Source organism: Bombina bombina, chromosome 4 (genome assembly GCF_027579735.1).
Source record: "Bombina bombina isolate aBomBom1 chromosome 4, aBomBom1.pri, whole genome shotgun sequence".
NCBI classification, from domain to species: Eukaryota; Metazoa; Chordata; class Amphibia; order Anura; family Bombinatoridae; genus Bombina; species Bombina bombina.
This window is the reverse complement of record NC_069502.1, coordinates 279,205,467-279,277,555: the sequence shown is the minus strand read 5'-3', so window position 1 is coordinate 279,277,555 and position 72,089 is coordinate 279,205,467.

Genomic DNA, 72,089 nt, shown 5'->3' with positions numbered 1-72,089 from the left:
AAAATGTCAAGATATTATCAGACCAATCAATCAATACTTTCCAAATCACAACAAAAACGCCATAACCCCAGCGGTTATTATGCTAGCGGGTTTATATTTCTGGACAACCGTTATGTTCTTTCTGGCAGAAACATACATCCGCTAGTGTTATAACTGTTGGGGTCACAGCATTTTTTGGAGTTTTGGAAGAAAGATTGAAGTGTAGTGACTTTACTAAGATACGGCTTTGTAAATTATTATTATTATTATTATCAGGTATTTATAAAGTGCCAGCAGATTACGCAGCGCTATACAAGTAATAATAAAACATTACAGGGATGCATTACATACACAAAAAAAACAAGTACAGTAAGGTACAATACAGTTGTAGGAGCAATAATTGAGATATATAAAAGGATATACAAAAGGAGAGGAATGCCCTGTCCTTAAGCACAATCAGTAGTAGTTCACTTTAAATACAAAGTGGCCTGCAGGTAGAAAGGCTCTCAAGCTTACAATCTAAAGGAGATAGAATGGACACAAAAAGTAAGGGAGAAGGGAAATGTGTCTGATATAAGGCAGTGTAAACTGAGAGTGAGTGAAGTGTGTGGTGAGTGAGCAAATAAGGGTTGGAAAAGTGTAACAGAATGTGGCAAAGTGTCAGTACAGAGGCTCTGAGTGTGAAGTAGTGTCTCGATCCTGGTTCATTAGTGACAATTGTAAGGGGTGTTTATATATTTAAGTAAACACCTTGACACCGTTAATGTAGGCGGCATAGAACAGACCGCTACAACAACAAGTGAATAAGAAACGGTTGGAGTTGCAGTGAACCGTCATACACAATCTGGAGAGCTAAGTGGTATTGGTTATATGGTAAGGGACACACTAAAGTGAAACAGCAACACACTAAAGTCTGGATTTGCGCAGATTTTAGTGTGCTGCTGTTTCACAACTATAAGTTCAGCTTCAAAAATAGCTGACTAGCACAAAGGTTCCCCTTGTTCTGCATTCAGAGGAATCCAAAACTTCCTAATGCACACGTCTAGTAAGGGCTGCTATTGGTTATATGGTAAGGGACACTGTGCAGAATGGACATGCTATAACTACGTGTAAATAGGAAACTGCTGGGGTTGCAGTGATCCACTGTACACAACCCAAATAGATTATTTGTATCAGTTTCATTGCTACATTAAAAAGACATGAAGCCCAAGATATTTCTTTCATGATTCAGATAGAGTATTGCTTTACGTAACTGCTGGAATTTTCTGATGTTTTACTGTGGAAATCCTAGCACATAACTGTTAAGAGTAAGGGCTAGATGTGTGCATTAGTAGGTTTTAGAAGAAGGTGGCCCTTAATAGTGGTCGGCTATTTTTGGAGCCGGATTTATACTTACAGCAACACACTTGTAAGGCTTTAACCACTTTAGTTAGTGGTTAGTTATGGGTTTGTAGCTTCTCAAGTTATTCAATTCAATATTGAAGGATTGAACTTAGTATTTAGTCTCTAGATAAAATTAGGTTAAACGTAATCAGTGCAAGAAGTTGGGGAAAAAAGAGACTTGAATATATTAAGTAAATTATAGAGTTAATGTGATTCTTCAGCAATTGCAATCTGTAACAAAGTCATTTATAAAGTTTGTAGCTTATTCCTTGATGTCAGATTCTAATTAGAGAAAGCACAATAATGAATTAATGCAGTTCTATGTCCTTGATATCAAGTTTACTTATCCTAGTACCAAGATAAAGAATTCAATTCAGTCACAACGTATTGTCCCAGATATATATGAATATGAACATAAATAGTATTTCACAGTAAGTACGTATTTCACTTTATGCGAAGAGAATGCAGAGTACCTGTATCTGATGTACTGACTTGCTGCAACAGAGAGTAACTGTGTAAGTTGCAGCAGTGAGCGGAGTTGGAATCTCTGTGAATCGGATAAGACCGTAGCAAAATAGATTGAGTAGCAAAGGTAACTGAAAGTAAACTTGATTCAGTTTAGTATTTGGCAAACAGTTGAAAACAGTAAGTAAGCACATATGATGATGATCAATGCATAAAACAATTCAAGTTGAAAAGGCAAACGTGTAATAGCGAAGTGTCCCATGAAGCAGAGAGGTAAACGTCTCAAAGAGATCAGGATTCAAAGTAGACATATTTGGCTCAGAGAGCAGTGAGAGACAGATGCACTGAATACACACTAATTATCAAACGAAGGGGAAGGGGAATGAACATCCTTTTAAAGGTAAATGTGTAGGAGGAGATATCATCTTAAAGGTACATAGGTACATAACATAGTGATATGACAGATCCCCTTCTCAAGGAATCCTCTACGAGGATTCTGGATAAGGTTTTTGCTGGTAGGGTTTATGAAATTTATAAACTAACTTAGGAGCATGAACATCCTGACTTGATACCAAGGAATCCTCTTCAGGATCGTAGCCGTTCCATCGAACCAATTACTCAAGACGTTTTTTCCTAATTCTGGAATCTAATAAGCTTTCAATTTGGTTTTCAGAGTTATCATCAATCAATACTGGTGGTGGAGGTATTCTTTGTTTGTGAAGACCGGAATCAGGAACAAAAGGTTTCAAAAGTGAAACGTGGAAAGAAGGATGAATCTTGTATGTGTTGGGTAACTTGAGGATAACTGCATTTGGATTTATGATTTTTGTAATAGGAAAAGGTCCAATAAACTGATTAGCTAGTTTTTTACTTGGCACATTCAGCTTGAGATTCCTTGTAGATAGCCAGACTAAGTCACCTTTTTGGTACGGAGGATTTTGTCTTCTTTTTTGGTCGTAGTAGAACTTTTGTTTTACCTTGGCATCATTTAAATGTTTTTTAAGTAGTATTAAAGATGTCTTGATCTTATTAGAAAAGTTCACTGCAGCTGGTGTTGAAGAGGTTGTGAACAAGGTTGGAAAAGTTGAAGGATGGTAATCATAGGTAGCCATGAAAGGACTAGATTTTATGGATGAGTTGAATGAGTTATTGTATGCAAACTCTGCAAGTGGAAGGATTTCTGACCAGTTTTCTTTTAAATGTGAAACATAACAACGGAGAAACTGTTTTAATGTTTGATTTATTCTTTCAGTTAATCCATTGGTTTGAGGATGATATGCTGTTGAGAATTTACAATCGATATTAAGTGTTCTACACATTTCTCTCCAGAATCTGAACGTAAACTGCATACCTCTGTCTGAAATGATTGCAGATGGTAACCATGTAGCTTTACAATATGATTGATGAAAATCTTTGCAGTAGTTAAGGCAGAAGGTAAATGTTTTAAGGGTACAAAATGTGCCAGTCTTGTGAGGTGATCAACAACAACTAAAATACTGTTAAAATGATTGGAATTAGGTAAATCAACAATTAAGTCCATAGAAATTTGAGACCAAGGAATATCTTATGTTGGTAAAGGTTTTTATAAACCATAGGGTTTTTGGTGATCAAGTTTGTTTTGGGCACAGATTTGACATGAGTGAACATACTTACATACATCTTGTGTTAAGTTTGGCCACCAGAAATGTCTTTGTATGAGTTGTCTTGGAAATACCTGAATGGCCAGCAAGAGGAGTATTGTGAAATTGATGAAGAATGTTTTTTCTTCTAGATCCTGGTACATAAAGTTGATTTTTATGGTAGAATAATCCTGAAGATTCTTTTCTTAGCATAGTGATGGGAATATTCTTGTCTTTCTTTAGTGCTGACAAGATTTCTGACTTTAATGTTACAAGATCTCCAGTAAATCTTTCAGGTGGAAGAATGTGGGATGGTTTTTCATTCTCAGAAGTTTCTGACATACTTTGAGATAGAGCATCAGCTTTAGCATTTTTTGAACCAGGTCGGTATGTTATCAAGAAATCAAACCTATCAAAAAATAGACTCATCTCACCTGTCTTGAAAATAATGTCTTGTTATTTCTGAGATACTGTAACTTCTTGTGGTCAGTATAAATTAGAAAAGGTTTCTGTGTCCCTTCCAATAGGTGACGCCAAGCTTCAAGAGCACATTGTATTGCAAGAAGTTCTTTATCTCAAACTGAGATAAAGAGGCAGTTGGATGTAAGGCAGAAGAGATAGATTTGCGCTGAGAGACTATGGCACCAAGTCCTATATTCGAAGCATCCACTTCAACTGTATATTGGAAATCAGGATTTGGTAGTTAAAGTATTGGAGCACAGACAAAATGTGATTTAAGGTTATCAAAAGCATCTTGAGATTCTTGTGTCCATTTAAACTTGAATTGAGTGCCTGTCAATTTAGTCAAGGGTTTGACTATTGTGGAAAATTTTTGAATGAACTTTCTGTAGAAGTTAGAGAAGCCTAAAAATCATTGTAGAGATTTGACTGAAGTAGGAGGAGGCCCATTTAATATTTCTTGCAATTTTTCTGGATCCATTTGGATTCCTTCAGGAGAAATGCTATATCCTAAGAATTTTATTTCTTGAACAAAGGGTCTGCAAAGGGCCTTAACATAGAGATATATACATACACGTATAAATATGTGTGTGTATATATATATATATATATATATATATATATATATACATATATATATATATATATATATATATATATATACATATACATATATATATATTTGTGTGTTTGTGTGTGTGAGAGAGAGTACAGATGTATCTATGTATAAATATGTGCATAAATACATCATAATTATGTGCATAAATACATATGTATACATATATAGACATATATATATATATATATATATATATATATATATATACAGTATATATATATATATATATATATATATATATATATATATATATATATATATATACATACAGTATATATCAAAATAGCAGGAGTATTGCATTGAGCAATGATACTTTTTTATTAGACTACCTATATAATATTTATAAGTTGACAATATATATGTGTGCATTGTATATATGTGTGCATTGGAGCATTGGAGCCCTTTGCAGTCATTAAGTTGAAAACATGTAAAATCTTTGCAGTCAAGTAGTTGAAAACATGTAAAATCATTTACATTTATGCAATTTTCATATTTAATGAAGTGTTTAACATTCCAATGATCTTCACACAGGGTTGGCGGGTTAGCACACTTGAGAAAACATGATCGGCTTGCGCAACTTGTTGGGTATTTGTTTTTTTACTTTTCACGCTCCATGGGGGGGGGGGGGGGAGTAGGTTAACGCAGTCACAATATTCTAAGTTTGGCTTTTTGCTTGTGTGAAAACTTTTAACTTATAACTTGTAATATGCACGCTGCTACACATGGTATGCAAAAAGCTTACTTCTAGCTGAGTTAGCTCACAAGTAGGATCGATAAATTGCACTCTACTCGTAATCTAGCCCTAAAGGGGCATTACATTCAACATTTCATATCCCTGTAAAGTGTTTAACCCTTTAACGGCAGCCATCATACCAACATGAAAAATAATTACGACACACAACGTAAAGGGAATGTCACTGCCGTTAAGGGGTTAATCACAGTAAATAAAAACAATATTACAATATACAATCATTATTTATTTTTGCCTGATTTTGCTGTAAATACCTAAAATACCCCTGAATACTGTTTTCTTTCCAATCCCTCCAGAAATGAGTTCCCACATAACAATTAAAGGGACATTAAACAGTAAATAAATTCTAGATATGTAAAATGATGTAGTCACAACAAATGTTATTCCTGAGAATAATATGCAGATGTATTTGTAAAAATCATATTGGTTGTTCAAATATTGAAAAAAATGGTATAAAGGTCTAGTTTCTATAAGTATTGTGAATAGAAACATAACTCTTTTGCTGAGGACAATTAGTGATAATTTTAAAACAGGCACTAAAGTGTCTGAACACTGAACTGGGCAAAGAATAACGCAACATTAAAGTAATTATCTAACAATTTTTCCCTTGACCATTACTTGCACAATTCAGTGTTTGGACACTTCATTACCTGTTTTATTTCTGTCCCTAATTGTCCTCAGCAAAAGAAAGAGATAAGGGAAATCTTAGGTTTTAACATGGCAGCACCCATTACTTAATAAAAACCAGGGATGTGCATTGGGACATTTCGTTACTGTATTGCTCTTTTACAAGAAGAAATACGGCTCTGAAAATAGCTAAATGCCTCTGGTGGCAGCCTTATTTGGCGTTAGAATGTACATCCCTAATATAAACCTTTTTCAGAGTTAAAGGGGAGCAAAATAAATAATGACACATAATTTAACATTTTAAATGACAATATAAAACTGTTTAATTCATTAAATGGTGACATTTACTTGAGCTTGCAGGATTCTACATAAGACACCATTTATGAAGCTGTGGACGCAGCTTCAGGGCCCAAGTGTTTCAGGCTCATGCAATCGATCCTCTCTGCTACATCAAGGTTCACAAAGTTAAATCATCACGATCCAATAGAAATGATTGACACTAGTGCAGTTGGTGGGCGCTAGAACAGGGGCACAGCTGCACAAGCAATTGGTAAATGCAGACAGAGGATGCTGCCCCCTTGCCGAGAGTGAACCTTGTTAATCCAGTATTTAATAAACAGGCTCAAATGTGTATACTAGGAGATAGCATCCAACAGTCACATGTACAGAATATTGGGACTGCCAACTCCCATGTATCAGCCAAAGAAAAAGTAGAATCCAGCCTCTATTGTAGCATAGAAAATATTTTATTATTTCCACATGGTGGGTTAAAAAAGGCAATGTTTCAGGCCAGCTATTGGCCCTTAATCATGTCTAACTAATGGCCAATAGCTGGCCTAAAACAATGTGGGTGGTGTGGTATTTTTTTATGCGTAAGGATTTTAATTTTTGCACTTGCGGTGTTGCGTTCGTATTACAAGTTTCAAAAAAACTAATTTTGCTCTAGCGCGTGCATGTATTCCCCCATAGAAATCAATGGAGACACAAAAGTGGAAGAAAAAAACTAATACCCAAGATCGTGCAAACTCTATTGCCCATAGAAGTCAAGGTAGAAACAAAAATTGTTGAAAAAACAAACACCCATCACGCATACAACATAGCATATTCGCATTAGCAAATATGAAAGATTTACAGTAAATACATAGTTAAAATCTTTATTAAATATGAATATTGCATAAATATGTTTAATCATGTTTTCATCTGCTTAATGGCAAAGGGCTATAATGCACTGATATATATGTTTATATATGTGTACATATAACAAAGAACAAGGTGGCACATGGGTTTAAAGGCTATACCAACAATAACAAGCAACGTTTCGGGGGAACCTGCCCCTTTCTCAAGCTAATCACAAATACAATTGACAAGCCTTATGTAGGCCCATTAATAAAACAGGTAACAAATCACAAAGCATGGGAGTGGTTACAAGGTTTGACATCATCACACATCATTTCTTTGGATACAAAGATGCTATAAATACAACACATTTTTTTAACTCCTTACATTCCATTAGAGAATTGGAGACATGATTAAAAACAAATCCAGCAAGTTGCCAACCATACACCATAACTACATTTTAATACCTACGTTTCAGGGAAAATCAATGGCATATAGTAATGAAATTAAGGGTAAGAGATCAAACTCTCTGTTAAGTCCCTTTGGGGACATGATATTAAGTAGCCAAATCCACTTGGCTTCTTTATTAAGAAGGTCCCTAACTCTATCGCCCCCTATAGGTTTTTTTGGGGGCACTATCAATAATCCTCTACCTCAACTGATTGGCCTGATGGCCCATTTCTGCAAAATATGCTGGAACAGGGAGATGTAGCATTTTGTCATTGCGAATAGTCGACTTGTGTTGCAAATGCAGTCTCTTATCTTTTGGGTAATTTCGCCAACATACAATAGCACACATGGCCATTTTAACGCATAAACAACATAAGTCGAATTGCAGGTGTAAAAACCTTTAATGTGATATTTCTTCCCAGTGTAAGGATGGGAAATCGTTCCTCCCTTGATGATGTTATGGTATTAGGCACACCCCAAGCATGTGAACGTGCCCTGCTTGGGGGTCCCAAAGAATTGGCGTTGGGCACTACTAGTTTGCTTGGCAGGCATGGCACGAACCAACTGTCTGCCTATTGTATTGCCTCTACAATATGAGGCTCTAGGAACTTTCTGAAACTCCTTAATCTCTGGACATGCCTCTTCTAGTAAGTACCAGTGTTTTTTGATGATATTGAACACTTTCTTGCTCATAGTGTTGTATTAACTCACAAAATTAAATCTCATTGAACTAGGTGTATTGCTCCTGACTGGGCAATTTTTTAGAGAGTTCTCTATTTCCTCAAGTTCCTGAAAATTATAACCCCTACTGACAAATCTCTCTTTCATGTAATTAGACCTGACCTTTCTGGTTTCTTTTTTTTTTTTTTTTTTTTTTTATTAAGGAAACTTAGACATATTGTAACATGCTGATTCATCACAAGTACAGGGTCTCACAAATAGTAACAATGGAACAGGTAATACATCACGTTAAAAGTATATATAGTGGAGTTATAAATCAAAGTTCTCTGTTCCTCATTTTGTTGTTTAAGGTTTTGCTGTGTCCTTTATGTCAATCAGATCCACTAAGGGGATCATGGCTTTCAAAGTATAAGGAGGACACCAAGGTTATTTACAGTCACAGAATATATTGATTTTAAACAATCTTAACAGGAGTATTAAAAGTACAGTCAGTATCTTGAAAATATATAACATCCCTTAAAGACTTATAAAAAAGAGAATAAGGGTAAAATTATAAGTTAGAATTCTAGATAATCTACCAATAGACTGACAGGCTAAGAGAGATTGAGCAATCTTACATTTTGTAAGTAACAAATTATGCAACAGTAAGTGCAAGAGTACTATCCTTAATAGGATCTGGAGAGCCTCAGCACACTTATATATGTAAAATCTAGAACTGAGGCTCCACAGCTTGGGCAGAGACTACTATACTCTGCCAGATAAATAATACGGAGGATAAGCTATTTATCCCTAACCATATAAAAGGAGGGGTGGGGGAGAGGCCAAGGGGAAAACATAAGAATGATGTCTCCCTCCTCTGTCAGTGTACGTATAACAAACTGTGGGAATATATATTTCCTCATGGAAGTGCTCCAATCCTATAAATATGAATAAAGCAAAAACATGAAAAGTCATATAGTTGATAATAAGCACATATGGGACCAAAGTAAATTGTTATACAGCACATAATAATCTCATGCTTTACTCTGTCAAAACTGAGCAGAGGAGGGGACCAAGTCACATGGAATTATGGAGTCATGGGCTACTACATAGAAATTTGTGCAATGAACATAGGCTGGTAATCCAATACTTACAGTGAGATGATAAATTGCAAAGACAAAAGAAAAGTAAGCTGATGCCATCAACATAAATAAATATTATAATACTTAGAACTATAAAATTAACAATTCTTTGCAAAAAGTTGTGTCTGGCCAACTCAGTCGTCACATATTACAATTTGGTGGGCCTGAAACCTTGACTTAGGAGATGGCTGGACAGATGTTCAAGCTAGCTTTGGCATGGAGGCAAATTAATGTCGAACCACTATTTAAGTCTGATCTCCTAATTATATTAACCTTGCACTCAGAAATGTAACAGGGAACAGCCCATAAGTGGAACATATCAACCTAAGCTAATAACCATGACAAAGGAATAACATTATAAACTATAAAATCCCTATAGAGGGAATAGACAAATAAGACCATTATCTTTAACATCCGGTCATCTTAATGCTAGAAGGGCCACTCATATATCTAACTGATTATACATAAACAAGCATGTGGTAGTAGTAGGTTCTAAGATTAAACTTCTATATAAGGTGCATCAATCTTAAACAATCCAGCATATTGTGGTATTTTAGGGAAATTATATGAATGTACAGACTCACTCTTCCAGTAAATCACATACATGTTTGGAATGAAAATGTAAAGACTATCATTATAGGATGAGCAATGAAACAACATAAACACATACTGCAAGTACACATATCAGGCTACTGGGAGCCTTCATAACATACCATCTAGTACACAGCAGAGGATGATATTATAGCACTGATAAGTAGGCATATACAAGAATTGCTGAGTACATCACCATAATATAGACATAGTCCCATATCTCAACCAATTCCGTGTTTATGATTCTTAGGTGCAGAACAGTAATAGATAGAATACTGGGCATGCAGCTGGTGCTGGATTTGACTCCAGGGAGATAGCTGCTCTAATTCCTCAAGGAGCAAGTCTAACTGGGGCAGCAAACTCAAGGGGTCAGCTGCGCACTCCCGGTAGCCGGCACTCCCAGGGGCAGCCGCCCGGACATCGCTCCCCTGCTTCACAGAACACAGGGTCGTGGTCTCAGTAAAGTGCAAGAGACAGGCTCCTCCATCCTCGCTGTCGGGTAGGTCATGTAGACCCGACCTCCCTTGCTGCACGGTTAAGGTAAGGGGATCAGAGGAGATCTTCTGTGACACTCGCCCCATGTTGATATCCTCCCTCTGTTCAGACTCACAGGAAGACTGCGGTGATGCCAAAGAAGATAGCTGCACGTTTTGCTGATGAATGGCCTCTGTCAGTTCTTTCTTCGTGCCTGACTTCTTCGCGCTAGGCAATGTGGCACATAATAGAGTAGCGCTCTGCTGCGACGCAGCCAGGATCCTGTCGATCCTTTCAGAGAAATGTCTCTCAAAGTTAGCCAGTAGTTCCAGGAAAATAGCACCCATATTCTCCATGTCTAGGAAAGGTGTAACCGGCTCAAAGCAGCCCCGAGTCTGAGGTTTAAAGGAAAATTTATTCCACGAGGCCACAAAAAATGGCCGCTATGCAGTTGCCTTTATGTAGGCTATCTCACTTGTTAAGCATTAGAACCGGCTGCTTCAGTATCCCACAAGCTCAGTCTGACCAGGAACGGTCTCCATGGCATCTGCTCCCCTGGTGTGCCCACATTCCATCAGCTAAAAGATCCATTTAGGCTATGAAATATATCTAGGAGCTCTGTACTAGGCCTTAGTTACCGTCTCTTGTTTCTGATACAAACTTCTCCTTCTATCACAATCTGATCTTCGATGTCAGTTATGTTAAGCCCCCTCTGGTTACTGATTGGTAAAGTCAGTCCTGGGTCAAAATTTATAATATATTTCTCTCAAAAAATGCAATTTTTGGGCTGTAGTATATAGAGCCTCTGATATGTGCGACCACTCTATTCGGTGGTTGGCTCCTCCCCCACCTTTCTGGTTTCTGGATCTGACACTATCCTTTCTATTCTCAGCAGCTGTGATTTAGGCACACTTTGGAAAACCCGTGGTGGATGAAAACTACTCCTATGTAAAAGGGTGTTCCTATTATTAGGTTTCACAAAAAGATCAGTAACCAATCTACCATCCTTTTTTTAAACCATTGTGTCTAAAAATTCCACCCTTTGTTTATCCATTTTGCTACTGAATTTCAAAAAAGGGACTGCATTTTCAATGCAGAGTCTAAATTCCATAAGTGTTTCAGGGGGGCCCCGCCACACAATGAGCAAATCATCTATGTAGCAGAACCAACCCTGACAGAATTGGGTAAAGAGTGGATTTGGGTACACATGTCTCTCTTCGATGGCATCCATTACTAAACAGTCATAGGATGGAGTCACATTGGACCCCATCGCTGTGCCTGTTTTCTGCATAAATTGGTTCTCAAAAAGAAAAAAATGATTTGTTAATACCAAAGTGAGTAATTGGGTTAACCATTCTTGTTGTGCCTCATTATACATATTATTCTTTGACAATTCTTCTCCCACACAGCCAATCACAAGAGAAGTCACGTCCCAAGTGGCCAGTATCACATTATTATCAATGTTTGTTATTTGTGTGATTTTCTCAATAAACTGCACAATGTCCCTAATATAGGATCTACCCTGTGCCAAAATTTTGTCTAGAAATTGTGCAGTAGGACTTAAGAGAGAGTCTATGCCGGCCACTATTGGCCTACCTAGTGGGTCAACACGCTTTTTATGTACCTTAGGTACAACATAAAATACAGGTGTTAAAGGGTGTGTTGGTGTCAGAAATTGATAAATTGTTTGCGTCAGAATATCATGTTCCATACCCTTATTCAAAATTTTTAGCAATTCCTTATAAACATTTTTATTGGGATTACCACTTAATTTCTCATATACCTGTACATCATTTAACTGACGCAATATCTTTGATCCAAAATTTACATTATCCATCACGACCACCGCTTCGCCCTTGTCCGCGGGCTTGATCGTGATAGATGTATCCCTCTCAAGCTGTTTCAACACATCTTGTTGTTGTTTAGTCAGATTGTATCTATCTATTTGTTTACTATTTTTATAAGCAATCTCTTTATACTCAGTGTCCACTATTTTAATAAACGATACCACAGCAGCATTGTCCCCTGATGGGTTAAATGTACTTTTGAGATTTAGGCCATATGGGCCTGTGTCAAATGGAACCGTATCTTTATGTCCATCTGTGGTTTAAGAAGCATAGTCTCTGTTTGAGTTATTGAAGAACGCTTTCAATCTCAGCCCCCTGAAAAACCAGGTCAGGTCCAACACGAGGGTAAAGGAGTCAGCAAGTTCAGTGGGGCAAAAAGATAAACCCTTATTCAGCACATCAATTTCGTCTTGGCTTAGTACTTTTGAGGATAGATTTATAACATTTACCTCCATTGTGTCAGCTTGGCTTGTGACCTGGTACCCACGCCTCCTATGTTTCCTCCCACTACTTCTAGTATATATATGTGTACATATATATTAATGTTTTTATATGTGTATATATGACTAAATACATATTTACACATATAAATACATTAATAAATATGTAAACAAATATAAACATATATATATATTTTTTTTTTTCTTACACCGTATATCTCATATCTTTGAGCCCTTATCACTTTTTGTGCAATATATTTTTGAAATATTTTTTATCAGACAGTGTTAATATGAGTGTAACTGTATTTTGTAATGTATTTTTGAAGTGTTTTGTGCAAATGTTTTGTTTCAGAAAACAGATAACCACAGCTGTGAGATTGTGGAAATTGATAGACGCATAAAGGGGAAATCGCGACTTAGCTTCACTTGTAATATCAGCAAAATGAAAATGGCTCGCAAAAACACGATTGCACTAGCACAAAATCATTTGTGCCTCACTTGTAATCTAGCCCTGTATTTTCTAACCCATCATGTGGTAATAATAAAATATTTTCTATGCTATAATAAAGACTGGGTTCTACTTTTTCTTTATTTAATAAATGGGCCCCTTAATGTTTGCTTAGCTCATTCATATTTATCCCTAATAGCCCACAACAAATGAGATCAGCAGCCTGGATTCAACCAGAGATGTTTCCCTGAACTGCTCTTAATTTGAAAAACCTTGTAAAATAAATTGTACAAAATGACAATATTAACAATTTTAATACTTTTTTTCAACTCAGTGCATAACTGCTGATATGTGATATAAGCTTACAGTCCCTTTAAAAGGTCCTTGGGAATTATATGAGAAGTGATTTTGCTGGCTCATGTAATTCTTATTGACCTCTATTGGTTCACTGACCCCCTATTTTTAGATCTCTGATGAGCATAATCGCTAAAGGTTTGTTTCCATGTGACTGAACATCATTCATCTTATGATTCTCCTACAACTGTGCATTGACAATTCCTCTTTGAATTAGTTGGCTCAAACAAGCCTTTAACTGATATTTACCTTGACGCCTACCTGATGTTAATTAAAGATTTGCATATTAGAAATCTATTTGATGTCCATTGCTTTATAATTAACCAGAGCGGCAGATTTTCCCAAATCCAATTTAAATACTTATTACTGACACCTTATATTGGTTATTGCAAATTAATCAAACAGAGGCAGACAAACCATTGCATTTTACCAACATCCTTTGGCTATTTAATTAACTGGTAATTGCTAATTTGATTTAAAAAAAAACAGGGAAGTGAAGATGTAAAGCCAAACTGCCCCTAACTTAAATTTTGAGTTTCTAGACAAAGTATTTTTCGCACAATAAATCAGATTATGTATAATACTTATAAGTATTACAAACATAATCATTATAATTATTATAGCATAAAAATATTCTATTGCACTATATAGGGCATAAAAAGGAACAAAAGCATAAAGAAAACAAAACAATTTGTCCATGCTAAGAGTTACACATGCTCTAGAGTGTGCATGAATAGTGAAACAAGACAGCAGCAATCATGATACTACCGGCTGCATGTGTAGATCATAGCTTATGGTAAATAGCAGAGGTGGTATCATGAAGCCAAACAGAATAAAGATACAAAAAATCTAAGCGCACCTTAAAGTGCAAGCAGTCTGCAGAAAAATCCCAAACAAAGAATAAACTCACAAATATGAGACAGCTCTAGGTGCTTTTACTGGGAACTCTCAACCTCCCAGCTAGATTGAAGCCATGGTCTGGAGCTTTTCTTTATCTCAAAGAGAAACAAGTGTGAAAATGAAAGTCCTCTAATTTAAAAATTCTTCTACATTCCCTTTTTATCACCAGTGCTTCTCTTTTTCACATTCAGGCAAAACATGACAGATACAAAATGTGAGAAACCTTCAGGTGTCATTATGACCAGGCTAAGCACTGTCTATTTTCAATTGGTATTTTTAAAACATTTTATTGGTGTTCCTATTTTGCTAACAAAAAATAATCCATTTTGCATATTTGTCAGTGGGTAAATATTTTAAAAAGTCTCACTTTCATTATCAGTGGGAATTATACAAAAAATGCCACTTTTCACTGATGTCAATTAAAAAAAAAAGTAAATTTTTATAAAAGAATGCTCCGTTTCATTTGCGTTTTCAGTGGACATTAAAAAAAACCCCATAATTTATGTAAGAACTTACCTGATTACTTTATTTATTTCATGGTGGCGAGAGTCCAAGTGCTGTTACATATGATGGTATATAAATTCCTACCAGGAGGAGGCAAAGTTTCCCAAACCTCAAAAGCCTATAAATACCCCTCCCAGGAGTAAAACCCAATAATGAGGAGCAGGAAAAAAGATGTGCATTAAACAAAAATTACAACCCATAAATGGGTAGGGCCTCATGGACTCATATAGGTGGCAAGAGTCCACGACCTGTTATGTATGGGATATAATGCCCAAGATTTGGAAGTCCATGAGTAACAGCAAAGGGAGGGGTAAAATAAAAATAGCTTTGCAAATTTGATCAACTTAAGCCTCATTCTTGAACCCGCCTTGAACTAACCCGCCTCCAAATAAGTTTTGTGAATCAAACATTTTAACCAAGAGGCTAAAGAAATGGCAGAGGCATTCTGGCCCTTCTTAGAACCAAAAAACAGAACAAACATATATAATAATATTTCAATGCTCTAACAACATCCAAAGAATGCAAAGTTTTTTCAGTAGCATTTTTCAGATTAGGATACAGGGAAGGAATGATAATTTCCTTATTAATGTTGTGAGAGTTAACAACCTTAGGTAAAAATTTGAAAGAAGTCTTCAAAACAGCTTTATCTTGATGGAAAATCAGAGAAGGAGTCTCACAAGAGAGCAGACAAATCAGAAACTCTTCTAGCAGAAGAGATAGCCAAAAGAAACAACACTTCTCAAGAAAGTAGTTGAATGTCCAACATATGCATAGGCTCAAAAGGAGTAGCCTGCAACACTTTTAGTATTAATTTAAGACTCCAGGGAGGAGAAATAGGTTTGATACAGGTTTCATTCAAATTAAAGCCTAAACAAAACAATGAAGAAAGAGCAGAGATTTGTCCTTTCAAAGAACTGGCAGACAAACCTTTATCCAAACCACCCTGAAGAAACTGAAAAATCCTAGGAATTCTAAAAGAATGTCAGGAGTAATCATAAATAGAATACCATGAAATATAAGTTTTCCAAACTTTCTGATAAATCTTTCTTGAAATAGATTTGCAGGTTTGAATCATGGTGTTAATCATAGAGTCAGAGAGTCCTCTATGACTGAGAACTCAGCATTCAATCTCCATACCATTAAGTTTAGAGACTTTAGAACTGGATGAAAGAAGGGACCTTGAGACAGAAGGTCTGGTCTTAGAGGAAGAGTCGATGGTGGGCAACTGGACATTCGAACTAGATCCACATATCAAATCCTGTGAGGCCACGCAGGGGCTATCAGGATTACAGAGGACGGTTCCATTTTTATTTTGGAAATCACTCTGGGAAGCAGAACCAGAGGGGGGAATATATAACCAAACTGGTAAGACCAGGATACTGCTAGGGCATCCAACATCTCTGCCTGAGGCTCCCTGAACCTCGCAAGGTACCTCGGAAGTTTCTTATTCAAATGAGAGGTCTTGGTTGAGAGACCACTCTCCTGGATGTAGGGACTGACAACTGAGGTAATATGCCTCCCAGTTGTCTGCACCTAGGATATGAATCACAGTAATGAGGCAAGAATTGGTTTCCACCCAAGAAAGGATTCAAGAGACCTCTATCATGGCTAGGGAACTTTGAGTTCCCCCTTGTTGATTAACATAGGCCACTGTCATATTGTCTGTCTGATATTGGAAATAATACTCTTTTTTTTAATTGGGGCCAAGCCTGAAGGGCCCTAAAAAGAGCACAGAGTTCCAAGCTATTGATTGGTAACCCCACCTCCCGAGGATTCCAAACTCCTTGTGCTGTCAGAAACCCCCAGACAGCTCCCCAACCTGTAAGACTGCATCTGTGGTGATCACAGATTAGGTAGGATGAGCAAAGGAAGCCCCCTGAAGAATTTAGTGATGAATTAACCACCAAATCAGAGAAAGGTGCGTATTGGTATCTAAGAATATCAGTTGTGATATTTGAGTAAAATCCTTGCGCCAAAGGAGTAGCATACAAAGTTGGAAAAGTCTCATATAAAAATGAGCAAAGGGGATAACGCCTCATGATGCAATCATGAAGCTTAGAACATCCATACACATAGCCACTGAAAGTAATGAAAGAGACTAAAGGTTTAGACGAGCTAAAACCAGTTTTATTTGTCTCTTTTTTGTTAAGGAAAGAGTCATGGACGAGTCTATCCGAAAACCTAAAAAGTTGACTCTTGTTTGAGGTATCAAGGAACTCTTCAGTAAATTGATCCCCCAACCATGTCTTTGAAGAAAAAACAACAGTTGATTTATGTGAGATTCTGCTAAATGAAAACATTGAGCTAGTACCAAGATATTGTTTAAATAAAAAAACACTGCAATACCCTGGACTCTGATTACCGATAGAAGGGCACCAAGAACCTTTGAAAATATTTTTGTAGCTGTAGCTAGGCCAAATGGAAGAGCCATGAACTAGTAATGCTTTTTCAGAAAATACACTTTCAGAAACTGATAATGTTTTGGGTGGAAAGGGATGTGAAGGTAAGCATCCTGTAAATCTATTGTGGACATAAAGTGATCTTGCTGAACTAAAGGCAGAATAGTCAGAATAGTATCCATTTTGAAAGTTCGAATTCTTACAAACTTGTTTAGCGTTTTGAGATCCAGAATTGGTATAAAAGAATTTTCCTTTTTCGGCACAATAAGGACATTTTGAATAAAAACCCATCCCTGTTTCTGTAAAGGTACTGGGACAATTACTCCCACATTTTTCAGGTCTGAAACAGACTTTAGAAAAGCTCAGGCCTTTATAGGATGTTTTGAATATGGGTGAGAAAAAATCTCCCCATGGGAGGTCCAATTTTGAATCCAATTTGATATCTCTTAGAAATGATGTTCTCAATCCAGGGATTTTGTACAGATTCTAACCAAAATTCTTGAAAACATTTTAATCTGATCCCACCAGTAGACCTTCATGAGGTCTTAGAGGATGGGTAAGGTTTATTATATTGTTTGGACTCATTCCAATCGGAAGAAGGTCTCCAGGCTGAGCCATGGGATTTAGGGGAGGGGGGCGTTTTCTGTTCTCTGTTCCGACAAAAGGAACAAAAATGGTTGTGAGCATTAAAGGTATCCTTAGAATTTTTGTCTTGAGGAAGGAACACTCACTTACCTTGAATAATAGTAGAAATAATAGAATCCAGTTGAGATCCAAATAAGTTTTTTCCTTGAAATGAAAGAAATAGTAATCTGGTCTGAGATACCATATCATCATTCCACGATTTAAGCCATAAAGCTCTTCTGGTAAGAATAACTAAATACATAGTTTTAATATTGATTTTCATGATATCAAATACTGCATCGCAAATAAAATTATACGCATGTTGAAGTAAATTCAGAATGTTGGAACATTCGGGGTCAGAAGATAACTGCTGAGCAATAGTGATATTGTGAACTTAAAATTTGCCGAACGCGTACTTCCACAAAAGTTTGCGAACGGGCGAACCGGGCAAACCGCCATTGACTTCAATAGGCAGGCGAATTTTAAAACCCACAGGGACTCTTTCTGGTCACAATAGTGATGGAAAAGTTGTTTCAAGGGTACTAACACCTGGACTGTGGCATGCTGGAGGGGGATCCATGGCAAAACTCCCACGGAAAATTACATAGTTGATGCAGAGTCTGGTTTTAATCCATAAAGGGCATAAATCACCTAACATTCCTAAATTGTTTGGAATAACGTGCTTTAAAACATCAGGTATGATGTTGTATCAATCAGGTAGTGTAAGGGTTACACCCGCTTCACAGTGACAGACCAAACTCCCGCAGCGGGTACAACATCATCATCATCACACCGTACGCCCATGTGTGTAATGCTGCCTGACTGAGACATATCCCTGTTATCTACATCCTCTGGCAATAATGGTAAATAACTCCTCTGACAGATCAAGTGAAGCGGCTGTGGTGCTAGTGTTGGTGGTGGCGGCAGGCGGGCGAGAGGTAACTTGAGAGGTGCTGCCCGAAGATAAGCTGGAGGAGGATGGTGCGTCAAGGTTCTGAGCGGAAGCTATAGAAGATTGGGTGTCCTGTGTTAAATAGTCAACTATGTCCTCAGAACTTTTCGAGTTCATGGTACGTGGCCTCTGAACACTGGGCATTATTCTAGGGCCAAAGGGAATCACAGCACCACGACCACGACGGCACCTGCGGGGTGGCCTGCCTCTGCCTGTCATTTTTTTTTAAATTTACACTTACACTACTATTAAACAAGATATAAGTGGTGGCACTGGGCAAGTGGGCACAGTATACGCTGTGAGCCTGACACAAAAAAGCAGACTGATGTTTCACTGTCCAAAAACTTTTTTTTTTAAATGTACACTTACACTACTATTAAACAAGATATGAGTGGTGGCACTGGGCAAATGGGCACAGTATACACTGTGAGCCTGACACAAAAAAGCAGACTGAAGTTTCACAGTCCAAAAAGTTTTTTTTTTTTTAAATGTACACTAACACTACTATTAAACAAGATATGAGTGGTGGCACTGGGCAAGTGGGCACAGTATACGCTGTGAGCCTGACACAAAAAAGCAGACTGATGTTTCACAGTCCAAAAATTATTATTTTTTTAAATGTACACTTACACTACTATTAAACAAGATATGAGTGGTGGCACTGGGCAAGTGGGCACAGTATACGCTGTGAGCCTGACACAAAAAAGCAGACTGATGTTTCACAGTCCAAAAAGTTTTTTTTTTTTTTAAACGTACACGTACACTACTATTAAACAAGATATGAGTGGTGGCACTGGGCAAGTGGGCACAGTATACGCTGTGAGCCTGACACAAAAAAGCAGACTGATGTTTCACATTCCAAAAACTTTTTTTTTTTTTTAAATGTACACTTACACTACTATTAAACAAGATATGAGTGGTGGCACTGGGCAAGTGGGCACAGTATATGCAGTGAGCCTGACACAAAAAAGCAGACTGATGTTTCACAGTCCAAAAAGTTTTTATTTTTTTAAATGTACACTTACACTACTATTAAACAAAATCTGAGTGGTGGCACTGGGCAAGTGGGCATAGTATACGCTGTGAGCCTGACACAAAAAAGCAGACTGATGTTTCACAGTCCAAAAATTATTATTTTTTTAAATGTACACATACACTCCTATTAAACAAGATATGAGTGGTGGCACTGGGCAAGTGGGCACAGTATACGCTGTGAGCCTGACACAAAAAAGCGGACTGATGTTTCACAGTCCAAAAAGTATTTTTTTTTTAAATGTACACTTACACTACTATTAAACAAGATATGAGTGGTGGCACTGGGCAAGTGGGCACAGTATACGCTGTGAGCCTGGCACACACGCTGGCAGGCAAGCAACTGCAATTAGTTTACACAAGTAGACTGATGTTTCACAGTCAAAAAAGTTTTTTTTTTAAAATTTACACTACTGTTACACCAGATATGAGTGGTGGCACTGGGCAAGTGGGCACAGTATATGCTGTGAGCCTGGCACACACGCTGGCAGGCAGGCAGGCAACTGCAATTAGATTACACTAGCAGACTGATGTTTCACAGTCAAAAAAGTTTTTTTTTTTTTAAATTTACACTACTGTTACACCAGATATGAGTGGTGGCACTGGGCAAGTGGGCCTGGCCCACACTCTGGCAGGCAGGCAGGCAACTGCAATTAGATTACACTAACAGACTGATGTTTCAGTCAAAATTTTTTTTTTTTTTTTATAATTTACACTACTGTTACACCAGATATGAGTGGTGGCACTGGGCAAGTGGCTTGGCAGGCAGGCAACTGCAATTAGATTACACAGGGAAAAAAAAACAGACTGATGTTCTAGCCCTAAAAAGGGCTTTTTGGGGTGCTGTCCTTACAGCAGAGATCAGATGAGTCCTTCAGGACTGTAGTGGACACTGAATACACTAGCCTAGCTATCAATTTCCCTATTAAATCAGCAGCAGCTACACTGTCCCTCCTCTCACCAAGAATGCAGCTTCCAAATGAATCTAAAATGTATGCTGTCCAGGAGGTGGGAAGGTCTGGGAGGGAGTGTCTGCCGCTGGTTGGCTGTAATGTGTCTGCTGACTGTGAGGTAGAGGGTCAAAGTTTACTCAATGATGACAAATAGGGGGCGGATCAAACATTGCATATGTTCGCCCACCGCGGCGAACACGAACATGCTATGTTTGCCGGGAACTATTCGCCGGCAAACTATTCGCGACATCACTACTGAGCAAACCTGGATAACCAGAAAGTAGAGGCAGCAGCTATGTCAGCAATAGATATGGCTGGTCTAAGAATATAGCCAGTATGTAAATATGCCCTTCTTAGATATGATTCAAGTTTTTCTATCTAAAGGGTGTTTAAAAGAAGTACTATCTTTAAAAGTAATAGTAGTACGTTTAGCCAGAGTGGAAATGGTCCCATCCACTTTGGGGACTGTTTTCCATAGCTCTAAATTAACATTAGGTAGAGGATATAGTTTTTTAATCATTGAAGAAGGGTTATAAGAGGTTCCTGGCTTAGACCATTCTTTAGCAATCAGGGAAAATCTCAGAGAGCTTGACAACAGTTTTATACACTGAATTTAAACGATTACAGGGTTTATCATTAGAAGATTCAGCAATAACAAAGACTTCATTCAAAAGAGAACAATTGCTCTATTTAAAAAAAAAAGAGGAATTTTCAGGTTTTGTGTGTGACGAGGTAGCCTCAGAATCAGAGGAATCCTCCTCATTAGAAGATACTTCAAATAATAATATTTGTACTGACCAACAAAATACTGAAGGTAAAAATCTGTGCTAACCTTTTTCATTTATTTGAAGGCGGTAGAGCAGTCAGGGCCTTCTCAATGACAGTAGCAATAAATTATTTTGCTGGGAGTACGCCATCTGCATCCATCTGTGTAGAGAACAGTAGGTGCATTTGTACACATAGAAACATCATTAGTTTGATCGGTAGGTGATAAGAATTATAAGCATGAGCCACATAAATGAGCTGAAGAAACTACTTCAGTTCTTTTAGAATAAGCACACTTAGCTTAGGTAGAAAGGTGTTCAGCCAGCTAAGTTACTATGGTAAGCTCTTACTATGAACTTACTATGGTAAGTTCAAGGACAGGGTGGTGCAATATTAAAATTGCATAATTATACTACAATAATATAATCCCCAATCTATAGCTCGTTTAGAGGAAAGGCCAAAATTATTCACTTGAGTGCGGTATTACACAGTATCCCCTGATGTCTCCTTGAGATGTAGTGTAGTACCCCTAAATGTTGTAAGAAGATTTCACAATGGTGTAGTGCAGCCAGACTTCATAAACAACAAATGTAGATACTCACAGAATGGAGTTGAATATTTGACCTCTTTATTAAGAAAAACTCATATATAGCTTCTTCTTACAAATATAAAAAGCATCTTTTATTTCATTCAACACGTTTCAACGGCTTCTACCATATTTTTCAAGAGCTTCTAAAATCAGTAATGCTGTTTTAAAAAAGCCATGACATTTTTTTCAAAACAATTAAGCGCACCCAGAATCAAGTAAACACTCCCTTATTTGAGACTCACTTATGAACATAACCCCTTTTGCAAATACTGTGATAGGTACAAAAAAAGTGAATATACATACAAAAGTCTCTCATATGCCCTTTTTCCAAGTGCAAAAAATAACATAGTGATGAATAGTTCCTGTCCCTAGGTACTATATAAACATTCGACACTCGTTCACTGATTGCAGACAGACAAAACCAGTAATGAAACATATCAACAGAGGTAATAGAATAGGATTATAATGTTGATCTGTAATGGGAGGCAGAAGACACCATGCTTCAACCATCTCCTAAGGAGGCAAAGTTTAAAACTGAGCTATGTGTGAGGTATGTGTATGTGTTATAATCTTTTGAGATTTGGGAAACTTTGCCTCCTCCTGGTAGGAATGTATATCCCATACGTAACAGCTCACGGACTCTCGCCACCATGAAAGAAATAAAAACTAAAAAAAAGAGCCCACTTTTATTAACTTTATTAACGTCACTGGATACTTACCTCCTACTTACATTACTCTACATTCAGGTGCGCAAATGCATGATGATAGCTCCTAGGCCACAGCATTCTAGAAGCTATAGCTACTCACAAGCTTTCAACTGTAGCTAAATAAAACCAGGCTGTGGCCAGTGGGCAGCTGTCAGTAGGGTATTAAAACATTTTTATAAGTAATGTTAGGCATGTGTGCTACAGATTTGCAATCCTGGTCTATAGAACAAATTCTGAGTAAACCAACTGTGTCAACTGTGTAGGCTAGCATACGTTTTTATCAAGACTCAAAGGACTTTCAAGAATCTGTCCTTTTAGAATAGTTAAATGGGTGAACATCTACAGTTTGCCTTTTAATCTAATTTTGTACACAGGTAGAGAACAGTATGTAGCAGTTCAATCTTAGCAAATAATTACTTAATAGTCGCTAATTTATCACAAAAGAAAAATGTGCTAGTCTTTCAGGACAGGTGGTAATATAGTCAGCTAAATATTAAATTAACTCTTTCCACAAAACAAAGGGCTCCTCCTAGTGTTACACTGTTATGTCAAAATTATTTTCATACCTCGTGATACATAACCATACTCACAAGTGTGGCAGCACCCAAATGTGCAGACTGGGATCGCTCAGTGTCCCAGCTCACTGATCAATGGTATGGGATCTTATCCTCTCTGTTTCTTCTAGTCCTGGATTAAAAAAAAAACACTTGTGCTTCCAGTGTAGTTAGATTAAAATATTTTAATAAAATTGTTTAAAATACTAATGGCTAGATTACAAGTTTTGTCTGTAAAAACTTGCATTGCTAACGAGCCTTTTTTTTCCAGCGCTCACTTTAAACAACGCTGGTATTACAAGTTTTCTGAATGGCTGCGTTAGCCTCAGAAAAGTGAGCGTTGAGCAAAATTTATCTCCACTTCTACCTGTAATACCAGCGTTGTTTACGGTAGCGGTAAGCTGGAAAAACGTGCTTGTGCACGATTTCCCCATAGGATACAATGGGGCTGAGCTGGCTGAAAAAAAACCTGCAAAAAAGCAGCGTTCAGCTCCTTAATGGAGCCCCATTGTTTCCTTGGGGAAACACTTTCTAAGTCTACACCTAACACCCTAACATGAAGCCTGAGTTTAAACACCCCTAACCTTACACTTATTAACTTCTAATCTGCCGCCCCCAACATCGCCGCCACCTACATTATCCCTATGAACCCCTAATCTGCTGCCCCTAACATCGCCGACACCTACCTTATATTTATTATCCCCTAATCTGCCTCCCCCAACGTTGCCGCCACCTACCTACACTTATTAACCCCTAACCTGCCGACCGGACATCGCCGCCACTATAATAAATGTATTAACCCCTAAACCGCCACACTCCCGCCTCGCAAACACTATAATAAATTTTATTAACCCCTAATCTGCCATCCCTAACATCGCCGCCACCTACCTACAATTATTAACCTCCAATCTCCCGCCCCCAACATTGCCGCTACTATATTAAATGTATTAACCCCCTAACTTAAATCTATTTTTAATAAATCTAAATAAAATTTCTAAAATTAAATAAATTATTCCTATTTAAAACTAAATACTTACCTATAAAATAAACCCTAATATAGCTACAATATAACTAATAGTTACATTGTAGCTATTTTAGGATTTAAATTTATTTTACAGGCAACTTTGTATTTATTTTAACTAGGTACAATAGCTACTAAATAGTTAATAACTATTTAATAGCTACCTAGTTAAAATAATTACAAAATTACCTGTAAAATAAATCCTAACCTAAGTTACAAATACACCTAACACTACACTATCAATAAATTAATTAAATAAATTAACTACAATTATCTAACATAAAATACAATTAAATAAACTGAACTATATTACAAAAAACCCCACTAAATTGCAAAAAATAAAAAAATATTACAAGAATTTTAATCTAATTACACCTAATCTAAGCCACCATATAAAATAAAAAAGCCCCCCAAAATAATTAAATCCCCTATCCTAAACTAAATTACTAAGTAATCAGCTCTTTTACCAGCCCTTAAAAGGGCTTTTTGCGGGGCATTGCCCCAAAGTAATCAGCTCTTTTATCAGTAAAAAAAATAAATACAATACCCCCCCAACATTACAACCGACCACCCACACACACCTATTCTAAAACCCACCCGATCCCCCCTTAAATAAACCTAACACTACCCCATTGAAGATCACCCTACCTTGAGCTGTCTTCAGCCAGTCGGGCACCGATGGGGCAGGAGAGGACATCCGGACCGGCACAAGTCTTCATCCAATCCGGCCAGAAGTCTTTATCCGATCGGGGCAGAAGAGGTCCTCCATCCAGCAGAAGTCTTCATCCAAGCGGCATCTTCTATCTTCAATCAATCGGAGCGGAGCGGGTCCATCTTCTATCCAGCTGAAGCAGAGCCATCCTCTTCTTCCGATGTCCTAACGAACAATGACAGTTCCTTTAAATGACGTCATCCAAGATGGCGTCCCTCGAATTCCGATTGGCTGATAGGATTCTATCAGCCAATCGGAATTAAGGTAGGAAAATTCTGATTGTTTGATTTAATCAGCCAATTGGATTGAACTTCAATCCGATTGGCTGATTAAATCAACCAATCTGAATTTTCCTACCTTAATTCCGATTGGCTGATAGAATCCTATCAGCCAATCGGAATTCGAGGGACGCCATCTTGGATGATGTCATTTAAAGGAACCGTCATTCTTCGTTAGGACATTGGAAGAAGAGGATGGCTCCACGTCGGCTGGATAGAAGATGGACCCGCTCCGCTCTGATTGATTGAAGATAGAAGATGCCGCTTGGATGAAGACTTCTGCTGGATGGAGGACTTCTTCTGCCCCGATCGGATGAAGACTTCTGGACAGATCGGATGAAGACTTGTGCCGGTCCGGATGTCCTCTTCTGCCCCATCGGTGCCCAGCTGGCTGAAGATGGCTCAAGGTAGGGTGATCTTCAATGGGGTAGTGTTAGGTTATTTTAAGGGGGGATTGGGTGGGTTTTAGAGTAGGAGTGTGTGGGTTGTAATGTTGGGGAGGGGGTATTGTATTTTTTTTTTTTACAGGTAAAAGAGCTGATTACTTTGGGGCAATGCCCCTCAAAAAGCCCTTTTAAGGGCTGGTAAAAGAGCTGAATACTTTATAATTTAGTTTAGGATAGGAAATTTTATTATTTTGGGGGGCTTTTTTATTTAAGTAGGGGGCTTAGATTAGGTGTAATTAGATTAAAATTCTTGTAATATTTTTTTATTTTTTGTAATTTAGTGTTTGCTTGTTTTGTAATATAGTTTAGTTTATTTAATTGTATTTTATGTTATATAATTGTAGATAATTTATTTAATTAATTTATTGATAGGGCAGATTAGGGGTTAATACAATGTATTATAGTGTTTGCGAGGTGAAAGTGTTGCGGTTTAGGGGTTAATACATTTATTATAGTGGCTGCGATGTCCGGTCGGCAGATTAGGAGTTAATAAGTGTAGGTAGGTGGCGGCGACGTTGGGGGGGCAGATTAGGGGTTAATAAATATAATGTAGGTGTCGGCGATGTTAGGGGAAGCAGATTAGGGGTTCATAGGTATAATGTAGGTGGCGGCGATGTCAGTTCGGCAGATTAGGGGTTAAATAATTTTATTATAGTGTTTGCGATGTGAGGGGGCCTCGGTTTAGGGGTTCATAGGTAGTTTATGGGTGTTAGTGTACTTTTTAGCACTGTAGTTAAGAGCTTTATGTTCCGGCTTTAGCCCATAAAACTCTTAACTACTGACTTTTATATGCGGTAGAGGCTGTACCGCTCACTTTCTCCAAGACTTGTAATACCAGCGTTAGCCAAATCCTATTAAAAAGACAGGATACGCAATTGACATAAGGGGATTTGCGGTATGGAAAAGTAGCGGAAGAAAAGTGAACGGTAGACCCTTTCCTGCCGGACTCGTAATACCAGCGGGTGTTAAAAAGCAGTGTTAGGACCCCTTAACGCTGCTTTTTAAAGCTAACGCAGAATTCGTAATCTAGGCGTAAGGGTTTTCTAGTCACTGAATTCACAACCTCACACTTAATGTGAGTCTTTTATTTTCACATGGAAAAATGTACTGCACTCTAAGTCTAATTCACCGGCAATGCCGCCTAAAAACAAAGACAAGAAAACCAAACAGGTTGATATCAGTATAGAGAGTGGTAATGACTCTCCTGTTTGTAATCCAGACAATACGCAACTCTCTGAACTAATTATGCCCCAATTTGAACTACTTAAGCAGGACATTGCGAGCCTTTCGAGTGAGGTGAGACAATTAGCTACAAGAATAGCAGAGGTCGAAGCAAGGGTCTCAGATATAGAGGTCCGAGCTAATATACAAGTGCATTCCATTTTAGCACAGAGCAACCAAATAACTAAGTTACAAACAAGAATGGAAGAGCTAGAGGAGAGGGCCCGCCGTAATAACTTAAGAGTTGTGGGCCTCCCAGAAACAAGGAAATTTCATGATTTATTGTTCTTTGCCTCTTCCAAACTTCCTCAGCTAGTTGGACTAAATACAGATAACACACCATTACAGGTAGAAAGAGCGCATAGAGTGGGCCCAATACGAAGTAATCCTAATGGTACTTATAAAGCCAGATAATTACTCATAAAAATTTTAAATTTTCAGGATAAGATTAATATCCTCAGACATTACCGTAAAACCAATGCTATATTAATTGGCCAATACAAAGTATTGATGTTTCAAGACTTTTCAGCTGAAAACTTTGGCCAAGAGGAAATGTCACCCTACTGCTCCAGATTAATTAATGCAAATTTCAATGCAAGACTTCTGTACCCAGCCAAAATTACTCTGGGGAAGGACGGTAACTTAATAACACTTAGTAGCAGAGCGGAAGCACAGGAATTTTGTCGCAAGCATAAAATAGATTGATTTTATATAGATCTATACACATTATTTTAATATGTATTACTATATTAGGAGCTTCCAGGCTTTTCAGGCTATATTTGCGATTAGGCCGCCAACCGGGGGGGGGGGGGGTAAAGGATTTTTATTCTTCTATTCTGTTTTACTTTCTAACTGCTGGATATGTTAAAATTGGTTTCCTGGGATGTTGGGGGTATTTCATCCCCAATTAAGAGGAAACATCATTAAGCAACTTGGGAAATATAGACCTAATATTGCATTTATTCAAGAGACGCACCTCAAACCTCCTGACATACCTAAATTAAAATCTAGGTGTGTAGGAGAAATTCTCACCACAACATATGATAAAAGGAAAAGGGGTGTCACCATTTTGATTAATAAGCAACTTTCGTATCAAATTCTATCACAGGAAACTGATTTAGAAGGAAGATTTCAAATAATAGAACTACTGATTAATAAGTGTCAATTTGTCCTATTTCTGGGATAATCTAAGTTTGAATCTATTCCCATTTATTGGGAGGAATGTTATTTTGGCTGCTGATTTTAACATGGCGTTTTCCCCTGTTCTAGATAGAACTAATGCCCGTCAATTTGTCACAAACTTTCAGTAAAAGACATCTGGAGACTACAGTACCCAGATAGCAAGGAGTACACATGTAAATCCAAGACCTTCAAGTCTTTTTCAAGAATTGCCAACATGTTGGGTCTAGAGATTAAAGGGACACAGAACCCAATTTTTTCTTTTGTGATTCAGATAGAGCATGCAATTTTAAGCAACTTTCTAATTTACTCCTATTAGCAAATGTTCTTCATTCTCTTGGTATCTTTATTTGAAAAGCAAGAATGTAAGTTTAAATGCCAGCCCATTTGTTGTTCTTGCTGATTGGTGGATAAATTCATCCAATAAAGATAGCAAGAGAACAAAAAATTTTTTTATAATAGGAGTATTTTATAAAGTTGCTTAAAATTGAATGCTCTATCTGAATCACAAAAAGAAAAAAATTGGGTTCAGTGTCCCTTTAAGGCAGATATAGGGAATATTACCATCTTGGATCATGCCATCATTGCACTGGAGATCAATGCTACTCACTCACAAGGTCAAAATAGGTTGCAATTCTCTTTTCCTCAATGTCTAGTAAATAATTTCAAATTTAACAACTGGTTGCAAGAAAGATGGAAAGAGTTTTACGGTTTTAACGGTTTATTCATTGATAGGCCAGATTTTTTGGGGGGGAAATGGCAAAATCTATACTTGGGGGTGAAATTAAAGCCTTTTATGTAGATGGAAGAAAAAGAATAAGTATAGGGAGGAACAATAAGCCAATCAGGTAACAAAATAGTTATAGGAACTATATAAGTAACCCGTCTCAGACCTCCTGGGTTAAGTATTCTGCTGCCAGACTTGAAAGAGAACTATTTTTGAAACAAAAAATAACTGTGGAAGATCAAAAACAAAAAGCTATTTTTATAGGAAATCTGCAAAATTTCTAGCTACAGTGGGGCAAAAAAGTATTTAGTCAGCCACCAATTGTGCAAGTTCTCCCACTTAAGAAGATGAGAGAGGCCTGTAATTTTCATCACAGGTATACCTCAACTATGAGAGACAAAATGTGGAAACAAATCCAGACAATCACATTGTCTGATTTGGAAAGAATTTATTTGCATATTATGGTGGAAAATAAGTATTTGGTCACCTACAAACAAGCAAGATTTCTGGCTCTCACAGACCTGTATCTTCTTCTTTAAGAGGCTCCTCTGTCCTCCACTCATTACCTGTATTAATGGAACCTGTTTGAACTTGTTATCAGTATAAAAGACACCTGTCCACAACCTCAAACAGTCACACTCTAAACTCCACTATGGTGAAGACCAAAGAGCTGTCGAAGGACACCAGAAACAAAATTGTAGACCTGCACCAGTCTGGGAAGACTGAATCTGCAATAGGCAAGCAGTTTGGTGTGAAGAAATCAACTGTGGGAGCAATAATTAGAAAATTGAAGACATACAAGACCACTGATAATCTCCCTCGATCTGGGGCTCCATGCAAGATCTCACCCCGTGGGGTCAAAATGATCACAAGAACAGTGAGCAAACATCCCAGAACCACACAGGGGGACCTAGTGAATGACCTGCAGAGAGCTGGGACCAACATAACAAAGGCTACCATCAGTAACACACTATGCCACCAGGGACTCAGATCCTGCAGTGCCAGATGTGTCCCCCTACTTAAGCCAGTACATGTCCGGGCCCATCCGAAGTATGCTAGAGAACATTTGGATGATCCAGAAGTGGATTGGGAGAATGTCATATGGTCAGATGAAACCAAAGTAGAACTGTTTGGTAGAAACACAACTCGTCGTGTTTGGAGGAGAGAGAATGCTGAGTTGCATCCAAAGAACACCATACCTACTGTGAAGCATGGGGGTGGCAACATCATGCTTTGGGGCTGTTTCTCTGCAAAGGGAACAGGACGACTTATCGACTTATCCGTGTACATGAAAGAATGAATGGGGCCATGTATTGTGAGATTTTGAGTGCAAACCTCCTTCCATCAGCAAGGGCATTGAAGATGAAACATGGCTGGGTCTTTCAGCATGACAATGATCCCAAACACACCGCCCGGGCAACGAAGTAGTGGCTTCGTAAGAAGCATTTCAAGGTCCTGGAGTGGCCTAGCCAGTCTCCAGATCTCAACCCCATAGAAAACCTTTGGAGGGAGTTGAAAGTCCGTGTTACCCAGCGACAGCCCCAAAACATCACTGCTCTAGAGGAGATATGCATGCAGGAATGGGCCAACATACCAGCAACAGTGTGTGACAACCTTGTGAAGACTTACAGAAAACGTTTGACCTCTGTCATTGCCAACAAAGGATATATAACAAAGTATTGAGATGAACTTTTGATATTGACCAAATACTTATTTTCCACCATAATTTGCAAATAAATTCTTTCCAAATCAGACAATGTGATTGTCTGGATTTGTTTCCACATTTTGTCTCTCATAGTTGAGGTATACCTATGATTAAAATTACAGGCCTCTCTCATCTTCTTAAGTGGGAGAACTTACACAATTTGTGGCTGACTAAATACTTTTTTGCCCTACTGTAAATTATCCAAGAGCAGGAGCCAAATGAACTTTATAGCAACAATTAAAAGTAGAGACAAAAGAATCACTAATATTAATGATATATGGCGAGAATTTGTCAAATACTTCCAGGAAGTCTACTCTGTCGGAGAGGTCAATAAGCAAAACAAAAGGAAATTCTTGCAAAGTATAAAATTGCCTAAAATTGCTACCCAGGACCTTCGAAGGTTAAATGAACCTATTACATTAACTGAGATTTCAGAGGCTATTAAAAGTGCTAAATTAAACAAGACCCCAGGCCCTGACACCCTCCCAGCTGAGTTCTATAAACGTCTTCACGACCAAATTCTCCCCACTTTATCTTCCCTTTTTAATGAACACTATGTTAAAAATCAGATGCAATCAATCGCCTAGATTACGAGTTTTGTCGGTAAAAACTTGCAAGCTAACGAGCCTTTTTTTTCCAGCATTTACTTTAAACAACGCTGGTATTACAAGTTTTCTGAATGGCTGCGTTAGCCTCAGAAAAGTGAGCGTTGAGCAAATTTAGCTCCACTTCTACCTGTAATACCAGCGTTGCTTACGGTAGCGGTAAGCTGGCTAAAACGTGCATGTGCATGATTTCCGCATAGGATACAATGGGGCTGAGCTGGCTGAAAAAAAAACTAACACCTGCAAAAAAGCAGCGTTCAGCTCCTAACGCAGCCCCATTGTTTCCTATGGGGAAACATTTTATAAGTCTACACCTAATACCCTAACATGAACCCCAAGTCTAAACACCCCTAACCTTACACTTATTAACCTCTAATCTGCCACCCCCACTATCGCTGACACCTGCATAATATTATTAACCCCTAATCTGCCGCTTCGGACACCGCCGCCAGCTACATTATAGCTATGAACCCCTAATCTGCTGCCCCAACATCGCTGACACCTATATTATATTTATTAACCCCTAATCTTCCACCCCCAACGTCGACGCCACCTACCTACACTTATTAACCCATAATTTGCTGACCGGACATTGCAGCCACTATAATAAATGTATCAACCCCTAAACCGCCGCACTCCCGCCTCACAAACACTATAATACATTTTATTAACCCCTAATCGGCCCCCCCAATGTCGCCGCCACTTACCTACAATTATTAACCCCTAATCTCCCGCCCCCAACGTTGCCGCTATTATAATAAAGTTATTAACCCCTAAACCTAAGTCTAACCCTAACACTCCTCTAACTTAAATATAATTTAAATAAAACTAAATAAAATTACTATAATTAAATAAATTAATCCTATTTAAAACTAAATACTTACCTATAAAATAAACCCTAATATAGCTACAATATAACTAATAGTTACATTGTAGCTATTTTAGGATTTATATTTATTTTACAGGCAACTTTGTATTTATTTTAACTAGGTACAATAGCTATTAAATAGTTAATAACTATTTAATAGCTACCTAGTTAAAATAATTACAAAATTACCTGTAAAATAAATCCTAACCTAAGTTACAAATACACCTAACACTACACTATCAATAAATGAATTAAATAAATTAACTACAAATTATCTAAACTAAAATACAATTAAATAAATTAAACTATAGTACAAAAAACCCCCCACTAAATTACAAAAAATAAAAAAATATTACAAGAATTTTAATCTAATTACACCTAATCTAAGCCCCCTAATAAAATAAAAAAGCTCCCCAAAATAATAAAATTCCCTACCCTATACTAAATTACAAAAATAAATAGCTCTTTTAACAGCCCTTAAAAGGGCTTTTTGCGGGGCATTGCCCCAAAGTAATCAGCTCTTTTACCTGTAAAAAAAAATACAAGACTCCCCCAACATTACAATCCACCACCCACACACCCCTACTCTAAAACCCACCCGATCCCCCCTTAAAAAAACCTAACACTAACCTCCTGAAGATCACCCTACCTTGAGCAGTGTTCACCCAGCCGGGCCGAATTCTTCATCCAATCCGGCGATGTGGTCCTCCATCCGGCAGAAGTCTTCATCCAAGCGGGCCAGAAGAGGTCCTCCATCTGGCAGAAGTCTTCATCCAAGCGGGGCAGAAGAGGTCCTCCATCCGGCAGAAGTCTTCATCCATCCGCGGCTCCATCTTCAAGACCTCCGACGCAGAACATCCTCCTCAGCCAACGGACTAACGACGAATGAAGGTTCCTTTAAATGACGTCATCCAAGATGGCGTCCCTCGAATTCTGATTGGCTGATAGGATTCTATCAGCCAATCGGAATTAAGGTAGGAAAAATCTGATTGGTTGAAGTTCAATCCGATTGGCTGATTGGATCAGCCAATAGAATCCAACCTCTTCTGCCCCGCTTGGATGAAGACTTCTGCCGGATGGAGGACCTCTTCTAGCCCGCTTGGATGAAGACTTCTGCCGGATGGAGGACCACATCTCCCGGACTGGATGAAGAATTTGGCCCGGCTGGGTGAACACGGCTCAAGGTAGGGTGATCTTCAGGGGGTTAGTGTTAGGTTTATTTAAGGGGGGATCGGGTGGGTTTTAGAGTAGGGGTGTGTGGGTGGTGGGTTGTAATGTTGGGGGGGTCTTGTATTTTTTATTACAGGTAAAAGAGCTGATTACTTTGGGGCAATGCCCCGCAAAAAGCCATTTTAAGGGCTGGTAAAAGAGCTGATAACTTTTGTAATTTAGTATAGGGTAGGGAATTTTATTATTTTAGGGGTCTTTTTTATTTTATTAGGTGGCTTAGATTAGGTGTAATTAGATTAAAATTCTTGTAATATTTTTTTATTTTTTGTAATTTAGTGTTTGGTTTTTTTTTGTACTATAGTTTAGTTTATTTAATTGTATTTTAGTTTAGATAATTGTAGTTAATTTATTTAATTCATTTATTGATAGTGTAGTGTTAGGCGTATTTGTAGCTTAGGTTAGGATTTATTTTACAGGTAATTTTGTAATTATTTTAACTAGATAGCTATTAAATAGTTATTAACTATTTAATAGCTATTGTACCTAGTTAAAATAAATACAAAGTTGCCTGTAAAATAAATATAAATCCTAAAATAGCTACAATGTAACTATTAGTTATATTGTAGCTATATTAGGGTTTATTTTATAGGTAAGGATTTAGTTTTAAATAGGATTAATTTATTTAATTATAGTAATTTTATTTCATTTTATTTAAATTATATTTAAGTTAGGGGGGTGTTAGGGTTAGGGTTAGACTTAGGTTTAGGGGTTAATAACTTTATTATAGTAGCAGCGACGTTGGGGGCGGGAGATTAGGGGTTAATAATTGTAGGTAAGTGGCGGCGACGTTGGGGGGGGCAGATTAGGGGTTAATAAAATGTATTATAGTGTTTGTGAGGTGGGAGTGCGGCGGTTTAGGGGTTAATACATTTATTATAGTGGCGGTGATGTCCGGTCGGCAGATTAGGGGTTAATAAGTGTAGGTAGGTGGCGGTGACATGGGGGGGGGCAGATTAGGGGTTAATAAATATAATGTAGGTGTCAGCGATGTTAGGGGCAGCAGATTAGGGGTTCATAGGGATAATGTAGGTGGCGGCGATGTCCGTTCGGCAGATTAGGGGTTAAATAATTTTATTATAGTGTTTGCGATGTGGGGGGGCCTCGGTTTACTGGTTCATAGGTAGTTTATGGGTGTTAGTGTACTTTGTAGCACTGTAGTTAAGAGCTTTATGTTCCGGCATTAGCCTATAAAACTCTTAACTACTGACTTTTAAATGCGGTAGGAGTCTTGGAGGTAGAGGCTGTACCGCTCATATTATCTCCAAGACTTGTAATTGCAGCGTTAGGCAAAACCCATTAAAAAGATAGGATACGCAATTGACGTAAGGGGATTTGCAGTAGCCAAAAGTCGCAGAAGAAAAATGAGCGGTACACCTGTACCTGCCATACTCATAATACCAGCGGGCGTTAAAAAGCAGCATTGGGACCTCTCAACGCTGCTTTTTAAGGCTAACACAGAACCTGTAATCTAGCCGATTGTTTTTTACGGCATCCAATGTGGCATTGATTCCTAAGAAGGATAAAGATCCGGAGTTTCTATCATCATATAGGCCTATATCCTTGTTGAATCAAGATTATAACCTTCTAACTGCCATTATTTCACAAAGACTTAAACAAAGTTTGAATTCAATAATACATTTGGATCAATTAGGCTTTATGATGAGAAGGAACCCGGTGAAAAATCTTCAGAAAGCTATGATGGTTATTGACCATTTCTAGAATAAACCAACAAGCAAGAAGTCCCATAATAGAGTTGATCTAGCCCTGCTCACAGTCAACGCAGAGAAATCATTTGACTCTACAGTCTGGGACCATTTATTTAGTTCGCTTGAAGGATTTGGTCTAGTAGGCTGTTTTTACCAATTTGTTCGCTTAATATATCAGGCCCCATCCTCCTCCATAATTGTTAATGGTGAGATATCTAATAGGTTTACTTTGAAATGAGGTACACATCAAGATTGTCCTCTTTCCCCATTGCTCTTTAATCTATCACTAGAACCCCTTGCAATCTTATTAAGAAAGGAGCTAAAAGGAATTTGGCTAGGTGATGAGAAATTAGTACTATCGTTATTTCCTAATGACATTCTATTATTCCTGAGTAACACAAATCAGTCCATCCCCCAAACTTTGCAGATCATTGAAGTATACAGTTCCTTTTCAGAGTATAAAATTAACTTGGGGAAATTGGAGCTTCTTTGGAGCTATAATCCAAAGAGTAATATTCCTCATCCCTTTAAGGAAGTTAAGGAAATTAAATATCTAGGTATTTTTTTAAGTAAAAATACGGTGCAATGGTAAGAACTTAACTTCCCTTAATGTTTTGATGTATTTAAGAAGAAATTAAATGATTGGGACAATCTCCCTATCTCCTTATCTGCATGTGTTATGTTAATAAAAGCAATCCTCTTTCCAAAATTATTATATTTACTAAAGAATTTGCCTCTTCTACTTTTGAAAAAGGATATAAACTATTTGCAAAAAATATGTTCTAATTTTATTTGGTGCGGGAAAAAAGCAAGGATTTCTCTTTTTAAATTATAACTTTTTAAGGCAAATGGTGGCTTGGCATTTCCTAACATACAATATTACAATTATGCTACGCTCACTAAATTTGCTTTAAATTGGATAACGGAAAGGGACAATGTTTCCTTTTTCTCTATTGAATCTCAGTTGATAGCTCCATTTGCTCTTAAAGCAATAATACATATTCCTTTCTCTAGACTACCAGCAAACGTTGCTCAAATATATACATTAAAATATATAATATTAGCATGGCAGGAGGTTTGCTCTGAGACCCAAATTAGTTTCCGTAGATCAGAGTTCTTGCCTATATTAGTGAATCCTGACTTCCCCCCAGGGCTTATGCATGGAGTTTTTTCTTCATGGGCCCTGAGTGGGCTTAGAAACATAAGAGATATTTGTTCAAGCAGAGCTTTAACAATAAAAACGTTCATAGAACTGAGATCAGAATTTAATTTATCAAAAGCTTTCTTCTTCGCCTATCTTTAGATTCGACACTGGATTGGAATCTTAAAATCTGAGAATGGGCTTAATTTTACCATCGGGGGATTAGATGAGATTATTAAATTATACTACATGGGGAACTCTCTATCTCATATGTTTACAATATGCTTATTAAATATCACGGGACAATACATAATGAAACCTTAGTGAGAAAATGGAATAACATTTTGCCAAATATATCTAGTGAACACATCTCACAAAGTTTCAAGCTAACCGATCAGCCATTGGTCTCGATAAACTGGAGGGAATCTCACTTTAATTTGGCAAATTTGACGTATGCTATGCCTCTTAAAGTCACAAAATGGTACAAAAAAAACAGATAATTGCTCCAAATGTAACGCCGAGTCTGCTGACGAGATGCATTGTTTCTAGACCTGTCCCAAAACTGCACAATTTTAGAGTAAAATTATTTTCTGGGTAAACAGGGTTCACAGTTAAATGAGAGAAATGGGATAATAAAATAGAGTATTTCTTATAATGTACCCCTAATCTATTATATGCATATATCAACAATAACCAATAGAAATATAGACTCCAGCACTTGCTGAAGAGATGAGTCCAAATAGTGATACACTATAATGAATGTAGGGGAGGGGGGGGTGCTCGCTGTCTTATAAATGTAAAGGAAAAAATTGAAAGAAAAAGAGGACAGAAGTGAAGCACTCACCAAAAAGCAGCATAGATGGCTACACAGTGTAGGTAAATGTGATTAAAACTTAACATTTATTAAATAATTATATAAAAAGAAAAACTACTGCTATAGTAGTATATAAGACTTAGATTAAAAAAACATGATGAGGCGTGAGAACCACCTGCAAAGAATATCGCAACCATGTTGACATTTGGGTTTATTCAAACTCACTGATTATCACGGTCAATATATTTTAATATAGGTGTTTTCTAACAATATCAATAACAACAGATAGTTCGGTATTTAATCCCATCGTACCACTGTTATTCTTCTCCCGGATCATGTGACACCTGACTATCCAATGATAGGAGGACCCTGCTAATTCGCTCATGCAAGGGTATGAGGAATTTTCGATACTATTATTGGCCATTGCTGATATATAGGCTGTGAGGCTACAAACAGTCTGGTTAGCCTTTAAGAAAGCCTAGTCAGGCAAAATGCGCATCAGGCACCATTACAGCTGTGCTATCCACTAGTCTATGCATGTTGCTGACTCTATTATAGATATCATACTTTATGATGGTTATTTGACTTGGACAGACTTATAGCGGTCCAGTATTGCACTAGATAGTATATTTGTTTGGAGGTCAGTCCTCTTTTTGTAGATAGACATTGTGCAGTCTGTGAACCGTGTTTAGTATATTTCTGCCCAAGTTTTCACTGTTCATTCATACTATTTTTGCAATTATTGTCCTAATGGTGCATTTTGTGGATTAGACAGCCTTTTTCCATTTGTGTGTTTTTTAATCTAAGTCTAAGTGTGTTTCTTGTTTTCTCACTATAGAGATAAGTGGAATAAACATATCTACGTGCATTGGATAATACCGTGATATGGACAGGGAAGTTTCTCCTTTTTTTTCTTTTGTTGTTGTTAACAACTACATAATGAATGGTGAATACCAATAATAATGTAATATATTCTTTTGCTTTCTTTTTTCTTTTTTTTCTGTGTCTTTTTCCTCAAATGAAGAGATTAGTTAAAAAATGTGGTCAAAATTTTGTTGTGGGTCTTTCCGTACAAAAAACTTTTCAGAAATGTTACTGTCTGATGATGATCTGACTTATATATGTTTGAACTTGTCTGTGACGCAACAGATACAACTGTTTATGTCTTTTTAGATTTTACAATTTCTTTTTTGTACCCATCTGTTATTTAAGATATGGATTATCTGCCACTATAATTCCACCCTTACATCCGCCCTTGACTATCTGGCCCCTCTTACCATAGCACAGAAATCACACACTCATCCTCAGTCCTGGCATACTCCTCTGACATGTACCTACACAGATGTTGCTGTACACAGCTGATTTTCTTCATTACAAATTCATCTTGAACTCCTACTATTTTGCCCTTAATCTCTATTAGCAACATTAATTCTCTACTCTTATCTCTAATCTTTCTTCAAACCCAAAACATCTGTTCTCCACTTTCAATACTCTTCTCCACCCACCCCCACCTCCTAATACAGTTTCTGTGTCAGCTCAAGACTTTGCCAGCCTCTTCCATAACAAAATTGATTCCATCAGAAAGGAAATCAGCTCAACATATTTCCATTCTCTCACCTCCTCAAATGCTCGCAATCAACCACAACCCAAATAGCCATAAACTTGCTATTTCGCCCCTGTTACAGAGGAAGAAGTCTCTGCACTTATACTGCGCTTTCACCTCACTACCTGTCCTCTTGACCCTATCCCCACACAGCTACTCCCCTCCCTCTCTTCTAACCTTACCTCTATACTCACACACATTTTCAACCTCTCCCTCAGCACCAGTATATTTCCCTCATTTTTGAAACATGCACTGGTCACACCTATCCTCAAAAAACCTTCCCTTGATCAAACCTCCCCATCCCACTACCGCCCTATTTCACTCCTCCCTCTCACTTCAAAGCTTCTCGAAAAGCTAGTATATGCACATCTATCCCATTTCTTTACATTAAACTACCTCCTTGACCCACTGCAATCTGGATTTCATCCCCATCACTCCACAGAGACAGCAATCATTAAGGTTACCAATGACTTACTTACAGCAAAACCAAAAAGCCACTTCTCTCTGCTTATTCTCCTTGATCTCTCCGCAGCCTTTTATACTATTGACCACCCTCTTTTGCTCCAAACCCTCCAATCCTTTGGCATCTGTGACACAGCCTTCTCGTGGTTCTCTTCCTACCTGTAAAATCGTACCTTTAGTGAAGTCTTCTCTGGGGCCTCCTCTGCCCCGTAATTAATTTCTGTCAGGGTACTGCAAGGATCTGTCCTCGGTCCCCTTCTCTTCTCAATCTACACGTCATCATTAGGTTCCCTAATTAAGTCCCACAGTTTCCAATATCATTTGTATGCCGACGACTCCCAAATCTACTTCTTTGCACCAGACCTATCGCCTTCCTTACTAACCCTTGTCACTAACTATCTTTCCCACATATCTTCCTGGATGTCCTCTCACTACTTCAAGCTAAATCTCTCCAAAACTGAGCTCCTTATTTTCCCCCTTCTTCCAAAATCTCCACCTCTCTATAACTGTCAAATTACCCCTACCCTGCATGCCCGATGTCTTGGGGTCACATTTGAGTCGGATTTTTCTTTCACTCCTCACATTCAGTCCTTGGCTAAAGCCTGTCGCTTCCACCTTAAAAACATCTCTAAAATTAGACATTTCCTTACACAAGACACAACTAAGATTTTATTCCACTCTCTCATCCTTTCCAGCCTCAATTACTGCAACTCTGTCCTCTCTGGTCTCCCCAGCTGCCTTCTAGCTCCTTTACAATCCATAATGAATGCCTCTGCCAGGCTCATCTTCCTTACACTTCACTCTTCATCTGCTGCACCTCTCTGCCAATCCCTTCACTGGCTTCCTCTTGCCTCTAGGATTAAACAAAACATTTTCACTTTGACATAGAAAACCCTCAACTGCACTGTTCTCCCCTATATCTCAGACCTTGTCTCCAGATACTCTCCCTCCTGTCCCCTTTGCTCTGCTCATGACCTCCTACTCTCCTCCTCCCTTGTTACCTCCTCACACTCCCATTTACAGGAATTCTCCAGACTGGCTCCCATCTTGTGGAACTCTCTGCCTCGCTCCACAAGACTCTCTTCTAGTTTTGAAAGCTTCAAGCGCTCTGTAAGAAGTATAATTTGGATTACAATTTCTTGTTGAATTCAGACTTAATATCTAAACCAGTTTCTAGGTACAAATTAAACTAACTAGAGATGGATATCTCTGAACAGAGTTTCAAAGGATGAAACCTCTTTCTCAAGAGTGGTATCTCATTGCAAATATGTACTAGACTGAAATACAACAGATTGTATCTTTGAACAGAAATTCAAATGATGTCCTTATCACAATCACCAGAGAGATAAAGGCTTATGGAGTCCTTGGGTGGGTAACTGCATATCATTCCTGGAACTTCAAAGGATCATAAACAGCATTGTCCAACATCAAACAGTGTACGCCCTGGAGTCCTGTCAAGTATGTTGTCCAACATCAAAGGAGGTTAACAGCTTATGCCCTGGAGTCCTGCCAAATGTCATTTCTTGGACAACGGTGACACCTACAGGTAGCTGGATACTTCTGCTGGGACTTATCAACTGGACATTTAAGCAATAACAGCTTATGCCCTGGAGTCCTGTCAAATGTCATTTCTTGGACAACGGTGACACCTACAGGTAGCTGGCTACTTTTGCTGGGACTTATCAACTGGACATTTAAGCAATTAACAACTGGACATTTAAGCATTTGATTGGCTAAGACATTCTTCAAGGTGGGGCTATATTTCTTTAAATATGCTGTGGAAAGAACAGACAGGTAGGAAGGACACATAACACCAACAGGTAATAGACAGACTTCAGCAATCTTCGCATGCACCCACCCACAGGCATTAGTTTATAGTGTAGACAGGTTAGACGAATAGAGCCTTGTATATCAGACACTTCTCTTACTCTTATTGTAATTGCCTATTGTTTATTAAATTTACCACATTTAAATATTATGTGTAAGTGAAATTTATTTATTTAAAAACATACGCTAGATTTAGAGTTGGGCGGTAGCCGTCAAAACCAGCGTTAGAGGCTCCTAACGCTGGTTTTTACCGCCCTCTGGTATTTGGAGTCAGTCAGGAAAGGGTCTAACGCTCACTTTGCAGCCACGACTTTTCCATACCGCAGATCCCCCTACGCCATTTTCGTATCCTATCTTTTCAATGGGATCTTCCTAATGCCGGTATTTAGAGTCGTGGCTGAAGTGAGCGTTAGAAATCTAACGACAAAACTCCAGCCGCAGAAAAAAACAGGAGTTAAGAGCTTTCTGACCTAACGCCGGTTTATAAAGCTCTTAACTACTGTGCTCTAAAGTACACTAACACCCATAAACTACCTATGTACCCCTAAACCGAGGTCCCCCCACATCGCCACTAGTGATGTCGTGAACCTAAAATTTTCGGTTCGCGAACGGCGGACTCGAACTTCCGGTATTGTTCGCGAACCGCCATTGAATTCAATAGGCAGGCGAACTTTAAAACCTACAAGGACTCTTTCTGGCCACAATAGTGATGGAAACGTTGTTTCAAGGGTACTAACACCTGGACTGTCGCATGCTGGAGGGGGATCCCTGGCAAAACTCCCATGGAAAATTACATAGTTTATGCAGAGTCTGCTTTTAAGCCATAATGGGTCTAAATCAACTAACATTCCCAAAGTGGCTGTCTCAAAACATCCCGGACAGAAGATAGATTGATAGATAGGATAGATAGATATACATAGATTGATAGTTAGATAGAATCGATAGAAGAGAAATAGATATATTTGTTAGATATATAATTACCCTAATAAAGTCTAATAATTAAACATGCGTTCTTGGACCCAACTAGCTTGTGTTAATTAGTACTTTTCTTAGCACTTTAATCCCTGTTCCCCCCCCCTGCCAGATTACTCTGAAAAATTATAATAATAAGACATGCGGTCTGCTACCTATTTTAACTAGGTTGTGTTTTAAGTACTACCATTCTTAGCACTTTAATCTCTGTAACTCCCCCTATTTGGTGAGGTCTATATGGCCTGGATGATTACCCATACAAAATATAATAAGACATCTGCTCTTGGTATGCGACCCATGGTAACTATGTTGTGTTAATTAGTAATGTCCTTCGCTTGGAAGGCTTGGAAGGCAGTAGAAAAGTGCAATTCTAGGGCACGAGCAAACTGAGGATTAAGATCAACACTAAAAAATTTTTTTATTTAAATTACTAACTATACTGTCTGTGACAACAATTATGATTGGTGTAAATAGTTGGCTAGACGGCCTGGCACAAAAGGCTGGCAGTGGCAGGCAGGATGTAAATGAAATTCAATGGCACTAGGAGACTGAATATTTGCAGTCCAAAAAATTATGATTTTTTTTTTTAATTACTGTTACAAGAATTGTGATTGGTGCCACTAATTGGCAACTTGGGCCTGGAAGACAGGCTGGCAGATATGAGTCGTGGATGGTAGGTAGGGCAGCAATTTAACACAGTATGCTGTGTAAGTGACAAAAACACAGGACTGATAGAAAATTAAGTTAGATTACACTAGCAAAATATTTTAAAATTTTAGATTTTAATATTAAAATTATGTTAAGAAGTGCAATGCACATATGACTCTATGAGTGGTCGCACTGGCTGGCTGCTACGTAGGGCAGCAATTATAACAACAGTATGCTGTGTAAGTCAGATAGACAGTTAGACACAGGCTTGATAGAAAATACAATTAGATTACACTAGCATAATGATTTAAAGACTTTTTTTTGGAAATTTTAAGAAAAAGGTTAAGCACATACATGAGTCGTGGCTGATAGCCTTGGAAGGGCAGCTATTAAAAACAGTAGGCTCTGTAAGTCGGATACACACACGCCTGATAGAAAATACTATTAGATTACACTAGAAAAATTATTTAAATTATTTTTTTGGGGGGGAAATTAAAAAAAGGTTAAACACACATGAGTCGTGGCTCATAGACTAGGGAGGGCAGCAAGTAAACACAGTAGGCTCTCTATGTCAGCAAAACACACAGGCCGGATAGAAAATTATATTAGATTACACTAGCAAACAAATTTAAACTTTTTTTTTTTATATATTAAAATTAAGGTGCAGAAGAATAGATATGAGTGCTGGGTGGCTGCCTGGCACAGACCAATTAACCAAAAGACTGAAAAAAAAGAGGTATATTAATGCTGAGAGAGCCTGACAGACACAGGCATGATAGTAAATGTAATTAGATTACACTAGCAAAATATACATCTATATTTTTTTTTTTTAAATTTAAAATAATGTTATAAACGGATATTAACACTGGTGGCTGCTGGCTGGCACAGAGCAATGAACCAGAGAATATGAAAATGAAAAAAAATTACACTAGAAAAATAATTAAATTTTTGGGTTAGTTAAATTTAAACTAATGTTGTTAGGGAGATATCAGTGGTGGCAGTAGTCACAGCATATGCTGTGAGCCTTAAACACACAGCTGAAAGCCAGGCAAATGCTAATAAAAAAATTTAAAAAAAAACGACGGATTCCGAGTAGCTGGGAGTGTCTGTGAGGGAGTGTTTGATGTTGATTGGCTCTAATGTGTCAGGCGGCTGTGACATAAAGGGTCAAAGTTTCCACAATGATGACACATAGGGGCGGATCGCTATGTTCGCTGTGAACCGTTCGCGGGCGAACATTTCGGGACATCACTAATCGCCACCACTCTATTAAATTTTTTAACCCCTAATCTGCTGCTCCATACACCGCCGCCAGCTAAGTTATCCCTATGTACCCCTAATCTGCTGCCCCTAATACCGCCGACACCTATATTATATTTATTAACCCCTAATCTGCCCCCCAACGTCACCGCCACCTACCTACACTTATTAACCCCTAATCTGCCGAGCGGACCTCACCGCTACTATAATAAAGTTATTAACCCCTAATCCGCCTCACTCCCGCTTCAATAACTCTATAATAAATAGTATTAACCCCTAATCTGCCCTCCCTAACATCGCCGACACCTAACTTCAAGCATTAACCCCTAATCTGCCGACCGGAGCTCACCGCTATTCTAATAAAATTTTTAACCCCTAAAGCTAATTCTAACCCTAACCCTAACACCCCCCTAACTTAAATATAATTTAAATCTAACTAAATAAATTAACTATTATTCAATAAATTAATCCTATTACCAGCATTGGCTTAAGTGAGCGGTAAGAAAAAAAGGCTCATAAGCACCGCACAGCCTTACCGACAAAAACTCGTAATCTAGCAGAAAGATTGCAAGAGAACGAAGAAAAATTGATAATAGGAGTAAATTAGAAAGTTGCTTAAAACTGCATGCTCTATCGGAATCATGAAAGAAACAATTTGGGTTCAGTATCCCTTAAATAAAAAGTCTAAAACATATATAGCATATAGCAACTCGTTTCTCTGTGGCACAGTACTATTTCATCATGCTTTTTACGTCTGTGATTATCTTGTATCTAAGCCTCTGCAGACTGTCCCTTATTTCAGTTCTTTTGACATACTTGCATTTTAGCCAATCAGTGCTTGCTCCTAGGAACTCCACGTTTGTGAGCACAATCAGCTAGATTACAAGTTATGGCGATATGGCTGCTCGCTTATTTCGTGTACGTTATTTTCATGGCTCATCTTTCAAAGCGCTGCTATTACAGGTTTTGAAAAAGCAGGCTTGCGCGGGCGATATGATGGTGATGAGCTCCATGCTTCACCCAAATACAAGCGCTGCTTTGACGTGCTCATGCACGATTTCCCCATAGACATCAATGGGGATAGCCGGCAAAAAAAAAGCCTAACACCTGCGATCGCGGAAACAAAAGCTCCATAACGCAGCCCCATTGATGTCTATGGGGAAAGAAAAAGTTAAGTTTAAAGGGACAGTCTAGTCAAAATTAAACTTTCATGATTCAGATAGGGCATGCAATTTTAAACAACTTTCCAAATTACTTCTATTATCTAATTTGTTCAATTCTTTAGATATCCTTTCTTGAATAAATAGCAATGCACATGTGTGAGCCAATCACACAAGGCTTCTATGTGCAGCAACCAATCAGCAGCTACTGAGCATATATAGATATGTTTTTCAGCAAGTGATATCAAGAGAATGAAGCAAATTAGATAATAGAAGTAAATTAAAAAGTTGTTTAAAATGACATGCTCTTTCTAAATCACGAAAGAAAAAAAATTGGGTTTCATGTCCCTTTAAACCTAACACCCTAACATAAAAACCATGTCTAAACACCCCTAATCTGCCGCCCCCAACATTGCTGCAACCTTCATAATGTTATTAAACTCTAATCTGCCGCCCTTAACATCACCACCACCTAAATAAAACTATTAACCTGTAATCTGCCGCTCCCGATATCTCCACCACGTACATACAGTTATTAATACCTAATCTGCTGCCCCTAATATCGCTGCCACCTAAATACACTTATTAACCCCTAATCTGCTGCCCTTAACATCACCGCCACCTACATTACAGTTTGTAACCCCTAATCTGCTGCCCCCAATGTGTTACAGTTAAAAAAGTGTTTCAATTTGTAGACCTTACCATTATAGTTTCAAAATTATTTTGTTTTTACCATAAATTTACAGGCAACACATTATCCTCATGGATGGTTGCCAATGACTTTATGATTGGCAAGCCAATTTTTTTCTTTTGGTTTTGATACAAATTGGCTTCTGACTAATTAGTCCCGCAAATTAGGGGCTCTCCTTGCAGTCATGCTGGGGTATTCCCCTAATTCACGGGCCACATTGTCATCAATTAGTGGTACATTCTAATTCTATGCTAACACGTCTTTTAGGCCATTCCAATGGCAATTGAAATTGGTTATGAGTCTAATTTTGGAGGTTTGGTCTTTTATTTTTGGAAAAAGCAGGCTATCTCTGTCAGTACGTCCTGCTTGATTTCTGGCCTGTCTAATATTTATTTTTGAATAGCCCTTTTCCAAGAAATGTTTTTCCATTTTGTCTGTATGCCTATCATATTTTTCCCTAGAGGAACAGTTTCTGCATAGTCTCGGGAACTGTCCTTTGGGAATCCCTTTCTTTAGATGGACAGGATTATGGCTAGAGGCTAGGAGAAGGCTGTTTGTTGCAGTCTGCTAGAAGATGTGGCCTTGAGTGGGGAGGACAGATTGGCTGTCATGGATCTACGTGAACTACTGATAGAATCAGAAGGTAGTGAAAATATACAAACTCAAAATGAGGAGGAAGCCATACAAACTAAGGTCTCCTCACATTTCAGACCAAAATAAAAATACATGCCTCAGTTGGCAATGGTACCTGCGGTGAACATCTTTGTCAAGCAGGTAGAAAAGGACATACAAAGACTGTCCCCTTTAGGCTTAGTAAATGATAATCTAACCAAAGCTGAGAGAAAAGCTATGAATGAATTGATGAATGCCAAACAGGTAGTTATAAAACCAACAGACAAAGGTGGGAACCTTGTCCTCTGGGATGAGACCAAATAAACTCTAGAGGTTAGAAGACAAATCCTAAAAAAGAATTGATACCTTCGTTTTACCCATAGCTCTATTTCGTCCCTCCAATCTGTAATGTTCCAGATTTTGAATGATGACAAAATTGATGGCATCAATGAGGCCTATCTATCAAGCCGTCAACTGTGCTGCATTCGCCGGGACCAATACACTTGCCTAACATTGCCTAACATCGCGGCTGCAGACCTGATTACGATCTCCATATTTATAAAAAAAAGCCAGCAAAAAGCCGCGCACCAAGTATGGGGCGATAAGCAGCGGACTGTTGTTAACTAACAGTCATCAATCTTGCTGCTATTCGGCTTTTAACCAAATTTATTTATACCCTGTCACTAAACACCGCCACTATACCAAAATGTTTAACCGCTATGCCGCCACTCCCAGACCCTGCCACAACTAAATAAAAGTATTAACCCTATCCCGCCGCTCCCGGACCCCGGCACAACCTAAATAAACGTATTAACCCCTATCCCGTCACTCCCGGAGCCCACCGCAACTTTAATAAAGCTATTAACCCCTATACTGCCGCTCCCGGACCCCACCACCACTAAATAAATATATTAACCCCTAAACCCCTGGCCTCCCACATTACTACCACTTACTGAACCTATTAACTCCTAAACCGCCAGCTCCCCACATCGCCATAAACTAAATTAAGCTATTAACCCCTAAACCTAACAAGCCGCTAACTTTACGTTATAATTACCTCATCCCTATCTTATAATAAATTTAAACTTACCTGTAGAAATAAAATAAACTATATTAAACTATTAATTAACCTACCCTAACTATTATACTAAAATTAAATTAAACTATATTAAACTATTAATTAACCTACCCTAACTATTATATTAAAATTACATTAAACTATATTAAATTATTAATTAACCTACCGTAACTATTATACTAAAATTACATTAAACTACCAATTAAATTAACTATATTACATATTTAAAAACCTAACCCTACTCAAATTATTTAAATCTACAATTAAAAGTTAAAAAAAATAAAAAAAAATAAGTTACAAAAAATAAAAAACCACAGTATCAAAAATAAAAAAGAATTACACGTAATCTAATAGCCCTATCAAAATAAAAAAAGCCCCCCCAAAATAAAAAAAAACCCTAGCGTGCAATAAACTACCAATGGCCCTTAAAAAGGCCTTTTGCGGGGCATTGCCAATAGGATTGAGCTTGCATTATATTGGCTGATTGGAATAGCCAATAGAATGCAAGCTCAATTCTATTGGCTGATTGTATCAGCCAATAGGATGAAAGCTCATTCCTATTGGCCGATTGCCACAGCCAATAGGATTTTTTCCCCCTTAATTCCTATTGGCTGATAGAATTCTATCAGCCAATTGGAATGTAAGGGACGCCATCTTGGATGACGTCATTTAAAGGGAAACTTCATTCTTCAAGAGACGTCGTAAGAAGAGGATGCTCTGCGCAGGATGTCTTGAAGATGGAGGCGATCCGTGCCGGATGGATGAAGATAGAAGATGCCGTCTGGATGAAGACTTCTGCCTATTTGGATGAAGACTTCGGCCCGCTTGGATGAAGATTTCTGCCGGCTTCGCTGAGGACTTCTGAAGCTTGGATGAGGATGGATGTCCGGTCTTAAGAAGAGGATGCGATGGATGTCCGGTCTTAAGAAGAGGATGCTCCGTGCAGGATGTCTTGAAGATGGAGGCGCTCCGTGCTGGATGGATGAAGATAGAAGATGCCTTCTGGATGAAGACTTCTGCCTGTTTGGATGAAGACTTCGGCCCGCTTGGATGAAGACTTCTGCCGGCTTCACTGAGGACTTCTGCCGCTTGGATGAGGATGGATGTCCGGTCTTCGAAAACTGTAAGTGGATCGTCAGTGGTTAGTGTTAGGTTTTTTTAGGGGTTTATTGGGTGGGTTTTAATTTTAGGTTAGGGTCAGGGACTTTGGGCAGTAGAAGAGCTAAATGTCATTTTAAGGGCAATGCCCATACAAATGCCCTTTTCAGGGCAATGGGGAGCTTAGGTTTTTTTGATAGGGCTGTGTGGGTGGTGGGTTTTACTGTTGGGGGGGTGTTTGTATTTTTTTTTTACAGGAAAAAGAGCTGATTTCTTTGGGCCAATGCCCTGCAAAAGGCCCTTTTAAGGGCCATTGGTAGTTTAGTGTAGGCTAGAGTTTTTTTTTATTTTGGGGGGTCTTTTTTATTTTGATAGGGCTCTTAGATTAGGTGTAATTCTTTTTTATTTTTGATACTGAGGTTTTTGATTTTTAGTAACTTACACCGAGATTACGAGTTTTGCGGTAACAGGGGTGCGTTGCTAACGAGCAGTTTTTTCTAACCGCTCACTTAAACAACGCTGGTATTACAGGTTTTTTTTAAACCTGGCATTAGCCACAAAAAAGTGAGCGTAGAGCAAAAGTTTGCTCCACATCTCACCTCAATACCAGCGTTCCTTACGGTAGCGTTGAGCTGGCTCTACGTGCTCATGCACGATTTCCCCATAGGAATAAATGGGGCAGAACTGGCTGAAAAAAAAAACACCTGCAAAAAAGCAGCGTTCAGCTTCTAACGCAGCCCCATTGATTCCTATGGGGAAATGTTATGTCTACACCTAACACCCTAACATGAACCCAGAGTCTAAACACCCCTAATCTTACACTTATTAACCGCTAATCTGCCGCCCCCAACATAGCCGACACCTGCATAATATTATTAACCCCTAATCTGCCGCTCCGGACACCGCCGCCACCTACATTATCCCTATGAACCCCTAATCTGCTGTCCCCAACATCGCCGACACCTACATTATATTTAACCCCTAATCTGCCTCCCCCAATGTCACCGCCACCTAACTACACTTATTAACCCCTAATCTGCCACCGCCAACGTCGCTGCCACTATAATAAAGTTATTAACCCCTAAATCTAAGTCTAACCCTAGCCCCACCTAACTTAAATATAATTTAAAATAATCTAAATAAAATTACTACAATTAACTAAATTATTCCTGTTTAAAACTAAATACTTACCTATAAAATAAACCCTAAGCTAGCTACAATGTAACTATTATTATCTTAGGATTTATTTTTATTTTACAGGCAACTTTCTATTTATTTTAACTAGCTACAATAGTTAATACATAGTTATTAACTATGTAATAACTTCCTAGTTAAAATAAGTACAAATTTACCTGTAAAATAAACCCTAACCTAACAATTATACCTAACACTACACTATCATTAAATAAATTAACTAAATTAACTACAATTAATTACAATTAAATTAAATAAACTAAAGTATGAAAAAAACACTAAATTACAGAAAAAAAATAATTACAAGAATTTTAAACTAATTACACCTAATCTAATCCCCCTAATAAAATAAAAAAAGCCCCCCAAAATAATAAAAATCCCTACCATATACTAAATTACAAATAGCCCTTAAAAGGGCTTTTTGCGGGGCATTGCCCCAAAGTAATCTGCTCTTTTACCTGTAAATAAAAATACAATACCCCCCCAACATTAAAACCCACCACCCACACATCCAACCCTACTCTAAAACCCACCCAATCCCCCTTAATAAAACCTAACACTACCCCCTTGAAGATCACCCTACCATGAGACCTCTTCACCCAGGCGGGCACAAGTGGTCCTCCGGAGGGGCAGAGGTCTTCATCCGATCCTGGCAGAAGAGGACCTCCAGACTGGCAGAAGTCTTCATCCAGGCGGCATCTTCTATCTTCATCCATCCGGAGCGGGTCCATCTTGAAGCCAGCCGATGTGGAGCATCCATCCAGACTGACGACTACACGAAAAATGACGGTTCCTTTAAATGACGTCATCCAAGATGGCGTCCCTTGAATTCCGATTGGCTGATAGGATTCTATCAGCCAATCGGAATTAAGGTAGGAAGAATCCTATTGGGTGATCCAATTACGGTTTTTTTTAAACCCGGCGTTAGCCGCAGAAAAGTGAGCGAAAAGCAAAATTTTGCTCCACATCTCACCTCAATACCAGCGCTGCTTACGGTAGCGGTGAGCTGGCAAAACATGCTTGTGCACAATTTCCCCATAGGAATCAATGGGGCAGAGCCGGCTGAAAAAAACCTAACACCTGCAAAAAAGCAGTGTTTAGTTCCTAACGCAGTCCCATTGATTCCTATGGGGAAAGAAATTTTACGTTTACACCTAACACCCTAACATGAACCCCGAGTCTAAACACCCCTAATCTTACACTTATTAACCCCCTGCCCCCGCTATTGCTGACACCTACATTATATTATTAACCCCTAATCTGCCGCTCTGGACACCGCCGCCACCTACATTATACTTATGAACCCCTAATCTGCTGCCCCCAACATCGCTGCAACCTACATTATATTTATTAACCCCTAATCTGCTGCCCCCAATGTTTCCGCAACCTAACTACACTTATTAACCCCTAATCTGCCGCCCCCAATGGCGCCGCCACTATAATAAAGTTATTAACCCCTAAACCTAAGTCTAACCCTAACCCTAACACCCCCTAACTTAAATAAAGTATAAATCTGTAGCGACTCTTGGCTTGGTAACCTCATGTTTTCATAGTTGTACTATACTAAAATTATCTATATCAAACTTATATGCCAGATTGTATAAGTCAAGAGTAAACAAAGTATAAAACTCAATAATATAAAGATATAAGTATAAATCTGTAGATACTCTAGGCTTAGTAACTATTTGTTTTCTTATTTGTATTACACTATAATTATTCATATGGAACTTATTTGTCAGGTTGTATAAGACAAGAGTATACTTGTATAAGGTGAATAACCATAGCTGAAATTTCACTGTGTCACCACAAGGATCAAGTGTATTAATAATATCTCAGCAACATTACTATAAATACCCTTACTCAACAGGGTAGTTATATGGAGAAGAGGGACTCATTGATATGAGTATCCTAGTGTAAGGTCTGTAGGAAGTGGAACCTGTGAAAACCCCTAAAGAGGCAAAAGTGGAATTAAATAAGGAAAATAACTATTAAACCCCAGTGGCGATAAAAACCAAACTACTTAAAGCAAATATGTTGCAAGACAGCATATAAGCATAGAACCTCATTTTTCTAACTAACTGTATGAGATAGTAGATTTTAGTCGACTAAAATCTAAGGGGTTTAGTTAAAGTGTAATGCATTATTTAAGCATTTCTCTATAATTTGCAAACTGATTATATACTCCAGGAGTAAACATAACACCTGTTAATATTTATGGTATTACGGTTTAAACATGCAATACAGACACAGATTTAGCCGTTGTGATACGTAACATCTTTATTAAACTTACAATTAAATAAAACCAAGTTTCATAAACAAACAGAAGTGCAACTTTAAAATATAAAAAAACAAAACTGTAAACTGTATTGGCTGTATTGCACATATTACCTAATATAAAAACTTTAACAGTTCTCTGTTAATAATTAAAACCAGTATCAAGTAACTCAACACAACAAAAAGTTTCTGCAGCTAGCACAGGCACAGCATAACTTAAACCCATATTCGTGGGTTATGCTTATTTCTATAGGAAGAATCAATTGCTTGTTCACAGATTCGAAACATTTTCGACAACCATATTAGCACTGCTCTAGAACTTCCAAACTCATTACATACTCCTGGAGTAAAGGTTTATTAACCTGTTTTTATTTATGGTATTAAGTTTTGAACATGCATTACAGATTTAACAGATTTAACTGTTGTGGTATATAACGTCTTTATCTTAAAATTTAATAAAATTAAGTTTCGTAAATTTTACAAAAGAGCAGTAATTGGATATGGATTGATAATATTTGTCAGCAAATTTTGATTTAGTTTTAGTCATAGTCTTTTGACTAAAATGCCATTTTAGTTTTAGTCGTATTTTAGTCATCAGAATTTCTTTAGTTTTATAGTCATTTTAGTCTAGTTTTAGTCAACGAAATTAACACTGCTAGTGATAAATAGTTGTCACTTCTGGACCACCTCACATACAGCTAGATTACGAGTTTTGCGTTATGAGTGAAAAAGCATCGTTATGCTTCATAATAATGCTTTTTCACTAACGCCGCTCGCTATTACATGTCTTGTCAGAATAGGTGTACCGCACACCTTTTGGCCGTCACGCAACGTCAGTACCTTACTTTAAGAAAAGTCCTTTTTCAATGTGACTTTCATAGCGCCGGGTATTACAAGTTTTGCTGTGAGGCCAAAAAGTGAGTGGTACACTCTAAAATGACAAGATTCGTACCGTCATCTAAAGTCAGTAGTTATGAGTTTTATGCTACAAAGCTGTAACATAAAACTCATAACTAAACTGTCACAAAGTGCACTAACACCCATAAACAACCTATTAACCCCAAAAACCGAGGCCCTCCCACATCACAAACACTAAAATAAAATTATTAACCCCTAATCTGCCGCTCCAGACATCGCCACCACTGTAAAAATGTTTTAACCCCTATTCCGCTGCTTCCCGACATTGTCACCACTATAATAAAATTATTAACCCCTAAACCACCACCCTCCCGCATCACAAACACTATTTAAATATTATTAACCCCTAATCTGCCGTCCGCCCACACCACCGCTATAATAAACCTATTAACCCCTAAACCTAACCCTATCCCTAACGTAACACTAAAACCCCCCAATTAAATATAATTAAAATAAATCTAAATAAAACTTACAATTATTACCTAAATAATTCCTATTTAAAACTAAATACTTACCTGTAGAATAAAACCTAAGCTAGCTACAATATAACTAATAGTTACATTGTAGCAATTTTAGGTTTTATTTTTATTGCACAGATAAGTTTATATTTATTTCAACTAGGTAGACTATTAAGTAAATAGTTATTAACTATTTACCAGCTAACTAGCTAAAATAAATACAAAGTTATCTGTAAAATAAAACCTAACTTGCCTTATGCTAAAAACTAACATTACAAAAAAAATAAATAAATTAAATTAAATCAAATACATTCATCTAAATTACAAAAAAATAAACACTAAATTACACAAAATAAAAAAACGAAATTAACAAAATAAAAACAAATTACTCCTAATCTAACATCCCTATCAAAATAAAAAAGCCCCCCCCCCAAAAAAAAACAAAAACCCTAGCCTACACTAAACTGCCAATGGCCCTTAAAAGGGCCTTTTGCGGGGCATTGGCCCCAAGAAATAAGCTCTTTTACCTGTAAAAAAAATTACAAACAACGCCCCAAAAGTAAAACCCACCACCCACACAACCAAACCCCCCAAATAAAAACCTATATAAATAAACCTAAGCTAACCATTGCCCTGAAAATGGCATTTAGCTCGTTTACTGCCCAAACCCTAAGCTAAAAATAAAACGCACCCAAGAACCATTAAAAAAACCTAACACTAACCCCCGACGATCCACTTACAATTTTCGAAAACCGGACATCCATCCTCATCCAAGCGGCAGAAGTCCTCATCCAAGCGGGCCGAAGTCCTCATCGAAGCCAGCAGAAGTCTTCATCCAAGCGGGCAGAAGTCTTCATCCAGACTGCATCTTCTATCTTCATCCAGACGTCATCTTCTATCTTCATCCAGACGTCATCTTCTATCTTCATCCAGACGTCATCTTCTATCTTCATCCATCCGGGGCGGAACGGTCCATCTTCAAGACATCCGGCGCAGAGCATCCTCTTCTTCCGATGGTCAATGAAGAATGAATTTTCCCTTTAAGGTACATCATCCAAGATGGCCTCCCTTACATTCCAATTGGCTGATAGAATTCTATCAGCCAATAGGAATTAAAGGGTAAAAAATCCTATTGGCTGTTGCAATCAGCCAATAGGATTGAGCTTTCATCCTATTGGCTGATCAAATCAGCCAATAGGATTGAGCTTGCATTTATTTTATTTTAATAAAATGTTAGGTTTTAGTGTAAGGCAGGTTAGGTATTTATTTTAACTAGGTAGTTAGTAAATAGTTAATAACTATTTACTAACTAGTCTACCTAGTTAAAATAAATACAAACTTACATATGAAATAAAAATAAAACATAAAATAGCTACCATGTAACTATTAGTTATATTGTAGCTAGCTTAGGTTTTATTTTACAGGTAAGTATTTAGTTTTAAATAGGTATTATTTAGTTTATAATTGTAAGATGTATTTAGATTTATTTTAATTATATTTAAGTTAGGGGGTGTTAGGGTTAGGGTTACGTTAGGGTTAGGTTTAGGGGTTAATATATTTATGTAGTGTTAGTGATGTTTGAGGCCAGAGGTTTAGGGGTTAATTACTTTAGTATAGTGGCAGCGACATTGGGGGCGGCAGATTAGGGGTTAATAACTGTAATGTAGGTGGCGGCGATGTTAAAGGTGGCAGATTAGGGGTTAATAACATTATGTAGGTGGCCGTGATGTCTGGGCCGGCAGATTAGGGGTTAATAAATGTAATGTAGGTGGTGGTAATGTTAAAGGCAGCAGATTAGGGGTTAATAGTTATATTTAGGTGGCGGCAATATTAGGGGCAGCAGATTAGGGGTTAATAACTGTAATGTAAATTGCGGCGATGTTAGGGGTGGCAGATTAGGGGTTAATAACTGTAATGTAAATTGCGGTGATATTAGGGGCAGCAGATTAGGGGTGTTTAGATGTGATTTTTGTGTTAGATTTAAACATAACTTTTTATTTCCCCATAGACATCAATGGGGCTGTAATAGCAGCATTATGAAAGGTGAGCGATGAAAATAACGTACACGAAATTAACGAGCAGACATAACGCCATAACTTGTAATCTAGCTTATATATCTGTATAGCAATGGAGAATACGAAGGGAAAAATAATTTAAAAAAACACTCTCAGACAATAATAACAGTGTGTATACTAGCAATACAGAAAAGGAACCTAAAACTAAAGTTTTGAGGAGTAAATTAGGCTGTAAACAAAACTAGGCAGGTGTCCAAATTGAAATAAGATGGCAGTATATATCTCTTAAAAGAGCTTGTATCTTTTAAACACAGGGTCTAGTTTTCAAGCACCTTAGGTTCCTTAACAAAGTCCCACGGGTTTCAATATCATTTGTAGGCTGATGATACCCAAATCTACCTCTATGCACCAGACCTATCCCCTTCCTTACTAACTCGTGTCACTAATTGTCTTTCTAATATTTCATCCCAGATGTCCTCTCACTACCTTATGCTAAATATCTCCAATATTGGTCTCCTTATTTTCTCCCCCTTCCAAAATCTCTATCTACCAACTTTCTATAACTGTTTATAATAATATAATTACAACAACCCCACATGCCCAACGTCTTGGGGTCACATATGACTCAGATCTTTCTTTCACTCTGCATATTCAGTCGCTGGGCAGTTCCTGCCACCTCTACCTTAATAGCATCTCTGAAATTTGCCACTTTCTCATACAAGAAACAAGTAAGAACTTATTTAATTCTCTCTCCATTTCCCACCTTGACTATTGCCACTCCATCTTCTCTGACCTCCCTAGCTGCTGTCTATCTCCCCTACAATCCATAATAAATGCCTCTGCCAGACTGATTTTCTGTACATGTTGCTCCTTATCTGCTGCACCTCTATTGCAATCCCTTCAATGGCTTTCTCTAACCTACAGATAGGGATGGGCGAATGTGTAAATTTTCGAATTTCGAATGTAGAACGAATGTTATTACCGAAATTTGAATTCTAAATCCGAATATCAATAAGAACGAATATTCTTAAAAATTCGAAATCGAATGTATTTACAGTTTTCGAATGTCACTTTCGAATTCAAATGTTTATAATTATATTGAATGTTCACATTCGAAATTTCGAATTTAACATTCTATTTAACAAATACTATTCAGAAATTCAATAGTTCATGTTGTAGGGCTGGAATCTAGTAAATTGATACATAAATAGATACAAATATATCATTTCGAATGTTTCCATATAGAATATTGCATAATTCGAATATTACATTTAAAGAAAGCATTGGAAATACTATTACAAACATATAAATTCGAATTTTTCGAATTCGAATATAATTTCGAATTTTTAGAATTTGAATATTACATTTAAAGAAAAAGCATTAGAAATACTATTACAATCTAAATTCGAATTTTTAGAATTCGAATACACGTATTGCATAATTCGAATATTACATTTAAAGAAAAAGCATTAGAAATACTATTACAATCTAAATTCAAATTATTCGAATTCGAATACACGTATTGTATAATTTGAATATTACATTTAAAGAAAAAGCATTAAAAATACTATTACAATCTAAATTCGAATTTTTCAAATTCGAATATTGCATAATTCGAATATTACATTTAAAGAAAAAGCATTAGAAATACTATTACAATCTAAATTCGAATTTTTCGAATTCGAATACACGGATTGCATAATTCGATTATTACATTTAAAGAAAAAGCATTAGAAATACTATTACAATCTAAATTCGAATTTTTCTCAAAGAATATTTTCGAATGTAATCGTAAAATTCGAAACCGAACATTTGAAAATCGAATGTTAGAATGTTATGTAAACATTTGAAATTCGATTCGAACGAACGTATGTGTTAAAATTTGTTCCGTTTTTCGAATGTTGCGAAACATTCGCCCATCCCTACCTACAGAATAAAACACAAAATCCTGACTTTGACATTTAAGGCTCTCAATAACATTGCTTCGCCCCTATATCTCCGACCTCGTCTCCAGATACTCTCCCTCCTGTTCCCTTTGCTCCTCCTTCTCTCCTCACATTCCTGTCTACAAGACTTCTCCAGATTGGCCCCTATTTTGCGGAACGCTCTGCCTCTCTCCACAAGACTCTCCCCTAGTGTTTAAACATTGGCACTTTCAGAGATGCATACAATATACACTAACATTATCCCAGTTTCTCTTCTCCTTTTGTCATCCCCTTGAACCCTATAGAATGTAAGCCTACGAGCCCAACTGCTTTGTAGGTCACCTTCATGAGAGCTGCAATTCTTGGCACCGCCCTCTATCCTTTATCTCCCATAATTTTCACCTTGCATATTAGGCCCATGTTTAGTGCTTGCGGAATCTGTTATCACTCTACAAATAACTATAAATAATAATATCCTTTGTTGAAAAGTATACCTTGGTAGGCTCAGCAGCAGCAGTGCACTGCTGGGAGCTAGCTGAGGATTTATGACTGCACAAAAAGCCTCTTGTGATTGGTTCATCTGATGTTTAACTAGCTCCCAGTAGTGCGTTGATGTCTCTTCAACAAAAGATACAAAGGAAATTAAGTAAATGTGATGATAGAAGTAAATTGAAAAGTTGTTTAAGATTGTATGTTCTATCTTAATTATTAAAGAAAAACAATTTGGGCTACATAACAAGTGAGGCGCAGACGGTTTTGCAAGGGTTTTTGCTATTGCTTGCACTCCATTTTAATTGCACTCATATTACAAGTTGAGCAATCACGATTTACGCTAGAATCCTTAACGCAATATCAGAGCTTTGGTTAACAAAAACTAAAGTGTCAAAAAACACATTAAAAATCCATTACAAAGTACACTTACACTCATAACACTGTCTAATAAAATTGTTTAAAAAAAATATTGCATTAAAAAGTTATAAGGGCTTGAAGATATTAGAATTTGGGTGTTAAAAAAAAAGGCAGGCAAAGGGCTTTAACATAGAGCTACATGCAGACATACACATGTCTTATGATGTTTATTTATGTGTGTATATATATATATATATATATATATATATATATGTGTGTGTGTGTGTATGTGTATTTACAGACATATATACACATATAAAAACATTAATATATATGTACACATGTTTTATGATGTTTGTTTATGTGTATATATATATATATATATATATATATATATGTGTATATATATATATATATGTCTATATATGTGTACATACGTATTAATGTATTTATATGTGTGTATGTGTATTTACAGACATATATTCACATATAAAAACATTAATATATATGTACACGTCTTATGATGTTTATTTATGTGTGTATATATATATATATATATATGTGTGTGTGTGTATATATATATATATATATATATATATATATATGTGTATGTGTACATATGTATTAATGTATTTATATGTGTGTATGTGTATTTACAGACATATATACACATATAAAAGCATTAATATATATATATGTACAAATATGTAGACATATATAGAAGTGCATTGGAGCCCTTTCCAGTTAAGTAGATGAAAACTTGTCAAATTCATGATAATGAAAGGTTTTAACTATGTATTTACTGTAAATATTTCACATTCCAATGTTATGCTTATAGCAGAATATGTTTAAAGTATTTCTAAATAGATATTCCTATAAATATATATATTTTGTAAAAGAAACATCAAATATATGTGGAAATATTTATTTATGAAGAAACAGAACATATTCTGTTACGTAAATAAAATTGGAATATGAAATATTCATATTTTCATGTCTGGTATGCGCATATTACAGTATGCGATCATTTTTGCGCATATTACAGTATGCAATCGGGTATGCACACATTACAAACAAACAAACATGTTAAAGAACATTGGAATATAAAATATTCATATTTTCATGTCGGGTTTGCCCTAATAAGGATATGTCATGGTGTTTGCGCAAGAGAAGTCCATTGACTTCTATGGGGGAATGAGAAAACACAATCACAATTTTTTAATTTTGACTTAAGGCAAGATTTGGATTACCTCTTTTTTTTTAACTTGTAATACAAGCGTAATCCGACTAGTGCAAAAATGAAAATCCTAGCGGAAATTGGATAGTACTGCTCCACTTGTAATCTAGCCCTTTGTGGTTTTTGTCCCTTAATAACATCTTGCAAAATGGGATGGCCTCTTTATTATTTAAACTAACAGCCCATTTACCTTATGGTGAACTACATTGCATACGTAGTGTTTTGTAGGTTAAATGACCCCGTAACATGCTAACCAGACATTGCTTATAGTAGTGATATAACTCATTATTAATTGTTTCTAACCAGCCATAGCAAAATATAAAATATAAATACATTCAAGAGGCTGTCTAGCAGATTTTTGTTGGGGTTATTCAATGGTTGCAATTATTACTAACAAAAGGGCTAATATAGTCCTTTTAATATAAAGCCCTTTTAATATAAAACATTTTGTATTGTGCAGATAGTTTTCTATAAAGTGTTTAATTTCATATGTAATAACTTAAGTTTAGTATAATCATAGCTATAGCTTCCTCTTTAACAAGACTTATGTGTAATAATTGAGAGAAATTTACATTTTTTTGTAAATCCTATATGCCTGCTCTCTGTATGCATTTTGTTTGAAATACTGGCAATACCATATTTCTATTTGCAATATTACTATCAATAAATCCATTCTATACATGTAGGAGGTAGGAGAAGAGCTATTTGATAACTGTCTGTTTGCACCATTTTTCATTTAAATTAGAATCTTCACAGTTTTCAGTATCAAGATGAGTATTTCAAAACTATGATGACATCTTCACATAAGGCTCTAATACTGAATCATGTAAGTGAGAGCAGATATCCCATTACAATTCTTTATGTAAACAATAACAATGACCATCTAAAGTGAGTATGTTGTAAATAAATTGTAAATAATACTAACTTATAACCTTATCTAGAATCTTAAAACAGGGAAACATAGAAACATAGAAACATAGAATTTGACGGTAGATAAGAACCAAAAAGGCCCATCAAGTCTACCCATATTACATGTTACTTTTTCCTTAGGATAGCCTTATGCATGTCCCAGGCATTTTTAAATTCCTTTACAGTCTTTGTGTTTACCACCTCAAATGGAAGTTTATTCCATGAATCCACCACCCTTTCTGTAAAAAAATGCTTCCTCAAATTTCTCCTGAATCTACTACCCTCTAACTTTAGATTGTGACCCCTTGTTTTGGCATTTATTTTTTTGTGAAAAATGCTTTCAGCTTCTATTTTATTAAGTCCCTTCATATATTTGAAGGTTTCTATCATGTCACCTCTTTCCCTTCTATCCTCTAAACTATACATATTTAGATCATAGAGTCTTTCTTTGTATGTTTTATATTTTAGACCATGTACCATTTTAGTAGCCCTCCTTTGGACAGCTTCTAGTTTATTTATATCTGTCTTAAGATATGGTCTCCAGAACTGTACACAGTATTCCATATTTGGTCTAACTAATGATCTGTAAAGTGGCATAAGAACCTTGCTATTTCTGCTAATAAAACCTCTTCCAATGCAACCAAGCATTTGACTGGCCTTGCTGGCTGCACTGCGGCATTGTGTACCAAATTTTAAATCATCTGAAATAATAATTCCCAAATCCCTTTCTTCTTTAATTACAGTCAGTAATGTACCATTGAGACTATAATTGGCCTTTGGGTTTTTGGATCCTGTATGCATAATTTTGCTCTTGGTAATATTAAATTTCAGATCCCATTTATTTGACCAGTCCTCTAGTTTATTAATATCACAGTTCATTTGATCAACTCCTCCTGGAACATCTACCCTGTTACAAATTTTTGTATCATCAGCAAACAAGCAAACCTTCCCCTTAAGCCCACTTCCAATATCACTTATGAACATGTTAAACAAAACAGGCCCAAGAACTGACCCTTGGGGAACACCACTAGTAACTGATGCCTCATTTGAATGTACTCCATTAATTGAAACTCTCTGTCGTCTATCTTTAAGCCAGCATTCTACCCACTTAACAATCTTAGCATCTATTCCAAGGCAATACATTTTGTGAATAAGTTTGTTGTGTGGGACGGTGTCTGACTTTTCCAATGCTATAATCAAGAAATGGTGTTGACTATGTCACTATATAAGTGTCTACATTTTGTGACAGAGGTCCATACCTTTTTTTCAAACCTTTCTACTGCTATTGATTTTTTTTTTAAAGTGGTGTAAAATAATATGATGATATGAAAATGCTTACATTAATACATTGGCATTTCCCCTTTATTAACACCTACAGGTATTGTGCAAACTTAAAAACTGTCAGAAATCATATGAAATGATAAAGAAAATCCCTTGCATAAATAGGAACATGCAAAAATTTAGTAATATAATAAGCAGCAGGGTAGTTGCTAGAGAATCTGGCTCCCAGGGCATAATTAAAAAAACATGTGCCCCCCAGAGAAATCCCTATGTGCACATCCAGATACACAGAGGTATCCATAGATATCCATATGAATCAACTTAAACAAATCCAGGCATTACATGCACATACATAGATAATTAGAGACACAGAAAAATAAAGAAAAAGGGTAAAATAAATATGCATTAAGCCCCAAGACATATCAGAGAGATGAAGAGGTTAAATAAATGTGTTTTTCAACACCACATGTCACCACCACAACTTACCATATAAATATGTTTTTCAGAACTACAAATTAACATAGAGAGCAGAGATAATATAAATATATTTTTTTCACCAGCACAACTTGATATAGAGAGCAGGGATAAAAGAATATTGTTTCATTTCCGCAACTTAAATATAAATATGGTATCAGCAACAAAATGTGACAGACATAAGCAGTAAAATAAATTTAAAAAATCCAGCAGAAAGACTTGAGATAGAGTTTGGTTTAAAGACTTAATGGAGAGAAGGGTTAAAAGATTTGACAGAGAGAAGGGGTTAAAATACTTGAAGGAGAGAAGGGTTAAAAGACGACAGATAGGGGTAAAGTAATTTACGTAGTACTATCACATACACACTGCTCTTTCCTTAGCTGTAAACATTCCTATTGCAGCTGTTTCCGCCTAGTGCTGTAACCAGTATAAGGAAGTGATTGGCCCTTTAACTGTGCTTGAAGTAAGAGGCGAGCAGCACAGGAATGAAGCTCTAGAGGGAAAGCAATATTATTATGAAGTTATACTGCATAGGCAGCAGAAAATAAACAGTCCTTTATATTCATAATGCTCCAACTTTTACATGAGAGTCAGTGATAATCCTAAGTGACTTTTTAATCATACCGTGTATTCTTTTGAACTTCCTATTTTTGGTAGAGCTAGTTTCATATAATCCTAAGTGACCTTGGGGCTTTGTGCAGATGCCCTGTTCACCCACCTCTGAAAATGGCCATAATAAGCAGCTCTTTTGCAACATTATGACAATAATATCAATATATGTTTATGAACAATCTGGGGTTCTGCCGTTTCTCTCATTTAGAGAGGGATTGCCTGGTATTTTGGAACTGAAATGCACTGTTTATTCACTACAGGAAAGTTCTCTGTGAAAGGCACATGTTGAGCAAAAAGAGGCTGCTCCTAGGGTGCCAACTAGCTAAAGAAAAATCTATTATGCTAATTTCTGCTCCCAGGTTGAGCGCTCGTCTCTCTTTGTATATGGAAATTATGACCCGGAGGGATATGATTGCACCTCACTGATAAGGCCCACACTATGCCAAAACACAGGGAGGGATTGCCTGGTATTTCGAGACTGGACTTGACTGTTTAGTCAGGATCAGACTGATATACTACAGGAAAGTTCTCTGTGAAAGGCGCATGTTGAGCAAAAAGATGCTGCCCCTAGGGTGGCAACTAGCCACAGAACAAGCTATTATGCTAATGTTCATTCCCAGGTTGAGCACTTCTCTCTTTTTACATGTGCAAATTATGAACCTGAGGGAAGACTCCCTAATGGTAATGCAGGAAACCAGATCTGGACACGTTGCTCAGTGTACCTAGAGGGAAATGGCTGCATCTCACTGATGATGCCTACACTAGGCCAAAAGGTACATCTGTGGTTTCACTATTTCTCTCGTTCTGAGGGGACTTTGCCTGGTATTTTGGGACTGGACTGTTCTGTTTAGTCAGGACCAGACTGATGCACTACAGGAAAGTTCTTGTGAAAGGCACGTGTTGAGCACAAAGAGGCTCCTATGGTTGCACCTAGCCATAGAAAAAGCTATTGTGCTAATGTTTATTCATAGGTTGAGTGTTTCTCTATTTTTGTATATCTATAAACATTCACTTGTTCCATTTAAAGAGCTCAGCGGTACACTTTATGTATGAGGCATGTAGCTTGCATCCTCTATGAAGCAGTGGGAAATTTTAACAAAGCATTACCTTGTGAAAATTATATAGCAGTGAGAAATTCTATGAGAAGAGTCACTGGTATCCTCAATACAGATCTGTGAAACACAATCAAAACTCTATATTGTGCCAATAATATAGCAGTATAAAATGAAGAGGTATTCTGCATGAAATGTAGCCATTGTAGCAATCTATAGCAGTTTGAGATGATTAAAAAAAAAACATTACTGTGTGAGATATGCTTTCAAAAACTAACGTAAATGTTTTTTGAAACTACAGATGAAAAGTTAAAACAGGAGGTTTGGAGGTTCCGCTCCTAGGATCTGCACTAAAGACATTAAAAAATGAATTTAGAGAGGGCGGAGCTAACTGCCGAAGCGACAGCACACATTTCAGGAGCTCCTGATAGGGTTTGTGGAGTTTGACAATACCAAGACCTTTTAGGTTTGTTTTAAATAAGGAAAATCTACCTAATTTCAGTCAGAGAAGCTTTGGAGCCTGTATTGTGACTGTGTTCTGACCTACGCTCTTCGGTTCGGCCACAAGGTTGTTGGTCACAGACGCCATTATCAAGGCTGCTGATATTACTTACGCAAATTCTGTAATCCTTGAGACCTAAGCTGCCGATTCCCCCCCCCCCCATGAAATTGGGTAAAGCCAATAGAGTTACACTGTACTAATTACAAGCTGTCAACATTAATGAGCAGACATGCAATACAATTAAGGAGCTTTTGTGAGCCCTAAGCTGATTCCTCTACATCAGGGATAACTGTAGAGGTTGAGATCAGTCCTTTAGAGCAGTTAACTGAAATGGATGACTCAGAGCCTAATACCGCAGCCCTGTCTGTGCCGAAATCATTAATGTGTGCACTAACATCTGAGATGATCCGTATAGAGATGCAGAGAACTCCTGTTATCCAGCACTCTAAAAATATATATGAAGAAAGTTGCCAGAAACTACAAAATCCCCATAGTGCTTATCAAGCAGAAGTCAATCTACACAGGGGAAACCCTCAACTAGCCTACTTTCTGTGGTCATAGAGTTGCCGAAATCCACTGTGTGGCGGCCGAACATGGTGGAGAAGGGGACTTCCTCATTAGCAAATGGGCTTGCTGTGAACTCTAGCATAGGTAAGACATGCCGTACACTGCCCTAGAAGGCTCAATGGCAAAGACTTTGGGAACACAGGAAAGCTATAGAGACAGGAGCAACTACATGCAGACGAAAGTACTATTTTAAAGAGATGGCTTCTCAAGGGTAAGTGCACACCACATCCTACCCATGTACTATTACAGAAACTAGCACAGTAGTTGGACACTGGTGCCTCCCCATTCAGACTGGTGTGGGATGAAGCCACTATAGAAACCCTATTACTATCTCTGGAGACATGTTTTTTACTAAGCGCTCATTATATTGTTTATATAGTTCATATGGGCATATTTATCAATGTGCGAGCGCACATGATACGAAGTGGCGTATCATGTTTGCCGTTCATCGATAAATGATGACAGAATACACTGTCTGCATTTATCATTGCACCAGCAGTTCTTGTGAACTGCTGGTGCAATGCCACCCCCTGCTCATTCACGGCCAATCGGCCGCTAGCAGGGGGTGTCAATCAACCCGATCATATTTGATCGGGTTGATTACTGTCTGTGGCCTCAGAGAGCAGCGGTCTATGGAGCAGTGCTGGAAACAAGGGGCATCAAGCTCCATACGGAGCTTGATAAATTTGCCCCATAACCTCAATGCTCACTAGTTATGATTGTTTATTCGAGCATAAGGAATGTGATTTATATGTTGATTTTATGTTGATATTTTTGCAATATTTTTTGCAATATCGATAGGAATCTACTGTATACTCACACACTATGGGGGGTAGTTATCAAGCCGTCAACCTCAAATACGCTGGAATTCCGCAGCATATTTGTGGCGAGGCTGATTCGCCTTAGTTATCAAAGGCTCGAGACCGGTAAAAGTAGAATTTTGTGACGTAAGCTTCGATCCGCCGGACTCAGTCCGACACAGATCGATTCTTACGTCACTCCAGATGTTCCGCACACAAGTGCGGCACATTCTCACTACTTTTGCTAGTTATCAAATGACTAGCAGGTACGCTCGGCACTTTTACGGCCCAGCGTACCTGGTTTTCAAACCGCCACCCCTGGAGGCGGCGGATCCCATAGGAATCAATGGGAGTCTGACCATAGCGAAAGTACAAGTTCGCTGCTGACAGACATCCCATTGATTTCTATGGGAGCTGTCTGCACCTAACACCCTAACATGTACCCCGAGTCTAAACACCACTAATCTGCCCCCCCCTACACCGCCGCAACTAAATAAAATTATTACCCCCTAAACCGCCACTCCCGGAGCCCACCGCAAGCTACTCTATACATATTAACCCCTAAACTGCCGCTCCCGGAGCCCACCGCAACTATAATAAATGTATTAACCCCTAAACCGCCGCAACCTATATTAAATGTATTAACCCCTATCCTGCCCCCCCCTACACCGTTGCCACCTATAATACATTTATTAACCCCTAATCTGCCCCCCCTACACCGTCGCCACCTATAATAAATTTATTAACCCCTATCCTGCCCCCCACTACGCCGCCGCCACTGTAATAAAATGATTAACCCCTAAACCTAAGTCTAACCCTAACGCCCCCCTAACTTAAATATTAATTAAATCAATCTAAATAATATTTTTATTATTAACTAAATTAATCCTATTTAAAAATAAAAACTTACATTTAAAATAAACCCTAATATAGCTACAATATACATAATAATTAAATTCTAGATATCTTAGGATTTATTTTTATTTTACAGGTACCTTTCAACTTATTTTAACTAGGTACAATAGGTATTAAATAGTTATTAACTATTTAATAACTTACCTAGCTTAAATAAACTGAAATTTACCTGTAAAATAAATCCTAACCTAAGTTATAATTACACCTAACACTACACTATACTTTAATAAATTATTCCTATTTAAAAATAAATACTTACCTGTAAAATAAACCCTAAGATAGCTACAATATAAATAATAATTATATTCTAGCTATTTTAGGATTTATATTTATTTTACAGGTAACTTTGTATTTATTTTAGCTAGTTAGAATAGTTATTAAATAGTTATTAACTATTTAATAACTACCTAGCTAAAAGAAATACAAAATTACCTGTAAAATAAATCCTAACCTAAGTTACAATTAAACCTATTACTACACTATCATTAAATTAATTAAATAAACTACCTACAAATAACTACAATTAAATACAATTACATAAACTAACTAAAGTACAAAAAATAAAAAAAGCTAAGTTACAAAAAATAAAAAAATAAGTTACAAACATTTTAAAAATATTACAACAATTTTAAGCTACTTACACCTAATCTAAGCCCCCTAATAAAATAACAAACCCCCCAAAATAAAAAAATGCCCTACCCTATTCTAAATTAAATAAAGTTCAAAGCTCTTTTACCTTACCAGCCCTTAAAAGGGCCATTTGTGGGGGCATGCCCCCAAAAGTTCAGCTCTTTTGCCTGTAAAAGAAAAATACAACCCCCCCCCAACATTAAAACCCACCACCCACATACCCCTAATCTAACCCAAACCCCCCTTACAAAAACCTAACACTAATCCCCTGAAGATCATCCTACCTTGTCTTCACTCAGCCGAGCAGCGATGGAACCGAAGTGGACATCCGGAGCAGAAGAAGTTAATCCTCCAAGCGGCGCTGAAGAAATCTTCCATCCGATGAAGTCATCATCCAGGCTGCGCTGAAGAAGTCTTTGATCCGGCCGATGTCATCTTCCAAGAGGCGCTGAAGAGGTCCTCTATCCGGGAGATGTCATCTTCCAAGCCGGGTCTTGAATCTTCCTCCCGCCGACGCGGAACCTCCTTCTTCACCGACGGACTACGACGAATGAAGGCTCCTTTAAGGGACGTCATCCAAGATGGCGTCCCCTCAATTCCGATTGGCTGATAGGATTTTAAGGTGCATCCCGCCCTGAATAGAGAACCTCCCTTTAAAAGGGGTTGGGTGCTGTTCATCAGTGCCTGAAAATTTTGTTGCTTACTTGAGAAGCTCACTCTAAGCTTGTTTTGTTCTGGTACTTTATTGTTCTACTTCTAAATTGTTTCATTTTTAAGTTTCCTCCTAGGACTTTCACTGTGTTTATCTTAAACAGTGATTAGGAGTTCTACTTTTTGAAATTTGTACTCTCCGTTGAGAGTCTTACCCAGATTTCTCCTCTTCCCGGTTTGGGCCGGCCGGATCTACTTTCACCTCCGCGACCGGAAGTCGCACTCGCACCGAAGCCACTGCAGCATCAGGTACGCTACATCGTAGCTCAGCTCTGCTCCTGGTATTTCTCTTATTATACCTCAAATGTGAAGTGTTACACTACGCTACTGAGTCCTCTTGCGCTCCTGTCATCACACTGTATTTAACACTGTTCATGTGCATACTAACTGCAAGATTTGGATGAATGACTTGTATATATTTTAGAGCTGTCTGTGTGTGAGTGCGTGAAGATTAAAAGGGGACTTTATCCTGTGATATTGCAACAAATGTCTCAAGAGCTGACACATTAAACTACTTAAGTTTCTATATACTTCTCTTGGCATTTCAGTGTAAACCCAGCCTGTTTACATTGATATTCAGAGTTATACTCATCATAAATAAACTGACTCACATTTGGAGTAAACAGGCTTTTACAAGAATTAATCTCCTGTTTAATTTCCTAAAGAGTTACAATTCCATTAATTGACACGCTCCTAACCATATCCATCACATAATTTTCAGGCCACAAAGTGTTAATTGGAATTGTGACTAACCATGACCCCTGAGGAAATAAAAACAACAATTGATAGAAGGATCAGAGAGAGGCGTGCGTAGAAGGCCTCATACGAGTACACACCAAAAAGATCAATCACTTACACCACCCACGCAGAGAGATCCCCCATTAGCCCCGTGCCCATGGAGATCGGAGTTATAAAAGGTCCTCTCTCAGAGGAAGAAAAAACAAGGAGAAGACTGGAAAACTTGTGTCTGTATTGTGGAAAAAAGGAGCATAATGTATCTAATTGTCCACTTCTTCAAAGGCAAAGGAAGGGTAAGCAAAAGAAACCTCTTAACCTATACCATATAACAGAAAATGTACAATTGACTTTGATTCTCTCGTTACAGTGGGATCAGGAAAATATCCAGTGCAGGGCGTTGATTGATTCTGGTGCTTCCGGAAACTATATTGATTCGTTATATGTTGTAAATAATAAAATTCCCCTTGTGTGCAAGCAAAATCCTGTCTATGTCAAATCTATTGATGGAACCTTAATCAATAGGGGTCCAATTACACATCAAACCATACCACTACTAACCACAATAAAAGAAGGACACACTGAGTATGTCAGCTATGACGTCATACCCATTGCCCTTCATACTATCATTTTAGGGTATTCTTGGCTGCAAAAACACAATCCAGAAATAGATTGGGTAAATTCGCAACTTAAGTTAAAATCTAACTATTGTTTGGCTACTTGCTTTCCCCAGAGTGTTATTTCCATCTCTGCTGTGATGGAGGTTGTTCCGGAACTCTATCAGGATTTGGCAGAGGTGTTTAATCTTGTGGAGGCAGAAAATCTGCCTCCACATAGGACCTTTGACTGCCCAATAGATCTCATTCCAGGGGCGGTTATACCCCATGGGAAAATTTACCCTCTATCTCAAAGTGAACTAACATTTTTAAGAGCATATCTTGATGATAATTTGAAAAAGGGGTTTATTTCACACTCTACATCCCCTGCAGCTGCAGGAATGTTTTTGGTAAAAAATAAAGATGGCACTTTGAGACCAATAATTGATTATAGAGCCTTGAATGCTGTAACTGTTAAAAATAGGTACCCACTCCCATTAATACCCGGAATGATAGAACGTCTAAAGGGTGCCACTGTATACACGAAATTAGACCTCAAAGGAGCATATAATCTCATACGTATAAAAGAGGGAGACGAATGGAAGACCGCTTTTCGTACTAGATATGGGCTCTTCCAGTATAATGTCATGCCATTTGGTCTTAGTAACGCCCCGGCAACGTTTCAGCATTTTATAAATGAAATCTTTCACGATCTACTGGATACATGCGTTATCATCTATTTAGATGATATATTGATTTATTCTAAGACTCAGCAAGAACACGAGAAACATGTAAGATGGGTCTTAACACGGTTGAAGGAACATAAATTGTACGCTAAAAAAGAAAAATGTCTTTTTCATGTTAATAGAATTAAATTTTTAGGGTATATTATCACCCCTGATCAGATACAAATGGATCCCGAAAAAATTACGGCAGTAATGCAATGGCCAATTCCCTCTACTATCCGTGCACTTCAAAGATTCATAGGTTTTGCTAACTATTATCGAAAATTCATTAATAATTTTTCAGATATAGTTAAACCATTAACCCAACTTACCAGTAAAAAGCAACAATATAAATAGACTGAAGAAGCCCAGAGAGCATTTGATGTTTTAAAACAAAACTTCAGTTCAGCTCCTTTACTGCATATGCCAGATCCACAGTTACAATATATTGTGGAGGTGGATGCCTCTACTTCAGGAATTGGGGCTGTTTTGTCCCAATACAACAGGGAAAAAACAGTGATGTCTCCTGTTGCCTATTATTCTAGAAGGTTCACCTCTTCAGAGAATAACTATGGTATAGGTGATAAAGAATTACTGGCTATAAAGGTATCACTAGAACAGTGGAGACATTTATTGGAAGGCACTAATGAGCCATTTTTAATTTATACCGACCACAAGAACCTCCAATATCTTCAGCAAAGTTAAACCTTATCAGCAAGACAAATGAGATGGTCTTTGTTCTTAAACAGGTTTAACTTTCTGATAACCTACAGACCTGGGGTACTAAACACAAAGGCTGATGCCCTCTCCAGAGTTCACAAGCAAACTCCTGTAGAAACTCTAAATCCTATTATTCCTCTTGAAAAATTCATAGGAATCTTAACTCCTATTGAGATAAGAATCAAGCAAGCCTTAAAGAAAGAACCTATTCCACCCAAGTCTTGTGTGAAAGATACTAAGACGGGATTATTCTATCATAACACCAAACTGTATGTACCTAACACTTTAAGGAAACAAATTCTCCATCACACACACGATATACCTTTGGCAGGTCATAGCGGTATACAAAAAACTATAGAAAGAACTAGAAGAACATTTTGGTGGCCACAAATGGATCAGTCCATACAGAAGTATGTTCAGTCATGCGACATTTGCGCTAGGAATAAAATAGACCATAAAGGTCCGATAGGACTCCTATCTCCTCTGCCTGTTCCTGATAGACCCTGGGAAACTATATCTATGGATTTCATAGTAGAATTACCCAAATCCCAAAACTACAACACTATTTTAGTAGTAGTGGATCACCTAACTAAGTTAGGACACTTTATACCATTAAAAGGGTTACCAACAGCCTATAGTACTGCTAACACTTTTATAACTCATATAGTAAAACTACACGGGTTACCAAGTAATATAATAACAGATATGGGTACACAGTTCACTTCATCTTTTTGGAGGTCTTTATGTAAAAAATTACACATAAACCCTAAGTTCTCTACTGCTTTCCACCCTCAGACTAACGGGTTAACTGAAAGATTGAATCAAACCTTGGAGCAGTATTTGCGCTGCTATATAACTCACCAACAGGATGATTGGGTGACATATCTCCCCCTGGCAGAATTTGCTTATAACAACTCTGTTTCATCCACTACCAAGGTATCACCTTTCTACGCAACATATGGGTTTCATCCCACAACCATATCGTTATCCAATATCGAAGTGAATTCCCCTGCAGCTATAGATTATTCCACTCAATTGCAAGAACGATTAGATACAGTAAAGTTACACCTCTCTGAAGCTAAGACCGCACAAAAACATTATTATGATCTACATCACAGATCTGCTCCTAAATACCAGGTAGGGGACAAAGTCCTATTATCCACGAAACATCTTAGGTTACGAGTACCCACAAAAAAACTGGCTAATCAGTTTCTAGGTCCTTTTGTCATCGAAAAAATATTGAATCCTTCAACTGTACAACTGAAGTTACCTACACATTACAAGTTTCATCCAACGTTTCATGTGTCACTTGTAAAACCATATAAAGCATCTAACGTCTCTAACACACAAGAGACTGACCCTATCCTGATAGATAATCAAGAGGAATTTGAAATCGAAAAGATACTGGATTCTAGAATGAGGGGTGGTCAGTTAGAATATTTTCTGAAGTGGAAGGGATATGGTCCTGAAATGAATACCTGGACAAGGAGCACAGAGGTCCACGCTCCTCGTCTTATCGGTGC